Source organism: Petaurus breviceps, unplaced genomic scaffold (assembly GCF_028583685.1).
Source record: "Petaurus breviceps papuanus isolate PSGF00001 unplaced genomic scaffold, PetGlider_PUasm1.0 171, whole genome shotgun sequence".
NCBI classification, from domain to species: domain Eukaryota; kingdom Metazoa; phylum Chordata; class Mammalia; order Diprotodontia; family Petauridae; genus Petaurus; species Petaurus breviceps.
The window spans coordinates 11,758,087-11,830,175 of NW_027185754.1; the positions used below are offsets into that span (position 1 = coordinate 11,758,087).

Below are 72,089 nucleotides of genomic sequence, written 5' to 3' on the forward strand. Positions count from 1 at the left end.
TTTTTTTTAAAGCAATTGTTGTTAAGTAACTTGCTCAAGGTTACACGGCCAATTATTTTTTGTGTGGGTGCCAAGTGTCTGAGGCCGGAACCAATCCCGGGTCTCCTGACTCCAGGGCCAGCACTCTTACTCACTGTGCCACCTGGACGCCCCCTGCAGAATTGCTTTGCACCAGCATCGGGTAGCCCCTGAAGTCAGACAAATACCTGTAGGAACCATGTCACAAACCTGTGCATCAAACCTGTCTCCTTGTTGCTCTTACCCCTAATTGTATTGCTATATGTATTAAGATTTGGCCTCACTAAAGTGGGTCACCTTGGTCTCAGAGAAGATCATAGCACGTGTCTAGTTTCCGTCCTCCAACAGAATATAGAAAGGTTTTGCTTATGATTGCTGTTAGCCCTATTTTAAATTTTGTTTTTATTTTATTTCTTTGAGTTAACAGTGGTTGTGATAACCTGTGTGAGCTCTTTGGTATTTTCAGAGTTAACAGCAGTTGCATAACCTTTGTGACCCTTCAGTCATTTATTTTCAGAGATAACATTGTCCATGAAGTTTTTCCTTGCCATTATGCCCGCTTTCTGGGTCTCATCTTCTCCCACTGCCATGTTCCTTACTTTTTTTTTTTTGCCTTTTGGAGGGCAATTGGGGTTAAGTAACCTGCCCAAGATTACACAGCTTGTGCTTCTGGGCTCTTGAATCTGAGGCCACATTTCAATGCAACAATAGATCACTTCCACATGAGTGTGTATATATGTACATCATAATTGGTTGTATTTCAGGTTCTACATTTATATTGAGTAGAATGGATCATCTCCAAACACTTTTTTTTTTGGAAGGGGGAAGGCAAGGCAATTGGGGTTAAGTGACTTGCCCAAGGTCACACAGCTAGTTAATGTGTCAAGTATTTGAACTCAGGTCCTCCCGACTCCTATGAATAGGCCAGTACCCTATTCATAATTCTTTTAGCTTGTATTGCAACCTCTTGGTTTCTAATCTTGCATCCTATATTAGTGAAGTCTTCAAAGAACTTATTCACTTAGTATATAAACTAAATGCATATATAAGCTAAATGTAATTCAAGTTCACAAAAGTGAACTTGAAAGTAAATTGTAATCATGTTAACTTTCCAGTGGCTAAAATGGCAACAGGAAACCTTGAGGAGAGATAGGAGGTAGTAACATCACCTTCCCTTAGACTGTAATAGAGATAATCTGGGACCCTGAGCTCAAGAACTTTGGAAACAGCAGTGCCTCCTCTCCCCACACATCCTCTGACCACCTGCCCTATTTCCAGTTGTGGTCCTGCAGCCATCATTGAGGGCAACAATCTCTGTGACGAAGGGGCCCACCTTCCTTTCTAACACCAGTGCTGATCATCTGCCACCAAACTTTGAGTAAGACTAAGAGATCCAGGAGTGGCAGCACCTTCCAGAAAACCCATCCTGTTTCCAACCCAGCTCCCCTAAATACTTCAACCATGAATGAGGACTGACAACTGCTTCTATGAGGGGTAAAGCCACAGCTACTAAAGACCCAGAAAAGAAAGTTTTTGCCACCCACGGTTTTGGCACTATCTGTAGGTCAGCATCAGGAGCTCATGTGATTTTTACCTGTGGAAATGATATTAAAAAAGAAACATTATTACTATCTGCTTTGCCACTACTCCTATTGGACCTTTCCATCTGACTTGCTGCTACAATCTTCTAAATGTGTTGTTCTCACTTTAGCATGTGAGCTCCTTGTCTGTCTTAGAGAGAGAGCAGACTGTCTTACTTCCTAATTTATGTTCCCAGTGCTTAACACATGGCTTTGTACATACTTAACACATGCTTTTTCATTCATTCATTCATTCGTTCATTCGTTCATTCATTCACTTACTCTTGGTTCTCAGAGATTGGATAAACACACCCAAAGGTTATTTTGGCAGAGAAATGTTATTAAACATTCTTGGTTTCCAAAGTAAAAGGAGTGGGGAAATTGCCTGAGCTCCATCTTTTGCATGTCCATTGTTGACCATGAATGTTCCCCTCTTGATTCTGTCTTTCTTCTCTCTCCACTCTTCCATATACTTATCCAGACTGACCAGTCCAAAACTCCTGATATGGTCAAATTCAGATGTTCCCCAGCTCAAAACCCAATTTCTGCCAGGGCTGGGAAAATGCTCTCTCTCTCTCTGGCACTAAAAACTCAGGTTACTGGTTAGGGTTTCAGACTTGTGTCATGCTTTCAGGGAAGTCTGTCCAAATCTGTCCAAATACATGGTTATATGAGTATATATGGAATATTTATTCTATATAATAAGTACAAGGTAGTTTAAGGAAGTAGAGTATTAGCCATTGGGGGAGGGGAAGAGGGAATCAGGAATGATTTCATGTAGGAAAGTAATGCTCACATTGGGTTTTGAAGGAAGTAAGGTTTCTTGAAGGAAGTAAAGTTTCTATCAGGAAGACATGAAGAGGGAGAGTATTCTAGACATTTGATGGTCATTGCAAAGGCACTGGAGATGGAATGCTACCTGGGAGTGATGAGGTAAGGGAAACATAAAATTTAGAGGTATAGGGTACCATAAGATGTTGAGGTTTAAGGTTTAGGGTTACTCAAGATCCCAAAACACCAACACACTGTCCTGCCGAATGAATTCAATTCAAGTCTTCCTTCAGCCAATGAAAAGCAAAGTTTATTAAAAGATTCACCATATTGGGTAGACTCTTAAAGAGCCCTGGTGTCTGTGACACTTACATTGGGCAAGTGGGCCCAAATCATCTAATACAAGAGTGAATTCATGCTAGATCATTCTTCTGCCTTCCTCCTTTCATGGAAGCAAGATGGGGTCTTATATACAGAAAAGTTGTGGGAGGAATCTAGGGGTGGTCTAGAGGAGGAATTTGGGGTCGGTCTTCAGGAGGAGTCAGATGAGGTCAGACTCCAGTAATGAGTGATTAAGAGTGGGAAGTTGCTGGAGGCTACCTGGAGACTATGGTGGACTAGGATAGTTCAAGGGTGTAACAGATTTGGGTATAGATATTTTGGGAGGATCAAGGGTGGGAAGTTGCTAGACAAAGGAGGGCTAGGCTAGTAACTGAGACTTGGGCCCAGCTATGATGAAAGGCTTATGGCCTCAGGCATATGCCTCATCAAAGGAGAAGATTCAGAATTCAAGAGTGTTCCCAGAGCCTTTATGTCATCTGGAGGGTTAGCCTGGACTAAAGAGTGTCATAAGGGGAGTAAGTAATGTATAATAAGACTGGAAAGGTTATAGCCAGGTAGTAAAGGACTTCAAAAACTAAAAATAGAATTTTTATATTATCCCAGTTTTATTGAGTAGGAAAGTGCAATGACCAGGACTTTGCTTAAGGAAAACAATTTTGTTATCTATTTGGATGATGAAATGGAGTGGGGACAAATTTGAGCCAGGCCAACCAATAAGGAAGCCATTGTGATAGTCCAGATGAGGGGTAATGAGGTCTTGAACTAAGGTGGTAGCTGTGGTTAGTAAATATGAATATTCTGATAATTCTTTCTTTGCTTTGGATGATAGCATTATATAAGACTTAAACCTAGAAGGGGTCTTAGAGATGATGGAGTTGAAACCCTCTTTTTTATAGATGAAGAAACTGAGACCCTGAGGATCGAAAAAATTTATGGAAGGTTGTAGTTCTCTTTTTTTTTTGGAGGGGGGGGAAGGCAGGACAATTGGGGGTAAGTGACTTGCCCAAGGTCACATGGTTACTAAGTGTTAAGTGTCTGAGGCCAGATTTGAACTCAGGTCTTCCTGATTCCAGGGCTGGGGCTCTATTCACTGTGCCACCTACCCGCTCCAAAGGTTGTGATTCTTATGTCTTTTTATATTTTTTTGTAATCTTCAAATCAATCAGTATTTATAATATACCTTTGAGAGTACCCCTGAGAATAATATGTCTGTTTCTATGAGTTACACACTAGACACAGAGAAAGCCTGTTTGTGGAAAGGAGCCAATCAGGAGCATTTACTGAGCTTTGCACCCAAACTGGCCTAAACCAGTGTTTTGGTCAGCTGTTCCTGCAAGATATCCTGCTTCTACGGCCCACCTCTTCCTGGGAAGGATGTCCATTCTTTACCCTAACTCCTCCCAAATCTCCCCTTTGTGGTTTTCAAGCATAAACTGCCCCTGTCTCTCCTAGGTTGTGGACTGCCTTGTGCTTTGTATTGGGATACCTTGGCACCAGAGTTGGATTTTCCTCCTAATAAAACTTCTCTGCTCTTAACTTAGCTTGGACTCCTCTGCATTTTGAGGTGTAGGCTTGGCCCAGCTGATACCTCCTATGTTCTAGGCCATGGGGAAACAAAGACAAAAAAAAAATCTACTGCCTTCAAGAAGCTTACATTCTACAGAACAAATTCATAAATACAAAACAATGTGAATAAATAATAAAATACAGAATAAATTAAAAAATACAAGATTATGTGGTGGAGTCACCAGCACCTAGGAACATCAGTAAATGCCTCATGTAAAAGGTAATGGTGGGGGAAAGGAGGGGGGAGGGGGAAAAAGAAATTTACTGGATAACTTTTATATATTTAAAAGGAATAGCAAGTTTTACCTAATATATTTGCAGTTTCATGTGCAACCATCTTTTTTTTACTGTGCTATATTATGAAAATGCTTGTTTTATTCCCTAAAATAAAAATTAAATTAAAAAAAAAAAAAGAATGTAATGTGTAAGCTAAGCTTTGGGAGAAACCGAAGACCTAGGAGGTAATGAATTCAAGGCATGTGGTTAGCCTTTGCAAAGGCAGGGAAAGGAAACAAGGAGTGTCTTGTGTGAGGTACAGCAAGAAGGCCATTTTGCCTAGGCAGTGGAGTCCCTGAAAATAATTTTGTTATCTATTTGGATGATGAAATGGAGTAGGGACAAATTTGAGCCAGGCCAACTGATAAGGAGGCCATTGTAACAGAGCTCAGGTGGTGGAAATGGCTAGTAAATGAATCGGTGTCAAATACGGAGGCCTTAAATGTCAGAGAAAGTATTTAAGGTTCCACCGCAGCTTACTGGGTGGTGTGAGGTGACGTGATCAGACCTGTGCTTTGAGAAAAATCATTCTGGTGGCTGTTTGAATATTTTAATTTTTTTTTGTATACAAGCTAAGTAACGCAAATAATGTGTCCACATCCCACTAGCGCTAAAGAAGCTGACGTACACCCCATTTTCCAGACATGGAAACTGAAGCACATAGCGATTTGTGGAAGGTTACACGGTATATAAGCGGACGTTGGGGTTTGAACCCTAAATTCTATGCTCGCCTCACAAGCTGCCCTTCATCTCTAAGCTCAGCCTTCCCGCTCCTTTCTCCTTCTGGTATAGGGGCGGGGTCCTAGCTAAACTGTCAACTACTTCTCTCTTCTGATTGGTTAATTTAGCCCTTGTTAGCACTAGGCCCCTCCCTAACAGGGTGCCTGTCTGTCAGGCAAGGGGGGGTGTGGTGTTTGTCACGCCGGCGCCTCGCGGCCTTCTGTCCCCCGGACCCCGCCCATTGCCGCCGTACGCAGGCGCGGCGCTCCCTCTACACCCCCCCCCCCCCCATCCAGACACAGAGACCCACACACGAGGATTTGCGAGTGCGCGCAGGCGGGCTTGGCTGCGTGTCTTGTGGTCGGGTGGAGGGGCTTGAGGAGGGAGGAGAGGGGTCCCGGGAGGGGCGAGGAACCCGGGAATGGGTCTGACCCTTCTTCCCGCGGCGTGAACGTTGCCCCCACCCCCACGCCCCTCCCCCTCCGGAGCTCCGCCCCCTCTCCTCTGAGCCCCCGAGGGCGGCTCGAGCCCCTAGCTCGCTCGGTCAGTCTGAGTCAGTCAGTCAGTCAGGACGCGCGGGGCGGGGCTGAGGCCGAGGCCGGGCCGGGCTGCTGAGGAGGGAGGGGAGGAGCTGCCGCCTCCTCGGCCAAGGGGAAGGAGCATGTCTGCAACTAGAGCCAAGAAAGTGAAGATGGCCACCAAATCCTGCCCGGAATGTGATCAACAGGTGAGCGCCCCTCGCCGGCTCCCCGGGCGGGGCTGGGGGCCGCGGGCGGGCCGGGCGGGAGGGGGCTCGCGCGGCGCCGGCGAGCGGTGGAGCGCGTGCCGGGGCCGGGGGGTGGGGTGTGGAGGGGGGGCGCGAGGCGGGGCGCGGGCGGCCGGAGGCGGGGCGCGGGCGGCGGTTGGCCAGCGGCCGTTGGGGCTGGGGAAGGGGCCGGGTGACCGATCCGGGTGACTGGGGAGGGGTCGGCAGTCTCGGCCCCTTGGCTTTGGGGGCTGGGACAGGATGGAGCGGTGGTCTCCCGGCTTGGCCCGCGCTCCTCCCGGGGTGTCTTGGGGCACCCCAGTTTCCTTAGGGTAGCTTGGGCGAGACCCGGGTGGAGGGGGCTGCTGGGGCGGAGGAGGAGGCCAGGTCGCTGAAGTAGCTTGTGGCCCCCGCTGGGATCTTTGTGGGGGGAGGGGTAGTCCTGCCAGCCCCTCAGGTTAGGGATCTTCCCCCTCCATCCTGGGGACTGTCCCCATATGGGGAGTTCTACTATGAGTAGGCAGGACTCGTGTGATCTTTGGACTGGCTTGTCTCCTAACCGGCACAGAGGTTCGTCTACCTTTTCCCCTTCCCCTCCCTTTTTTTTTTGGGGGGGGGAGCGAGGGGTCAGCAAACGTCCTAATACATACATTTTTCAGCACCTACTAAGTCCAGCTCACAAAGCCTGGTGTTGGAAGAGAAAGAAAAATTAACTCAATTCAGCACAGAATGCATTACGCTACTGTGCTAGGTACTGAATGAGACTGAGTGGTTCCTGCCCGCAAAGAGCTTACTGGTCTTAGAAGTGGGTTTGAATGGGGAGGAGAGGGAAGGGGAATGAGAAGTGCACATAGAGAAATAGAATACAGATAAAATATGATTAAGTGGAATATAAATGATTCACAGCTGGAAGAAACCAATAGAAATTCTATTCATTTATGCATTAGATAATTTAGATATCATCTAGTCCAACATCTTTTTGTAGGAGAGTAAACAGAGCCGGGAGGGATTAAAGGACTTGCCCAAGATAACACAAGGTTGTACAGCTGGAATTCAGACCTGTGTTCTGTGACTCCAAATCCAGTGTTCTTTCTAAGCTGCTTCAGGAGACATGTAAAATGGAGCAAAGACTATTCATCCTACACTGGGAGAAGTCACCCTGTAAATAGTTAGCACCATGGAGTTTAGACAGGATAACCCTTTCAGTGTATAACTGCTAGTCCTGAGTACCTTGCCTTTCTGGCTGTTTGGGGTCTGAAGGGCACTTTGTCTACTTTGCTTTAAAGAAAAAAGGTGGCTGTAAACTGGCAGGTTGGTCTGTTTCCATGCAGATGGTTTCTAAATGAACGTTTAACACCCTCTGTACTAGAATAAATGCCAAATATCTGTTACTTTCATCTAGGCCCCCAGCACCGATTGTGCACTCTTGCCACATTGGGTTGCTGTGTTCAGTTTTAAAATATGTGAGGGGTTGGCTCAAATATCTTGCCCCTGTGTGACCTGGGTGGTCACTCCAATCTAACAGCAGAAGGCCTAAGTTAATGGGCTTAACTCTGAGCTTCAGTGAATTTTGAAGTCTATATTCTCTAAATTGAATGAATGACTTTACATCTCTAATTTTTGAATGGGAATTCCTTTGTATCATGCCACTTAGGCTTACCACTGGAGATTTAAGGTTTCTTAAGTGTAAAAAAATTCTCATTTAAGGTGTTAAAAATAGATTAATCACTTTTATATGATTCTTTTACTGAATGATAAAATGCAGGTTTGAGTAGTACCTTTCACTTGTACCACTGTGGAATATTTTCAAAATGACTCCCTCTTTTGTCCTTTTTTCTTTCCTCTTGCCTCCAGTAATTTTCTTGCAGCTATTTTCTGAAATGATCTTAGAGACTTTTAAAAGCTAAGTACAGTACATTACATACTTTTAAGGAGAAATCTTGTGGGCTGACAGTGATTCTGTAATGTTTTCTTTAAAGATCTATTATGGGCATTTGGTAGAAATGAGGATCAGAGAAAGGTTGAGCAGTTTGTGCAGTTCTGGTATTTGTCAGCCATACCAGAAAGGAGATCATCTAGCAACATACAAATGATTTAGTAGTTTTACATTCACGGTTTCCAGAGCAAAGAATTTCCGTTTCTACTATTTTTTTAATGGACAAAACAGGGGAGGGGGAATATTAATAAAATTCTGACTCATATTTTGGCATGCTTTATTGCCTTTGCAAAAAAAGTTATTTCCATATTAAATCATTTCCATTTGTTCTGGTTAATTATGTAGAAGTTTAAGATTTGTGTGGTATGCATTATGTGTTCCCACATATGTAGGGCACAAGTCTTTGCAAATTCTGACATGTTTTATTTGGCATAAAGCAATGTTTTAGGGAAAAGTAGCATACCTGTTTTTAATATCCTGACTCGAGAAAGCAATAGAGAATTTCTAAGGAGGACTTGGCCTGTGTCCTTATAAGTAATCAAAATAGTGTTGTTAGGATTTCTTATGACAAATCACAGAAATGCTATTGCTGTTTCAAAATGGTATACTAATTGAATTTGTTGTGGGCTTTCATGTAAGAGAGGAAGACCAAATCAGACCTGCCATTATTTTTAAAAAAAACTAGTGTTTATCTGTTAACTTATATGACATATTTAGGAAACAAGAACTAAGGAAAAGAATTCATTAAGATAAATTTGTATTGGAGTATATAATAAATGCTCTCTTATGGAAAGAAGATGCTGGGGAGAAAATATCTAAACTTTCTAGTATTTTCATGTAATCCTTTGCTGTGTAGGTGGTATATTATTCCTTTATTTGAATGCAAGCTCACTGAGGACGGGGACTCTCTGCCTTACCTAAACTGTGCCTCTCATAGTGCTTAATAAATGTTTTTAAATGAGTGAATAGTTCTGATTTGAAATATCATTCTTATTTTACTGTGCTTTCTAGAGAAGATAAACTAAAAAGCCAAAGCTTTTTATGTTTTAAATAGCATGGACTGATTTTTTGATTACCCTGAGTTGTATCACAGACTCCAGTACATGTCTTTTCTGTTTCTATTTCATTTAATGAAAAATCCTTAATCTGAAACTGTCTCATTTAAATATATTCTACACATATGTGGTTTCTACAAATTCAGGAATGTATACTATTAACTACACAACAAAAATATCTAAAGTACAAAGGCTGAGCAAATAGAGAACCACAAGTTTTCATTTTCTTTGTAACATCATCTTTGCTAACGTTTACTGAAAATGCAAAACAGACAAATTTAAACTTGTAACATTTAAACCCATAATGCTTTTCATCCTGAAAGTGTTTCCCGTCCATTAACCACGTAGTCTGCTGAGCCAATTTTGTGTATTCAAGATTCTTGTCAGCTCTCTGGTATCTTTACTCATGTGTATATTTCTGTTTTTCCTTTAGACTTTTTTACAGAGCAGCTTTTTTCCATTTAAGTGATGTTCCATTTGACATATAGCAAACATTAAATCTCTTCATGGAAAAGAAGTTAGGTCTCTTAGAAGGACAGAATTTAAATGAATCACTCAGTAATGTGGTTATTTTATAGCCTTGACTTTTTAATCAAGGAAACAAAATAAGACCAACATTTTTCCTTGTAAAATTTATTTACCAGCTGTACTTTGGAAACTGAAACAAAATAAGTTAGACGGTAAGGAATTAGTGAAGCCATACTCATACCAAAAATAACAGTAATGTTTTGGGGAATTTTATTTTTTTAAAATCCTGATAATGTGCTAGAGTACTTCATTAATTTATTATTTGTATCAACATTTAAAATTTATAAATTTTTGAAAGAAGTTACATGATGTCTTTTTATAATTAACTATATAATAGCAAATAAATATTATCCTACTTGCCTGGCAGTGTGTGATAGGTTCTTTTATCAGAGGCCTATAAAAGATCATTCTGTTGCTTAAGAAAAAAAACAGTATTTTCCTAAAAATTTGGTTAAGAAAAGCTTTAGAATGTATCAGGTCTGAAATAGGATATTATTTGACCAAGAGATACATAATTTTGTTGATAAGCATATGGGTGGTTAGTTTAACAATTAAAATTTGAAGGAAAACCAGGCCAAACATGTATGTACATTCTGAACCTCAAAGACAAATTTGGGCTTTCTCTTCTACAGTAGTAGTTGGTAGTGTTACTGAATATGGGTTTGTCTGATTTCCTTATGTACAAGAGCAAGTCCTATTTAGAATTTATTGAGATAGAACAATGCAATAAAAGGCTTGCTAACTGGGAAAGGATCAACTCTCAGGAGAATACCCCTTCTTTTTTTTTAAGCTTCTTGAAGGTCATTTTTTTTTTCAAGTTTAATACTTGAGTTCATTATTGAAGTACTGAAGGCACTTAATCCAGCTTCATTATTTAGGAGACAAATTTCATATCAAATAACCGATTATTGAACTTTTGAGATAGCTGGAATTAAATTATTTTAGAGTTAAATTATTGAAATAATTTTTCTTAAATAGAAACCCAAAATAACCTTGTTTGATAGTCTTAAGCAAAGTAAAAAAAAACTGCCAGAATTGTAATTAGCTTAATTATACCAAGTGTTTACATAAGATTATAAACCATTCTGTAAATACATGAACAAAAAGCAGTAATATAACTAAGCCTATCAAAGGCAGAACAGCAGGAGAATGGGTTTCTTTACAATGTGAATTGCAGTTTTCTAGCTATAATCATTTTGCTGGTAGTACTATAGTTTGTTTAGATTAATTTCCTTTATATGGTACTAGTTTTTGGTGAAAAGTCCATGTTCAGTTGTCAGGGCTAGTTTAGCAGAAACATATTAGTGGAAAGATAATGGAAAAAGAAAATTCCCTGGGTGTTTCTCCTTTAGTGATTTTTAGATGTGAGGAAAGTCATGTTTTAAAATTAAAAATGTTTCCATTTTTTTCAGGTTCCTGTTGCATGTAAATCATGCCCCTGTGGTTATATATTTATTAGTAGAAAGCTCTTAAATGCAAAACACTCAGAGAAATCACCATCTTCTGCAGGTAACCCAGACTCTTTGCTATTTATTTTTAGTTTGTTGAAAGAAATTATAAATGACTTTTTGTGAATTTACCTAGATTTTAGCCTCTGATAAAATTACTGTGAATTTAAAAATCATTAAAATATTTCTTTGACATATATTACTTTCTATGAGAGGTATTGATATTGGGTTTTTTGTGTTTTTCTTTTTAAATGTTAACTGCCTCAGTGCTGGTAAAATGTCTCCCAGAAATTTTTGTTTTTTCCCCTAAATTCTAGTTTGGAAATTAATAAATGTAGAAGAAAAATTTCTAGTTTTTGATAGCTGATAAGAAATTTCAAAGTACTAATTAGTGAATTCATTTAAACTCCAAACTCTTTATATGCAGACCACCTTTCTTTTTTAGAGAGTATAGCGGGGAAAGGTGGAGGGAATAGGACTTTTTCTGAATGTAAATGTCCTCATCTCTACATATAGTTGTGTTCAGTAGTTTCCTTAAAAGATATTATTTGTGACCATGGAGAGGCTAATGTTTGAAGAAGTCTTGTGATATGTTGTAAAATGATCTTCTATATTAGGTTCAACTAAAATGAGGTATGCCTGTAGGACCTTTGGAGCATGGTGGCGTTGTACAACTCTGAAGGGCAAATTATCCCCAAAATATTTTACTTGAAAAGGTTCATCTATCTTGAATTACTTTTATTTTAAATTTACGTTTTAGAAAAGGATTTTTCCCATTAATCACAAGTGGCAGTAAAATTATTCAATACTATATTTTTCCTCTGGTGGGACCCTCTACCTCCTTTCATTGTGATAATAAATAGACTGTCATCTCAGACTGATGGAAATCACCATCCTATATCATATAACTGACTTCAGTACTTTGCACTGCATCATAGGTTTTAAGAGAAGAAATCAGTGAAGGCTGAAATAGAGGAGACTTTATTGAGGAGGTAGAAATTGAGATAGACCTCATAGGATGGGTGCTGATGTTAGTAGGAGACAAGATGAAGAGAATTGCTGACAAGAATAATAGCATTAACAAAGGCACTAAGGAGGTAATGAATATAAACTCTTTAGGGCATACATAATTGGAGTGGAAGGTGAATGTTGTAGAGCCATGAAAAATAAAGTTGACAAAGTAGGATGATGGGGCTAGATTTTGGAAAGCCTTAAAAGCTAAGCAGAGGAGTTCAGACTTAATATGGTGGAGAGGGAAGGCCCATAATTGGCTTTTGAACAAGAATTGAAAAGAATTAACCTATTTAGAATGAAAAGTGAGTGTTACAGAGTGGTGGGAAAATAAAGTTGGTTAGGTAGGAGGAAACCAAATGATGGAGGGCTTTAAAAGCTAGTCAGAAAAGTTTAGACTTAATGGATAATATAGATTGGTTTCTTTGTAGGACTGTGGCATGAAATAAGTGGTACTTTACATAAGAAGATTATTTTATCATTGGTATAGCTTAGATTAAAAGAGATAGTAGTAACCAGGTGGGTTGTTGAAATAATCCAAGTATAAGGTGATGAAGGCTTAGACTAAGTAAATGAGAAAGGTTAAATCCAAGATTTTGAAGAAAGAATTGAGGCCAGTGCTGGACAAATTGTGGTACTACTGACAAAAATGGCATAGCTTATAAGGAGCTAGTTTTGTTAAGGGCAAAGAGATGTTGAGTTTAAAATGTGAATAAGACATATGGAGATGTGCTGTAGGTATTTGGAAATGTGAGACTGGGAGATTACGAGGCTATTTTTTAATTTGGGAATCACATGATAAGGATCTTATAAATTACTATGGGAGCAGTTGAGTTCCCTGGGAGGAGTGAGTATAGACAGGGTAAAGAATAGTGAAAAGAGGAAGTAGGGAAGAATTGGTCACAGAAGTAGAATCAGAAAAGTATGGTGTCAAAGGAGTCATAGAAGGCTTCCTCTTTCTAGTCACAATATTTCTCTTATCCAGCCCTTATTTATTTATTTATTTTTGCTTTTTGGAGGGCAATTGGGATTAAGTGACTTGCCCAAAGTCACACGGCTAGTAAGTGTGTCAAGTGTCTGAGTTTGGATTTGAACTCAGGTCCTCCTGACTCCAGGGCTGGTGCTCTATTCACTGTGACACCTAGCCCACCCACCCCCCCCCCCTTCTTATACAGCTACCACCTTACTTCAAGGCTTTTTTCACTACTAATCTAAATTATTGTTGGGTTTTTTGGTTTTTTTTTTGGCTTTTGGGGGGCAGTTGGGGTTAAGTGACTTGCCCAAAGTCCCATGGCTAGTAAGTGTGTCAAGTATCTGAGGCCAGATTTGAACTCAGGTCTTCCTGACTCCAAGGCCGGTGCTCTATTCACTGGAACACCTAGCTGCCCCACTACTAATGTAAATGATTGCAACAGCCTCCTAATTGGTTTCCCAGCCTCAAGCCTTTCACCAGTCTACTAGTCCATTCTGTGTACTGTTGTAAAAATATTTTTCCTTAAGCACATATCCAACCATGTGACTTGTCTGCTTAACCAGTGTTAGTAGTAGCTTTGTATTGCCTCCTTTATATTTAGCTTTTGAAGCCTTAGATAATCTGGCCTCCACATCTCCTTCATTCACTCAGTGATCCAGCCAGATTTTCCTTCTTTCTCTCACTCCATCTCCAGTCTCTGTGTTCCTTTGCTCCTCTAACTTTATATTTATGCTTTGTGTGTGTGTATCTATCTATCTATCTATCTTTCTATATCTATATCTATATCCTTTTATAATGTAAACTCATTGAGAGTAGTCATTCTACATTGTATCTCCAGCATTGAGTGCAGTGCCTGATGAATGTTAGGTGCTTAATATGTATTGATTGACTGGCTGGAAAAAGTATCAAGAAAGAACACATTAACAGTATTGAATAGCTATCATGTGAATAAATCCATCTGTGAATGATAATCAGGATTTGAGAGTAAATTGTAAGAATTAATCACTTGATTAGATGGACTATAACATGTCATTTTTTGGAAATAGGCCATGGAAATTATTTTTTAGTAAGTCAAAATTTAAATTTGACTGTTTAATTATAAATATACTTTCTGTTAGAATTGAAAAATAAAATTAACATCTTTAGTTAAATTTAACCGATTTTGAATTATGTGAGGCTCATGTATTTAAAATACATTGACTGTAGGTTGGGAGGAAGTTGGGAGATGGAAGAAAACTAGAGGTATGGAATTTGGTCTAGAGGAAAATGTAAACATTAATATCCAGTCTCACAGGGTAGGGTTGTTCTCTCATAAGTGTTAATTCATTTTATGTATGGTTTTTTTTACTGCCTTTCCTCTCTTCCCATCCTCTTTGGGGAAAGGAAGAGATGAAAAGAAATAATTGAAGCTGCCTTGAGAGTTTCTAAACTTTTTGGTAGTTGTGTGATAAATAGAAACAAATTTTCTATCTTTCTTTTCATGTATTGATATGAGAATTAACTTTGACATATGAGAGCTAAATAAAATTTTCTTTAGGCATTTACTACTTATTTAGCCTTCTTTTTCTGTAATAGAAAATTATCTTTTCTCTTTTATAGCATTTCCTCCTTAAAATTGTATTTTAGAGTGATTAATTTAAATAAATAATTTGTTACAAAATAGGATTATTAGAATGTATAGACCATTTCCATTTCCTAGAACAAAGAATGATATATGCTTTTTGGTTTTAAGACTTCAACTTCATACACTCTAATGGGAATCTTATCAGACACTCAGTGATCCACAGAATGCTGAAGCAATGTGGTTTAACTCAGTTTATCCTAACTACCTCAAAGTAATTTTTATTTTCTCATTTAAATTAAGATAAAAGCAGCTCATTGTATATTTACATGCATGGAAAAAATTTATGCTGTACCTGGGTACATTTTAAATGAAAGTGTAAATTTGTAGTATTTTCCCTTTTAATATTAATATTAATGGTAAAATATCACTTGTCATTTCAGTGAAGACTGACAGGGAAAAAAGTAGCTATTGTTGTTTTTGTGAAAATGTTTGGTCAGTGACAAAGATGAGATTACTTATTTGCCTAACTAGTTTTGAGAAACATGATTGATCATTCACTATTCATTATAGTTAAGGCTAACTTTGCTTCTGAATCAGGATCAGGTGTTCATATTTTGACCTAGACCTGAAGGTGGGGAGAAAAAGGGAAGTGAGAATGGTTCTTCTTTTTGCCTCCTGTGCACTTCTGTTATTTTGGATTTGGGAAGAGGTGGGGAGAGGAAGGTCAGAAGTTTTTGCCTTCTCATAGGGAGATTGATTTGGAATTAAGCTGAGAAAGAAAGAATTTTTCTCTTTGAAAGATTCTTCCTACCTTAAGCATGGTCAGGATCTGGAGTAAAGTGAGTTTTTTCTTAACAAGCAGACCATACCTATACTTTTTATACTTAGAATCTTTTGAAACACTCTAGGCAGTATATCTACTGTCATGTAGAAATTTGAATATTAGGAAAGAGAAATGAGATCCATGGCAAAAATTTATGATAGTCTTCAAATTTGTGACTTTTATTCATCCATACAGAAAATAAGCATGATGCCAAGAGAAGACGAACTGAGAGAGTTAGGAGAGAGAAGATTAATTCTACAGTAAATAAAGATTTAGAAAATAGAAAGAGGTCTCGAAGTAGCAGCCAATCAGATCATATCAGACGAGGAAGAGGAAGACCTAAAAGTGCATCTGCCAAAAAACATGAGGAAGAAAGAGGTATGTCCAAATCTACTGTTACTGTAGTAGGGTTTGTTTTTTTAAGTATTAAATTATTTTATTATAACTAGAGAGCACTCATGAAACAGTATGGTTCTGGTATTGATCACTTGAATTTAAGAATATAGTCTATCAGATGCTTAAATTTTCATAATAATTTAGACTACAAATATGGCTTAAGTCTTGTATATTCCATGTTCCCACAATCACCATATAGCTTATGAAATCAGTAGAAATGTTTTTCTTTGCTAAAAGTGAAGACATAGAAAATTTTTCACCTGAAATATCTGATTTTGTTGGCTTTCAAGTATAAGGAATAGTTGATGTATGAAAAGTGCTAAACATCCTGTTTGAAATGTTTGGAATATTTTTGCATGTAGCTTAACAAAATAAACTTAAGTAGGGAGACCTTTGTTTTTTTTCCTTAATTTATATTGACATATTTTTTGTTTTCACGTGTCTCTTATTTCTCCGTATATCTATGTCCTAGAGAGCCATCTCTTAAAACAACCAAAAAAAAAACCAAAACAAACACCAAAACTTGGTTCATCAAAACAAAGCTCACTTTCACCAAATATGACTTTGTTTTGAGTTCCAGGCCCCTAGTTCCCCACCCCTTGCCAAGGAGGGGAGGGGTGAACTTTTTTTTTTTTAAAGGACTAACCTGAGTTTTATGGTAGGTTGTTTAGAAGAACTGTTGTCCTCTGGGATTAAAAAAAAAAGAATTTCTATTGAATGTGTTTTTCAGAATGAGGTTTTGAACTTGTAAGTGTTTAGATTTTCATGATAACTAAATTAGGGGCACCTTTTGAAAAGTAAAATGTTTTCTGCTTAATCAGAAGCTAGTTTTTGCTTGTAAAGAAACAACTTGGTAAAAGTTTATCCTTAACTTTATATATGTTTTACAAATTCACTTATTTATTTAATGAATACTTTTATTGAATCCCTGTTTTTTGTAAGACATTGTGTTAGGTGCATTGGTAAATAGGAAAAATAGTATATGGCCCCTCTTTTCATGAAGAAGTTTAATAGATGTTTAATAGGAGAAGTAAAATGGGCATAAATAACTATAAGTAGAATATGAAAGTGTAAATTACAAGTTCTGTAAGCCGACAATGAAATAAAATGGATATTTGCTTCTTTAAAGTTAATTTTTAAAATGTTTTGGCAAAAATAATTTGGTAAGATAAAGCTGTACCTTTATCATAGATTTTAAATTTCTTGCTATTTTAAGGAGTAGTACACTCTACTGCTTTAGATATTTAGTGGGTACAGTAAAGTCCCTGTGTACATGAATATTTATTTGGTGATATATCTTCCAGGTGTTGATTAAGTAGTACTAGTTTTAACAGTGAAACATTTAGAAAAATTTTGGTTGACTTAATCATATTTGGCCATATTTTAGGGAATCTTTGCTTAGATACTTGCATATCCTTTGGGTAATTTTATTGGTGTTTCTTTTGCTTCTAGATCCTCTTAGACAGTTGAGTAAAACACTGAAGCTGAATGTGCTTCTTGTCTGATGGAATGACTGGGAGAAAAGACTGTTAAGGTTAGGAAATGTGAAATAGGGTAGAAAAATGAGCAAAGAAGGGGGAAATACTGTTTGATACAGAAAGTAAAATGGCCCCTTTGGTTGTTGTAAAAAGGGGATGGTGGCCCAAAGAACAGATTAGGAGACTAGAAAAAGACTAGGAGAGCACCTGAGAGTAGGTCTGAGGAGGTGTAATGTAATGTAAAGGAAAGGCAACTTCCCAGGTTCAAAATACCAGCATAGGTGCTCTCCATTTTATTCAGTGACAAACCAAGAACAGAGAAGGTCAAAACATGACATCATTCAAAATACAGCATTTACTAAGTGTGATTAAATAATCTCCAAGTACTACCCCACCCCAGGACCTTCCATTCATTCAATCAATTACAAAGTTCTGGTTCTAAATACTACTTTACCCCTAGGCTGTACCTTCATTTAGTCCACCACAAAGCCCCTCTTCTCAAATGGAGATTAGTTTCCATTCTAAGTAAAGTACGTTCATTTGCTCAACCATAAAACACAAAAAGGTCAAAAGTTCCCCACCCCTGGATCACAATTGAATCTACCCCAGAGTTACATCAAGTTTAAGCACAGCACTTAATACCCAAATGGAGGTCTTTTCTTCATCTTGACAGGAGGCAAGTTCTCAGCAATCTTAGTTCCTGGGGAGACAAGGCTTAGCAAGGCCACAAGATACATTGCCAGTCTCTTCATTAATTCATCCTCTGTCTGTAGAACAGTCCTAGAACCCCTGAAAACATTAGCAAAACCCTCTCCCAGGATTTCTGTAAACATACAACAAGAAAATCCTTCTTCAGGGCTTCTGAACCAACAGAAAGGCTCCCAGACCCCTGCAACAACAGCACTGTCCTTCACCAGTGGACAGTATTCATTCTGTCTGCAGGACAGTCTCCAGACCCCTGCAACAACAGCACTGTCCTTCACCAGTGGACAGTATTCACTCTCTGCAGGACAGTCTCAGGGCTTCTTAACCAAAAGCCAGGTTCCAGGACTTCTTCAACAACAGGACAGTCTTTCACCAGTGGACAAATCTGGCAAAATAACATCAAAACAGACAGACAAAGTACCAGCAAAACAGCCATGTCTCCTCAGTCCTTGGCAGCTCTGGGGGCAGGTCTCAAAAGTCCAGGGCGATTTAAAGTGGCACTCAACAATCCTCTTAATCTTTCTCTGCCTCCACGAGGAGGTGCTGCTTCCAAAAAGTTCCTCTGCCTCTCTCGTCTCTCCAAATCTATGTCACCAGCTCCTCCCAGTTCAGGACTTTCTTTTCACATCCAACAAGTCCATCCCACAGGTGGGATTAACAAGCTCTGGGTTTTAACACAATCAATTTGAAAACCAAGCCAATACAGGGGAATCTTTAATTGCCATTACTATCACAGGAGGGGAAAGAGCGAACCAAGATAATCATAATTTTTAAGTCAGTGAAGTGAATGTCTGTATAGTATTAGGATCTTTGACATATCCAATCTCTTAACTTTTTCTTGATATGCTAACTTTAAGAAAAAAAAGGAGCAAATACTTATTTGGAAATGAAAGACTTTAGGGGATATTTTCAGTTTTATGAATAGAAGCATTTTTTAAAGAAAAACTGCTTATTTTTGAAATGAATTAAATGCTTTTTATATTTGTGTATTTAGATAAAAAAAGGCAGGAAGGTAAATAAAACTTTTTATTTGTATGGATATAATTAGAAACTTTTAATGAGAATTGGTGCTAAAATCTAGTATATGTTAGGTCAACTTGTGAAAATGTGTGCTATTTCTGAATATTATAGTTGGTATGTCACAAATTCTTTACTGATACTACTGGCTTATCAGTTAATTTACTTTCGGTTTTAGCCTATAATCCTGAACAACTTCCTATCTATAAACACTTAATACTTGAAACATATTGAAGTAAGCTCTAACTGGAAAGCAGATGACAGTTTCCTTTTTAAAAAATTTTTAGGGTAGTTCATATTAACATGCATGAGTTGAATAAAACCAGAAGGTTTATTTGAAAAATAGAAATATTTCTAAATGCCCTTCATGTTGACTCTTATTTTAAAAAGGATGGTTAAAGAAACTTTTCAGACTTAGATTAAATTTATTATTACACTGTTTAGGTAACTGTAAACAAATTGCTAACCTAGTATTAAGTACCTAAATGAATTCTACCTTTTGATTTGTTGTGTGGTTTTATACTTTTAGATATGTAGGTCTGAAATTCTGGCAGATTCATAATTATTCAATATAATTTTAATATAAAATTTACTACTGCATTTGAAAAACCAAAGTACCCTCCTGGCATCTAGTTAGTATTGTGAATAGAGTATTAGACCTGGAGTTGAGAAAACAAGACTTCAGATTTAGTCACAGATAGTTATTAGTTATGTGACAAGTCATTTAACCTTTCTGCCTCAGTTTTTTCATCTGTAAAATGGGGACAATAATAATATCTACCTCAGAGGATTGTTGTGAGGGTAAAGTAAGATAATATCTCAGAGGATTGTTGTGAGGATAAAATGAGATAATATCTATAAAGCACTTTTCAAACCTTAAAGTGCTATATAAATGCCTAGCTATTGTTGTTGTTATACTATTATTATAATTCTGTTTCAGAATTAAGTGCTTAAACAAAGGCAATATGTACTATTAGTCATTCAAAAAAGTCTTGCATGTCCTTTGAGGCATGGGATTTAGAGATGAGGATAGTGGTGTTGGGGTGTTTTGGGAATTGTTAGCTTTAGCTAATGTTTATTAAGGTCTTTAAAGTTTGCAAAGTGTTGTACATATATTATCTTATTGACATTAAACTAGACTGGCATACCTTACTTTATAATTTAAATTTAATTTTCAGCACTTGTAGACTGACAACAAAGCAGACACTTAATGTATTTGTGAAGTTGTCAGTGGGGGTCATCCATTATTTTGGGGAGATGAAATCCAACTTAATTTAAGACCTTAGAGTTCATAATAATTTGGGGAGAGAAATAATTCAATTTTTTTAGAGAATGTATTGTAATTTTGGTGAATATGTGTTCATTGTTCTTTAGGTTATGGAGCCTAAATTTTAAATTTTCACTTATCTTCAAAACTGGTTCCAGAAAATAATCAAACATTTTAATTATTCATTGTTATATAATGATTCTTCAATTCCAACTTTAGTTCTAGAACATAGCATTAATAACATAAAATATTTTACATTTATTTAATTGGTACTTTAAGGGAGGCTGTATGATTTTTAATCATTGAATTTATTATTAAACATAATGATGTTTTCACTTTTTTTTCTTTTAACAGAGAGACAGGAAAAGGAAGTTGACATCTATGCTAACCTTTCTGATGAAAAGGCTTTCGTATTTTCAGTTGCCTTGGCAGAAATAAATAGAAAAATTATCAATCAAAGACTTATTCTCTAATACTTGACTTCAAAACTGCTGGAACTTTCTTCAGGACTACATCAACAAATTCTTAAGAACTCTCAGGAGTACTCTGCCTACATCTACAAGGGCCATTGATTCTTTCCTCCCCTCCCCCCTTCCTCTTTTATCCTTCACATCATTTAGCCTGTGCAACACTTTTGGAGCAGAGTTGTAGACTTGGACTTTTCTGTGTCTCTCTTGTTTACCAAGAAACAGTATCAGTGTTTCATGTCTGGAATATGTGACTACATTTGGTCTTTTGAAAATATATGCTGGATGAATGCAAAAGGGGAGAGAAGTAGGGGAAAAGCAGGGAAATATGATGCTTGATAGCATTTAGATTTGCCACCAGAAATGAAATATTTTACATACTTTCAGAGAGAGTGATCTTGCTTTTTAAAATATATTTCAGATTTTTCAGCTCTAACAGTTTACATATGTACAGTTCATTTAACCTTTAATAAACTGGTAATTGTTATTTTATTGAACTCTGAGTATTAAGAGAATATATAATGTAATTTTTCTCTTAAATTAAGGTTTGTTGTTGGCCTTTTATTTTTATGGTTGAAGGTCTAGGGTCTAGTTTGTATCCTGGTGATGCTTCTAGACAGCTAGTTGAGAAGTTGGGTGATACTTGAAGATAAATATTAAGGATATGCCATACAATTCAGAAATACCACCATGTCCTCCTGAGTATGATTTATTTCTTGGTTGAACAGAAGTTTTGTTTCTTTTTTTTTGCTCTCAAGTTTGGTGCCTGTTAACCTAAATATAAATTATATTTATTATAGGCAAAATGTTTCATGGTTATTCATTTTTAAGCACTAATGTTCTGTCTGGATGGATTTATATTCAATGTCCTCAAAATGATTAAAATGTAACACCTCATTCTCTGGAAATAATAACTCTTAAGGTAAAACTAAGAGCATAGTTTTTATTAATAATATTGGTCAGCTCTTTGTTCTAGTGAAAATTGTCGTATGTATTTTCATTTCTTATGTTTTTGCAATGTATGAAATGTTAAATTGTTATAGCTTATCTATTTTGCACTAAATGCTATTAAACTCTTTATCCATAAACTCAATGATTTAACATATCCAGTCCTCAGCTCTTTCTTTTTATAAGAATTAATTAATGTGGTTAATATTACGGTCAGTGAATTAAGTTAGGAGTCTGGTTATATCTACTCCCAGCCACTTTAGTGACTCTTCTGCTCCATTTCAACAATAGTATTGTATGTTATGGATAAAGGGAGAAGAGGGTATCCTAAAAAACAATCTGCTTTATTTTTCTGCTATTATAGTAACCAGTAGAGGAAGTATAGATTAGATTTCTCCCAAAGTGGTGCTAAAGCATGATTTTTTCTTTTTTGGTCTTTTTGGAGGAGGGAAGGCAGGGAAATTGGGGGTTAAGTGACTTGCCCACGGTCACACAACTAGTAAGTGTTAAATGTCTGAGGTTGGATTTGAACTCTGGTCCTTCTGCCTCTGGGACTGGTGCTCTATTCAGTGTGCCACCTTGCTGCCCCCTAATGCATGATTCTTAAAAATAGAGTTAAAAAACCAATAGAAAAGTCATTTTAAGATCTTCATTAAAAATAGTGATAGAGCAGTTAAGATAACTGTAAAAAAAAAAAAGTGCCAGATGCAGAAGTGGTTAGTTTAATTTAATTTTATTTTCAGACATTTGTTTAGGAAATAACAATGTAAATGGCATAAGTGGTATAAAATGGTATATAATCATTTATATAAATGGTATAAAATAATTTGCTTAAAATTTACATAAAAAAGGACACACCAGATTTTCTCTAATTGAAACTGCATTTAATATATTTTGTTGTATTAAAGTAAGATTTTTCTAAAACAATTTAATTTGTTTAGGCATTTTATATGGTTGATCAATGATCTCAGAAATAGGCCTTCAGTTTTGGTACAGAAATTGATCATCAAAGGAACTTCTGTCAGCAAATGTTTTAGGAACATAACTATATTCCTGTTAAGCTTAGTTTTTATGGCAGTTAAAATGTGTATGAACTAAATCATTCAGAAATTCTGAAATGGTTCCATGAATATACAGGTCTGTTCAAGAACTGTTCAGTCTTAATATAAATAAGCCCTTTATAGAACTCATTTGGGAACTAGTCAGCTAAATTACTTTTATATTTATATCTTAATTGCATTTAATTTTTTAAGAATTAAAAATATGTTCTTGGTACTTTGAAGCTAGAGATTTGATCTTTCCAAAATGATCATTTCCTGCTCTGTGATTATAAATTATCTCTTTGTGAGCAATAGGGAAGAAGGGTCAGAAATATATAGAATTTACATTTTCCTTAATTTTTTGGTCAGTTTTGAGCAGTTTATCCATAAAAATAAAGCTTTTGCTTATATTCCAGGCTGCAGTCAACACAATTGGGTGCTTATCTTCCCAGATCCCACCAACAGTGAATTTTAGTGGCTGATGTTCCCAGAGCCCCTCCAAAATTAACTTATTTCTACTTTTTATCTTTGTCAGAATGATGAATGTGAAGTAAAATGTTACTGTTTTTGATTTCATTTGTCTTATTAGTGATTTAGAACATTTTTTCATTTTCTATTTGAACCATACATGTTCAAATATAATTGGTTCAGGATTAATAGCTTCTGTATTCTTCCCTGAGTCAAACCATTTCTGTAATACTGTGGTCCGTTCTAGACATTAGATTTTCAGAAGAACACTGTATTAGCTGGAGGGAGGCCAGGATGGTTTAAGGGCCTCAAAAGTAACACTATTATGAGAATTAGTTAAGAACTTTAGCTTAAATAAGAAAAGATTGGGGGAGAGGGAGAGTGGTAGTGTAGTTGCCTTCAACTTGAAAAGCCGTCATATGGAATAGGGATCTACTTGTTTTGCTCTTGAATTCAAAAGACAGAACTAGGAATGTTGCTAAGAGACCCATTTAAGCTTAATATTAGGAAAAACTTTATAACAGCTGCTTTAAAAGCTTTAAGAGGTACTTAGTAGGTTACTTCTTCACTTTGAGATCTTTAAGCAGGGCCTGATAAGTTATAGAGAGGATTCGTTTTCAGTCATAGGTTGTATTAGATGACCTCTGAGATACCTTCTGATTTTGAGATTGTATGAATTGGCTTTAAGAATTGGCCTGATGTCTAAAACAGAAATATTCCATTCATACTCAGAAACTGGATATTATAAATAAAAATGTCTTTAAAATGAAGCAATTTATGTATGCTTTTTACATACATGTTGAATTTTGACTGAATCTGGTATGTGTGCCATCTTGGACAAGTTACTTCTCAGCTTCAATGGCAATAATAATAATAATAAACTTTGCCCTATCTGCTTCACAGGTTTGTTAAGGATGATTGATCAAGTCCTGTCTATGCTTAGAACAGTAATCCAGTCAAATAATTTTTGTTCACTAACAATGTAGGAACTACAGAGATTGCCTGATATATTAGTGAAACAATTTTCATGTAGTTACTATTTTGTGGCTTTATGTTTCTGACAAGTGAAGAGGACCAAGTCAGACATAATCGTTCCAAAAATCTGGCTTTAAAGAGGCTAAACAAAACTACTGACTGCCACTAGATGGCCTAATGACTGTTAGATGGGGGACATTTACCTCAGATTTCAAATTGTCAGGCAGCTAGTCAATATAGTGGATAACAGTGCTTGATTTTGAGTCGGGAAGACAAGTTCAAATCCTGCATCGGCTATTTGACCTTAGAAAAGACACAACCTCCCTGGATGTTTGCTCATCTGTAAAATGAAGAGGTTGGACTCCATAACCTCCAAGGTCCCTTAAAGCTTTTAAAATCTATGACTCAACCAGTGCTCTTCACATTGTGACATTGAGAAATCTCCAGAAAGATAAAAGACATGCAGGTTAATTTCTTCCACAAACACAAGATCTAGGCCTGGCCACCAGCAGTAGTGGTAGGTCTTCTCAGAAGGCTCCTTAATTTATTTAAGGTACATTGTCACTGAACTTTAATTCTGCCTTGCATAGAGTCCCATTTAATCACATAATTGCTAACTTCAAGCTATTTTTCCACAAAAATGCTCTGATGCCTTTCATCCTGGTCTTAAAAGTGACCCTGGGTTTGGCTGTTCAAGCTGTGGCAGCTTCTGCTAAGCTGGAAAAGTCTTCACTACAATCTTGGCTACAGATTCTGTCTATTCCACAGACAATCATTACTGCCATGATTTTGACAATCCATGAATTTTGGTACCAATTTTGGTAATCCAAGAAACAGACAAAAATGGCTTTGAACCTTCCATACACCCTCTTCCCCCCACTTCTCACCTCCCCAGTTCAGTTATGGGTCTAACTCACTGTTTATTTGCTTATTTGTCCAAATATATGACCTAACTACATAGCATAGCCTAAATATTATTCTTCATCCACTTTTCTTTTCCTGTGTGGATTGTGAAGCTAATCTCTAGCAGGATTGGATCTCAGTGCTACTATATGCCATCATAAGAGGTGGAGTTAGAAGAGCAGTATTTGCAGGACAGATAAGATTCTAGGAATCTGTGGAAGCCCTGGGATGTTCTGTAACTGGATGCAATTAGTACAATTCTATGTGCAAACTGCAGGATCTGGAAAAGTTCATCTACTCTGTGGCACCAAACACCTTTGGTAACCTTGCGTTTCCCCTGTGTTGTGCCTTGTTCAATAATAATTTCAGAATATTAAAATTATGCCTGTCAGTGCTTCCATCAAGGTAGCTTGTATAAGGTTAATATAAACCATGGATACTCTTTGTTGAATGAGAGTCTTATCTACCTTTTTGCCCTACTATATTAAATGTTTTTTGTATAATCAAAAAAGAAACAGAACAAGATCTTGTATTCCCTACATCCTGTCAATTTGTAACTGAAGGCTTGGGCTGCTGTAGCAAATCTGTGAAAACTAGTTTATTCTTGCTGCATGTTACCTTCAAAATACAGATCCATAGATTTTTAGAGCTGGAACCTTAAGAGTTTGTCGAGTCCAACACCATTTTATAGATGAAGAAATAAGCCCAGAGGTCATTGCTTGCCAAATGACACAAGTGGTAGGGTTAGGATTCCAACCCAGGTCTGTATCCAAATCCAATACTTGTTCTATTGCACTATGATGCCTCATACATAGATCTTCCTCACAGAATTTGGACAATAAAGGAGGCATTATATGTATAATATGTACAATAAAGGAGGTCTGTTGTATGACTTCTTGGTTGCTTTTTTCCTTGCAGTTGCTGCCAATACAGTATAAGATTTTCTCCCCAATTCCCTCATTCGCCCTGCTTTTGGTATCTTCCCCCCTGAGATATCTTGAAAATTAATCCCTTTGTGCTTTCAAAATTGTCAACTCCAGTGTGTATTTTTTTCCTCTTCTGATGATCTATATTTTATTATAAAGTTTGTATTTATGCTTACTTTTCAAATTTTATCTTTAATAATCTTTTCAGTGAGCAATTCCTTAAAGGTGAAACCACGTGCTAATAGTAATGTTACGATCTTAACATTTGTTTAAGGCTTTTAGCTTTATAAAAATTATGAATATCTTTTGTTTTTACATTAATTTTAAAGTATGCCCCTCCCTCTGCTCCCTGAAGAACTATTCTTGGTAACAAAAAAATGAGAGGGAAAAAAGCAATTCAGCAAACATAGCCATCATATCAACTAAGTCTAATGGTATGTGTAATATCCCACACTCCTAGATGTCAGTCTCTATCAAGAGGAAGGGAATAAATTTTTTCAGCTCTTTTGGGGCCAAGCTTGGTCATTATGATAGGGTTTTAACTTGTTAAGGCACTGTCAACAGTGGAAATGGCACTAGGTAGAGTAAAAAAACCTGGAATCCCAGAATTTTCAATCCAAGTTCTGTCATTTTCTCCCCATATTCTCTATGTCTTTGTCATTTCTGTGACTGTTAAGTCATGCATGGTCTGTTGTAGCAAACCATCTGTGAAAACCTGTCTATTCCTGTCCCATTTTCATCAAAGATATCTTCAGTATAGGATCATGCATTTTTAGAGCTGGATATTTAAAGGTCATCTAGTTAAATTGCCACATTTAAATTTTATTTTGCTTTTCTGTACTTAACACCAAATAAAATAAGCATTTCCATATGCAAAGTAGAACAGAAAAGGGGTTATACATGCAACTGCACATTTCTGTTATGCATAGATTGCTTTTTAAGGTATGTGTAAACTAGGTTTCAAGGTTGGAATATTTTGCATTAGATTATCCTCAGTAGTGGAGAGAATGATGACTCTGTTACTGTATGCTGTCATGAAAGGGCAATATTTAGGGGGTAGATATGATTCTAGATTAGTATCTGCTTCTCAGAGGAGAACAAGGTGGTTAGCCTTGTGACTTCTGCACCCCTCCTGCACTCCTGAAGGAATCATGGTCTCTTCTGGAGTGGAGTGGGCAAGATTCTAAGATATCTATCCATTACACCCTGTGAATTGCATTTAGACAATCAATGTCTATATACACACCTTATATGGACATCACATACCTTACATATATAACAAATTCAGCATGTAACTTTCAAAACTGACCTTACCTATATTTTCTTCTTTCAGATGTTATCTTTGCTTCAATGATCCACTTTTTTTTGGGGGAAACCCTTTTGTTAACCCCTTACTTCTCAGCACTTATCTCCCACCATTGGAAAAAAAAAACAACCTAGTGAAAAATATGTATAACCAAGCAAAACAAATTCCCATATTATCCATGTTGAGTCTATTATCTTGAATCAGGAGATACATTTATGATTGGCCTTCTGGAATCATAGTTGGTTATAGTGCTGATCAAAATTAAGTTTTTCAAAGTTGCTTATAGTGCTGCGGTCTTTGTTTCAATAGTTCTCTTAGTTCCACTTACTTAACTCTGTATCTGTTCATACTTTCTAGGTTTCTTGAAAACAGTTCATCCAAAGTAATTTGTTAGAAAATAATAATATTCTGTTATGTTCATATGCCATTTTTTTAGCCATTCTCCAAATGATGAGTATCTCCTTAATTTTTAGTTCTTTGCTACAATAAAAAGAGCTGCTTTTAGGTGTTTTTGCATGTAAAAGTCATTTTCTTTTTCTTTTATGGTTTTGGTTTATAGGCTTAGTAATGGTCTGGGTCAAAGGTCATACACAATGTACTGAATTTTGGGACACAATTCCAAACTGCTTTCTAGGATGGTTGAACCACCCCACACTTCTACCAACAATGCACCAATGTTCCTGTGTTCTTGAAGCCCCTTCAACAACAGCAATTTTCCTTTTTTTGTCAACATTGTCAATCTGATGGATGGAGCCTCAGTTATTAATTTACATTTTTCTCTTTATTAGTGATTTAGAGCAATTTTTTATACCAACCTCATTTTACAAATAGGAAAACAGACCCAGAAAGATTGTTAACTTGTTTTAGGTCACACAAATAATAATGGCATAGCTGGGATTAATCACAGCCCTTCTGATTCCACATTTGGTGCTCTTTCTACTTTACCAACTGTCTCTTTTTTTGTTGTTTTTTGTTTTTTTGGAGGGCAATTGGGGTTAAGTGACTTGCCCAAAGTCACATGGCTAGTAAGTGTGTTAAATGTTTGAGAACAGATTTGAACTCAGGTCCTCCTGACTCCAGGACCAGTGCTCTATTCACTGTGCCACGTAGCTGGGGCCCACCAACTGTCTCTTACAAAAAGTCATCCTCGCACTTAGGGGAGGGGGGGCAGAGCCAAGATGGCGGAGTAGAAGCACGACCCTCCCGCGGCTCCGGCTTCCACCCTCCCCAATCCATGTAAAAAGGGGACTCTAAACAAACTTTGGAGCTGCAGAACCCACAAAATGACACAGAGAAGCTAACCTCCCACTGAGAACAGCCCGGCAGGCCGGCAGGAATCGGCCAGCACAATGCTTTGGGAGCCGAGCCCAGCACCACACCGAGGCTTTAGCCCCAGGGTGGGCCTGACCAGCCGCCAGCCAGAGGGACTCCAGATCAGCAGCAGCTGTGGCCGTTTCCAGATTTATCAATACATAGATGCGAAGGACAAGGTGAGAGGCCAGTGACTTTGGGAACCAGTAAGTGGGAGTGCGTGGCTTTTACCCCCGGAGCGAGAAACCGCTGAGACACCGGCACAGCCTGCCAGCACCATGTGGCGGCTTCAGCTCCTGGCCTGCAGAGTGTAGGGGGACCAAGCACCAGTCTGAGGGGTAATCGCTCTTGCTTTAACCTGCTTGGATCTGGATTGCAGTCTAGGGTGGAAGTCCTGGGGTGTGTGTCCAGCTTGCCAGAGTGTGTGGAGACTTCAGAGAGGGCACCCATCTAATACCTCCGGCAGCTGAGAAAACCCCAGCGTTTGGGACGAAAACTCCCCTGTCTGGTGGCAGAGTCCTACTGTGGCAAAAAGCCCAAAAGTCAAATCATTGAGTGGCAAAATGAGCAGGCAAAGGAAACAAAGCAGACAGAAGATTCCAACATTACACTCCTATTTGGGGGATAAGAAGGAGCAAGGCATGGAACAGGAGGAAATCAGTGAAGTCAGAACTCCTGCACCAAAAGCTTCAAAGGAAAATACAAGCTGGTTACAGGCCATAGAGGACCTTAAGAAGCAGATAAGAGAAGTGGAGGAAAAATTGGGAAGAGAAATGAGAACAATGCAAGAAAATTATGAAATGAGAGTCAACAGCCTGACTGAAGAAAATAATACCTTAAAAAACAGACTGAGTCAAATGGCAAAGGAGGCTCAAAAAGGCAATGAGGAGAAGAATGCCTTAAAAAGTCAAATTTGCCAAATGGAAAAAGAATCTCAAAAGCTCACTGAGGAGAATCATTGCTTCAGAATTAGATTGGAGCAAATGGAAGCTAATGACTTTATGAGAAATCAAGATGCTGTTAAACAGATCCAAACAAATGAAAGAATAGAAGGCAATGTGAAATATCTCATGGGAAAAACCACTGACCTGGAAAATAGATCCAGGAGAGATAATTTAAAAATTATTGGACTGCCTGAGAGCCATGACCAAAGTAAGAGCCTGGAAAGCATCCTCCAGGAAGTTCTCAAAGAAAACTGCCCTGATGTTTTAGAACGAGAGGGCAAAATAGAGGTTGAAAGAATCCACCGATCACCTCCTGAAAAAGATCCCAAAAAGAAAACTCCTAGGAATATTATAGCCAGGTTCCAGAATTCCCAGATTAAGGAGAGAATATTACAAGCAGCCAGGAAGAAACAATTTGAATATTGTAGAAACACAATCAGGATAACCCAGGATCTGGCAGCTTCTACACTGAGGGATCAAAGGGCCTGGAATGTGATATTCCGGAGGTCAAGGGAGCTGGGATTAAAACCAAGAGTCACCTACCCAGCAAAACTGAGTATCATGTTTCAGGGGAAAATATGGTCATTCAGTGGAATAGAGGACTTTCAAGCATTCTTGCTGAAAAAACCAGAGTTGAATAGAAAATTTGACATTCAGATACAAGAAGCAAGAGAAGCATGAGAAGGTAAACAGGGAAAAGAAATCATAAGGAACTTATCAAAGTTGAACTATTTTTTTTTAAAGCAATCGGGGTTGAGTGGCTTGCTCGGGGTTGCATGGCCAGTTGTTGTTTCTGGGTGTGGTGCTGAGTGTCTGGGCCAGGATTTGATCCGGGTCGTCCTGGCACTGGGGCCGGTGCTCTTGCTTGCTGAGCCATCTGGCCAAAGTTGAACTATTAACATTCCTACATGGAAAAACAATAATTGTAACTTATGAAACTTTTCTCAGTAGTTGAAGGGATTAGAAATATGTATGTCTTTATATGAGGGTATGTGGGCATATGAATACATATGTGAATGTGTGTATATACGTTTACAGGTATACATAGATAGAGGGCATGGGACCAATTTAACAGGAAGGGATGATACTTAAAAGGTGAAATTAAGAGGTGAGAGGAATATAATGAGAGGAGATGGGGAGAGACAGAGTGGGGCAACTATCTCATACAGAAGAGGCAAGGGAAAATGGTTACAATGGAGGGGAAGAATAGGAAGGCAAAAGGGAATGGGTCAACCTTATTCCTATTGAATCTGGCTTGAGGAGGGAGGGAAATACACACTAAATAGGGGATCTCACCCTCCAGGAGAATAGGGGGGGAAGGAGATGTGAGGGGGGATGATGGAAGGGAGGGCAGGCTGGGGGGGAGGGAAGTTGGAAGCACCCACTTTTGAAAAGGGACAGGATCAAAGTAGAGAATAGAACAAGTGGGAGGTGGGATAGGAGGGAGGGAAATATAGTCAGTCTTTTACAATACATCTACTATGTTATTGTTTTGCATTAGCTGCACATGTTCAAACTATACTGAACTGCTTGTCTCCCCAGTGGGGGTGGGTGGCGGGGAGGAAGGGAATGAATATGGAATTGAAAGTTTTAAAATCAAATATTCAAATATATGTATATACATATGTGTATATATATATATATATACTATTATTAATACCATCTTACATGTTATTAAGAAAAAAAAAGATATACAGGCACTGAGGCATAGAGATCCACTGGAAAAGTTGAAATGGGTACGGGAGAAAATATGGGAGAGAGCAGATTGGAGGTGGGGATATCCTGTGGGACTGCTGTTTTGGGGGGATGGGTGGGGGAAAAACGGGGAGAAAATTTGTAACTCAAAATCTGGCGGAAACGAATGATGTAAATCAGAAGTTAATAAAGCATTTAAAAAAAAAGTCATCCTCACAAAGATATTACAGGTCATAGAATCATGGATTTAGAACTGGAAGGTATATTAGAGGTCATCTAGTCCACTCTTTACAGATGAAGGAGCTAAGACTCAGAGAGCTTGAGCTAGTTATGTGTTTAAAGTCACATAGAAAAGAGAGTCAGGATCTGAACCCAGGTCCTATGATTCCAAATCCAGGGCCTCATCAACAAGGTTTTGAAAATGTTAAAACCCTATAAGGTTTTATTATTATTGATATAAGGAGGTGGTGGTGTTTTTTCATGTCTAGGTCTTCGTGACCCCATTTTGGGATTTTGTGGGCAAAGATATCCCAGTGGTTTGCCATTTCCTTTTCCAGCTTATTTTACCGATGAGGAAACTGAGGTAAACAGGGCTAAATGACTTGGTTAGGGTCACATAGCTAGTGTCTGAGGCCCTATTTGAATGCATGAAGTAAGTCTTCCTTATTTCAAACCCAGCTCTCTATCACTGCACTACCTACTATGACATAGCTTTACCTTTAAGGCAATGTTGACTGAATAGTTAAGAAAATGGGACTTTTTTTTTTAGTATTTTATTTAGTTTTAGTTTTCAACATTCATTTCCACAAGATTTTGAGTTACAAATTTTTCTCTCCATTTTTCTCCTACCCCTACCCCAAGATGGCAAGCCTACTGAATACCTCTTCCTCCAATCTGTTCTCTCATATCCTCCCCCATCCCTCCCTAACTTTCTAGTAGGGCAAGATAGATTTCTATACCCCAGAGCCTGTATATCTTATTTCCCAGATGCATGTAAGAAGCAATTTAAAAATTTTTATTTTAACATTTGTTTTTAAAAGTTTGATTTCCAGATTCTTTCCCTTCTTATCTCCTCACTCACTCCCACTGGGAAGACAAGCAATTCAATATAGGTTGTACATGTGTAGTTACGCAAAACATTTCCATAGCAATTATGTTGTGAGAGACTAACTGTATCTCCTTCCATCTTATCCCACCCCCCACTTATTATGTTTTCTCTTTTGACCCTGTCCCTTTTAAAAAATGTTTGCTTCTAACTACCCTCTCCCCCAATCTGCCCTCCCTTCTATCATCCCCCCCTCTTATCCCCTTCCCCTTCTTTCCTGTGGGGTAAGATGCCCAATTGAGTGCATTTTATTTCCTCCTTAAGACAAATCCAGTGAAATTTACTGTAAGGTTGACCCAATTCCCTTTCACCTTCCTGATCTTCCCCTCCATTGTAACAGTTTTCTCTTGCCTCTTTTATATAAGATAATTTACTCTATTCTGTCTCTCCCTTTCTCCTCCCAATATATTCCTCTCTCAGCTCTTAATTTTATTTTTTAGATATCATCCCTTCATATTCAACTCATCCTGTGCTCTCTGTTTATGTATACATGTACATACATATACACACTCACATATATATTTATACACACATACACCCTCCTGTACATACATACATGCACACACGCACATATATTCCCTTCAACTATCCTCATACTAAGAAAAGTCTCACGAGTTATAATTATCATTTTTCCATGTAGAAATGTAAACAGGTCAACTTTAATAAGTTCCTCATGATTTCTTTTTCCTGTTTACCTTCTCATGTTTCTCTTGAGTCTTGTATTTGGAAGTCAAATTTTCTGTTCAGCTCTGTTTTTTTCATCAAGAATGCTTAAAAATCCTCTATTTCATTGAATGACCATATTTTCCCCTGAAGCATTATACTCCTTTTGCTGGGTAGGTGATTTTTTTTTAAAGCAATTGCGGTTAAGTAACTTGCTCAAGGTTATACAGCCAGTTATTTCTGGGTGTGGTGGTAAGTATCTGAGCCCAGATTTGATCCCAGGTCTTCCCGACTCTGGGGCTGGTGCTCTTACTCATTGAGCCACCTGGCCACCCCTAAGTAATTGGGGTTAAGTAACTTGCTCAAGGTTACATGGTCAGGTAGTTAGTCTATTTTTTAAGGTGTTATTTTCTTCAGTGTATTTTTGGGTCTCCTTTAGCAGACTATTGACTCACTTTTCATGATTTTCTTGCATCATTCTTATTTCTCTTCCCCATTTTCCCTCTACTTCTCTTACTTTATTTTTCAAAATCCTTCTTGAGCTCTTCCATGGCCTATAACCAGTTCATATTTTTCTTTGAAGCTTTTGATGCAGGAGTTTTGACTTCATTGTCTTCTTCTGGCTCCTACTTTTTATCCTTTTTGTCCCCCAAAAATGGATTCTATGGCCCAATTGTGCTTCCTCATCTTGCCAGTCAATTACTTGACTTTAGAGTTCTCAGCCACGGTAGAACTCTGTTTCCAGAGTGGAAACAAATTGCTGAGGTTTTCATAGTTGTTGTCAGAGCTGTTGTCTGAGCTATGAAGAAGGCACCCTCTCTACAGCCACCACAAGCTCTAAAACACTGACCACACACCCTAGGACCACCACCCAAGACTGCTATCCAGATTCAAGCAGGTCAAAGCATTAGCAATTGTCTTCTGAATTGCTACTTGGTCCCCCTGTGGTCTGTAGGCTAGGAGCTCCAGAGGCAGCCACGTGGCAAAAGCAGGAGCTACTGCACTGCTGCCACCTCTTGCCCTGGGGGCAGGGGCCAGACTGCGCTTTTTCATCACCCAGTTCTAACAGGGCTCCTCACTGACCTTTTGCTTTCTCTTTGGCATTTATGGGTTTAGAAGTCTGGAAATCACCACAGCTACCAGTGATTCACTCTCTTGAAGTCTGCTCCAGCTCTTCTGGGCTGTGGGTCAGGGCTGCCCCAGGTCTGGGTCTGCATGGCTCATGTGGAACTGAGCTCGGCTCCCAACTTGGTGCCATAGACCTTTCCTGTCGGCCTGCCAGGCGTCTTCAGCAGGAGATTTGTTTCTCTCTGTGTAATATAATGCCAAGGAAAGGCAACTTCCCAAGGTTCAGAATACCAGCATAGGTGCTCTCCATTTTATTCAGTGACAAACCAAGAACAGAGAAGATCAAAACATGACATCATTCCAAATACAACATTTACTAAGTGTGATTAAATAATCTCCAAGTACTACCCCATCCCAGCACCTTCCAATCATTCAATCAATTACAAAGTCTCTGTTCTAAATACTTCTCCACCCCTAGGCTATACCTTAATTAAGTCCACCACAAAGCCCCTATTCTCAAATGGAGATTAGTTTCCAAACATAAGGTCAAAAGTTCCCCACCCCTGGATCACAATTGAATCTACCCCAGAGTTACATCAAGTTTAAACACAGCACTTAATACCCAAATGGAGGTCTTTTCTTCATCTTGACTCGAGGCAAGTTCTCAGCAATCTTAGTTCCTGGGGAGACAAGGTTTAGCAAGGCCACAAGATACATTGCCAATCCCTTCATGAATTTATCCTCTGTCTGTAGAACAGTCCTAGAACCCCTGAACACTTTAGCAAAGCCCTCTCCCAGGATTTCTGTAAGCATACAACAAGAAAATCCTTCTTCAGGGCTTCTGAACCAACAGAAAGGCTCCCAGACCCCTGCAACAACAGCACTGTCCTTCACCAGTGGACAGTATTCACTCTGTCTGCAGGACAGTCTCCAGACCCCTGCAACAACAGCACTGTCCTTCACCAGTGGACAGTATTCACTCTCTGTCTGCAGGACAGTCTCAGGGCTTCTTAGTGAACAGCCAGGTTCCAGGACTTCTTCAACAAAAGGACTGTCTTTCACCAGTGGACAAATCTGGCAAAATAACATCAAAACAGACAGACAAAGTACCAGCAAAACAGCCATGTCTCCTCAGTCCTTGGCAGCTCAGGGGGCAGGTCTCAAAAGTCCAGGGCAATTCAAAGCGGCCACCAGCAATTCTCTTAGTCTCTCTCTCTCTACGAGGTGCTGCTTCCAAAAAGATCTTCCGCCTCTCTCTTGTCTCTCCAAATCTACGTCACCCAGTTCAGGACTTTCTTTTCACATCAACAAGTCCATCCCACAGGTGGGATTAACAAACTCTGGGTTTTAACACAATCAATTTGAAAACCAAGCCAATACAGGGGAATCTTTAATTGCCATTACTATCACACTCTGTCACTTTGTGGGTTCTGTAGCTCTAAAACTTGTTTAGAGTCATATTTTACAGGTATTGGAGGTGGTTGGAGCGGGAGCTCAAAGAAGTTCCTGCTTTTTACTCCACCATCTTGGCTCTGCCCCAAATGGGACATTTTAAAAGTCAAGCATTGTACCTTTTAAGTTATTAATCTGATTAGTGGAGTCTGCTTAAATATGGTCTATTATGTCAGTTATTGATATTAATTAACTGAGTACCTTGACACAACCCCTTGGATGGGTTCAAAAATATAAGAGGCTCAAGCCTCTTATATGTAATTATAAATATATATGTAGTTATATATATATATATATATGTATATATATATATATAATATAGTTATATACATATATATGTAGTCAGAAATCCTCTCTTTTCTTTTTTAAATACTATATGTTGGTTTTCTACTTTTTATAAATCACATTAGCTAATGGCTTCTGTACTTTATTGTTTTATTTTTCCTTCAAAAAATCAGCTCCTAGTTTTGTTTAATAATTAAATGGTATTTTTACTTTCAGTTTTATTAACCTCATTTGATTTCTCAAAATCTCTTATGCAGGAGTTTAATTGGGATTTTAAAATTTGATACATATATGTATATTTATATATGTAAAATGAAATTAAGTATATGTATATGTGCATATATATTGCATGGTCAATTCATTAATATGTTCTTTCTTTTGTTGATAAAAGTATTTAACCATGTAACCCTAAAGACTACTTTGCCTTCATTCCCCCAAATTTTGGTATGTTGCTTCATAGTTGTCATTGAGATCTTTAATTAAACTATCTATTATTTTTAAAATTTTTAATTAATTAATTAATTTTTAGTTTTCACCATTCACTTTCATGAGTATCAAATTTTATCCCCATCCCTCCCTTTCTTTCCTCCCATCCCAAGACAGTGTGCAATTTGAGACAGGCTCTACATATACATATGTGTTAAACATATTTTCACATGCATTATATTGTAAAGACAAATTAAAACCAATGGGAGAAACCATGAGAAAGAAGAAACAAAACAAAAAAGGGAAAGAGCAAATAGTATGTTTTGATCTGCATTTAGTTCTTTTTCTGTATATAGATAGCATTTTCCATCTTGAGTCATTTGGAGTTGCCTTAGATTCTTGCATTGATAAGCAGAAATAAGTATTAAAGTTAGTCATTGCACAACATTGCTGTTGCTGTGTAATATATTTTTCTGGTTCTGCTCACTTCACTCAGCATCATTTCATGCAAGTCTTTCCAGGTTTTTCTGAAGTCTGCTGACTATCTGTTATCTCTATGATTGATTCTTTGGCACATCAATGCTTTAGGATTAAATTATTTATTTATGATTAATTCTAATCTTTTCTTCAGTGGCCTTTTGAATATAATTTTTATTGATCAGTAAAAAAAATTTGACATTTCTGTTTTTCTACATTTATTAGCTTTTTTATGCCTTAATACAGTCATTTTTTGTAAAGATGCCATGCACATCTGAGAATGTGTATACTCCTTTATATTTCCATTCATTAATCTCCAGAAGTTTCTCATATCTTAATTTTTCTAAAATTATATTCAGGTCTTTCATGTTTATTTTTAGTTTGATTTGACTAGGTCCGAAAGAAATAAATTGAAGTTCACCATTATTAAAGTTTTTCTACCTATTTCTTCCTTTAACTCAAACTTTTCCTTTAAGTGTTTAGATATTCCATCTGGTAAATGTATATTCCATATTGATATTAATTCATTGTCTATGGTATGATTCAGCATCATGCAGTTTCTCTGTTATACTCTCTTTTGAGCAACTCTTTTTGCTGTTGATTTGTCTGAGATCATAATTGCTACCCTGGCCTTTTTTTTTTTTACTTCAACTAAAACATGATAGATTTTGCTTCAGCCCCATATTTTGACTTCATGTGAATCTTTATGTTTCAAGTGTGCTTACTGTAAAAACAAATATATTGTTAGATTCTGCTTTCAAATCTATTATACTATCCTTTATTTTATGTGTTTATCCCATCACATTCAGTTTTGATCATTAATTGTATATTGCCCTCCATCCCATTCTTTTGTACTTTTTCCTCTCTGCACACTTTACCTCCTCTTTACAAAGAAAAAGAGAGTAGTGAGAAACAAGGAGTGTGCTCAGCTCCAATGCTTGATGCTTGATATCCTTGCTCTTCTCTTTCCCTTACCCAGGAACCAATCACAATATAATAAGGGGAAATTTCAGTGACAGGTTCTAATCCTTCTTTCCATGTTTTCTTCTTTCTTCACTCCTTTCCATTCTTTCTATTGCTCTTTCCTTCCTTTCCATAATTTCTATCCCTCCCTTCCTCCCTTCTCTTCCTCCCTTTCTTCTCTCCTTCCCTTCCTCCCTTTCTTCCTCTCTTCCATCCTTCTCTCCTTCCATCTCTTCCTTCCTCCCTTCCTTCCTTTCCCTCTCCCCTTCCTTCCTTCCTTCTTCCTTCCTTCTTCCTTCCTTCCTTTATTCCTTCCTTCCTTCCTTCCTTCCTTCCTTCCTTCCTTCCTTCCTTCCTTCCTTCCTTCCTTCCTTCCTCCCTCCCTCCCTCCCTCCCTCCCTCCCTTCTTTCTTTCTTTCTTTCTTTCTTTCTTTCTTTCTTTCTTTCTTTCTTTCTTTCTTTCTTTCTTTCTTTCTTTCTTTCTCTCTCTCTCTCTCTCTCTCTCTCTCTCTCTCTCTCTCTCTCTCTCTCTCTCTCTCTCTCTCTCTCTCTCTCTCTCTCTCCTCTACATTTTTTTTAGTTCATCCTGTTGAGTTAAATGTGTTTCTACACTTGGTTCTCTCTGTGTGAATATTTGTGTGTATACTCTACCTTCCTTTGATCAGTTCCAATGAAAGAAAGGTTCAAGTATTGCCTGACCCCACAAGGAAGGGAGGGAGAAAGAAGGGAGGGAGGAAAAAAGGCAGGAATGAAAGGGAAGGAAGGAAAATTTTTTTTAACCAAAAGGCAAAATAAAATCCCCTCAATGACTATATGTCTCATTCTGTTCTCTAGTTTTGTCATATCTTAGCAGTGGATATTATGTTTCATCATTGGTCTTCTGGAATCATATATATTCATTGTATTGATTATAGTTCTTACAATTTTCAAAGTTGTTTTTACAATGTTGTATTATTGTATAAATTGTTTTCCTGGTTCTCATTTCATTCATCGGTTTATGAAAGTCCTTAAAACTGGTGATTTTAAAATATTGATATAATAATATACATTATTCTATTTCTGTTTATTTCATTCTATATCAGTTAATATGTCTTTCTATGTCTTTTTGAAGTAAACTATTTCCTCATTTCTTCAAACACAATAGTACTTTATCACATTCATATGCCACAATTTCTTCTGCCATCCCTCAAATGACGAACATCATTTTATTTCCTTTTTTTTTTCTTTTTGGAGGGGGGAAGAATTGGGGTTAAGTGGTTTGCCCAGGGTCACATGGCTAGTAAGTGTGTCAAGTGTCTGAGGCTGGATTTGAACTCAGGTCCTCCTGACTCCAGGGCCGGTGCTCTATTAATTGTGCCACCTAGCCACCCCCCATTTTATTTCCCAGTTGTTGTTTTTTGCCACCACAGAAAGAGCTGTTGTAAATATTTTTACACATCTAGAATCTTTTCTTTTTTTTTCTTTTCTTTTTAAAATCTCTTTTGGGCATAGGCCTAGCAGGGTTATACCTGGATCAAAGGGCATAAACTATCTAGTAACTTTTTGTGTATAATTCCAAATTGCTTTTTAAAATAGTTATATTGATTTACAAGTTCACAAACAATGCATCAAAGTGCATATTTTCCCACAGTCCCTCAACATTTATCATTTTCCTTTTTTGTCATCTTTGCTATTCTGGTGGGCATAAGATCAAATCCTGGAATTGCTTTTATTTGCTTTCTTTAATTAGTAATGATTTGGCACATTTTTCATATGGCTATAGATAGTCTGAGCTTCTTCTCTTGAGAACTGCCTTTTCATATTCTTTTTTTTTTTTTTGCTTTTTTGGAGGGCAATTGGGGTTAAGTGAGTGGCCCAAGGTTACACAGCCAGTTGTTTTTTTTTTTTTTGTGTGTGTGTGTGTGTGTGTGTGTGTGTGTATTAAGTATCTGAGACCAGAACTGATCCTGGGTCCTCCTGACTCTGGGGCCGGTGCTCTTACTCACTGCACCACCTGGCCACCCCAACCTCTTTCTATACTTAAGAGCATCAAGACATAACAATCTCTCTTAGACCTTGTTAATTGGACTCTTTTTATGAATGCTGATGATGTTAGGGTTCAGAAGGCACATATATATCATCTGACATTTAAATATAAGCAGTTTATCCTTGTTTAGTCCTTAAATTGTTCATTTATGTTTACCTTTCTTATGCTTCTCTTAACTCCTGTGTTTGAATGTCAAAGTTTCTCTCAGCTCTGGTCTTCTAATGAGGAATCCTTGGAAGTCCTATATTTTGTTAAAGATCAATTTTTCCCTCTGTAGAATCATACTCAGTTTTGCTGGATAAGTTACTCTTAGCCATTGTAATGCTAATGGGAATTTGAACATCTTCCCTGCCCCCTTAATAGGCTTAAGTGAATTTGAGGACCTTTCCTGATTTGAAAATATACTCTGTCCCCTAATAGGCTGAATGTGGTCACATGGAGCCTGTGATGGGAAGAGTTTGCTGAAGGGTGGAGCAGAGCCCACAAGAAAAGCTTGCTTTGAGGGAGGCTCATTTTTCAGGAAGGCACAATTTTTGTCTTTGTAGTCAAGTGGGTCATGAGGTTCATGATGTTCTCTGAGCCTGAAAAAGGCTATATATACCCTTGATATGAGGTTTTTGCTTTTGGGAAGAGTTGTGTGATTCAACCAGATGAGACTCTGGGCAGCCATTGAGACCCTTGGCTTTGAAAACCCAGATGTTGGTGCTTCTCTCTCTGGTGACTAACTGTATGTATATGATGGTCAGACAGCTAGAAGCCCTGTCTGTTGGTCTGCTGAATTGTGTTATTTTTTCTGTCTGTATTTTTGTCTGCTTGTAACTTCTGTTTGCATTCTCTGAAGTTCAGGGTGCTGACTTTTTTCCCCTGAACTAGGTAAATGATAAATAATTAAAGTAATATTGTTAATTCTTTTTGAGTTACTTTCCTTTAGAAAAGCTATGGTACTTGCTGTTACAGCTGTAAGTCCATATCCTTTTCCTTCTGAAATATCATATTCTAAATTCTCTGCCATACTTCCTTTTCTTTTTATAAACTTACTAAGTATCTTATGACACTTCTTATTATATCCCTGACAATATGTTGGAGACTACTCACATTCTCTATGCCTTTCTTAATTGGGCTTTGACAGACAGAATATTAATTCTTGAAGCTTGTAGCATTTTATAGTTTTAGCCATATTCTATAGCATCACTAAATGAATATTTATGTAAAAAAGATAGAATCTCATGTAAAAAGAAGTTTGGGATCACCAAAATCATTCACTATTTCCCAAAATGCCATCTGATACACTCTCTTATTAATTTCCATCCCTAGCTCATTGTCTGTCTTCCATGACTACTCAAGATATATTTATGTATGGACTTTCTATAAATGAATGTCATAGTTGAAAACACTAAATATTCTTCATCTATTTCATTTTTCCTGTGTGGATCAAACTGAAATCTCTTAATTTGTTGCAGATCTCACTGAGGAAGCACTTTGCTATTCTGGTACTTGATGGCATTAACATAGTGTCATCCCAAATCAGAAGCATCTGGAAGATGTCACCACCAATTGTTTGGCTTTTAAAACTCTTTTAGAAGTCTGGCTTCAATCCATTTTCCTAACCTTTTTATATATTACTCACATCACATTCTGAATAGTTGGGACAAACTAGCCTTCTTTGTGTTCCTCACATATGATATTTTTATCTTATGTATGTATGTATATTTGCTTTTTTTTCTGATATTTTAGAAACTAACTGTATATCTCCTGTTATCTCACCCTCTAGAAACAAAGCTTTTGAACTAATTGTAAGCATCCTATTCCTTAATAGAGAATATAGGGTTTAATCTTAGAATTATGTTTGTCTTCCCTTTCCATCATCTCCAATTTCTATTAAACTGGTCACCAAATCCTGCAGAGTCTTTGACCTTTATGTTCCCCAAATTTTTCCATTGCTCTCTACCTCTATCATTACATTCTTCAGCCCCTCATTGGGCCTGGAGGCTCATGACTGGGTATGTACAACTTCTTGCTATTCTTTTGACCTATGATTTTTATCCCAAACCATCCTACACTGAGTTACTTGTATAATCTTCCTTAAACATGACATTTGTTATTTCCTGCCTTCCCACCTTTGTATGCCAATTCTTTACCTCTTCTTCAAAACCCAACTCCAAGATCTTCTGCTCTAGGAAGTTTTCCTTGATATCCCATATTAGAGGCAAGATGCTTTCAGACACCACAAAGCCCCACAAAAATCCCATTGTTTGCCTATTTTTTTTTGGTCAGGTAGACTGTCACATGTCATGTCATGTCATCATGTATAATTTCATTGAAAAGACTGAGTTGCTGAAAATAAAAGTCCTTATTTTATTGAGGAGCCAGATACCTGTGAATCTGTTGGAGAGTACTTGATGAGCCTTCAGGGACAAGAATGTTAATCTATGCTAACAAGCATGCAGCTGCAGCTGTTATAAGGTAGCATTTAGGATTTTAGAAACTGTGGCTCTGGCAGAAAGCCTAGACAGACATTACAGAGTGTGGGGGGAAAGTTTGCTTTCTTTTCCTGTGTGATTCTCCTTTTCTAATATGTTTTAACCTATGCACACTCACCACATAATCATAATCAATCAATTACGGATCACGTTCTAATTGTGTTAGTCACTGTTCTGGGTGTTTTGTACACAAAAACAAAAAATAAATAGTCCCCATTCTCAAGGAACTTACAAAATACTAGGAGAAACAACATGTACACATATAACTAGATAATAAAAGATATACAAAGTTAAATACGATGTCATTTCACATAGGGTACATGCAACTTTAAGTATTACCATTATTTTTTATTTTTTTTAGCAATCGGAGTTAAGTAACTTGCTCAAGGTTACACGGCCAGTTATTTCTGGGTGTGGTGCTAAGTGTCTGAGCCCGGGATTTGATCTCCAGGTCATCCCGACACTGGAGCCAGTGCTCTTACTCGCTGAGCCACCTGGCTGCCCCAAGTATTACCATTATTAATAGTAATAATAATATAACTAGCTTTATTAGTGCTTTAAGTTCGCAAAGTGCTTTGTAAATATTATCTCACTGGATTCTTGAAACAGTCTTGGAGAAATATTATTATTATTCCCATTTTATGTATGAGAAAACTGAGGCAAACAAAAGTTAAATGACTTACTCAGGGTCACACAGTTAGTAAGTGTCTGAGGTCGAATTTGAACTCAGTTCTTCTCGACTTCAGTTCCAGTACTCAGTCTGCTGCACTGCCTTGCTGCCTATAAAATATGTAAAAAGTGACATTTGAATTGATGATTGAAGGAAGGTAGGGATTCCAATTTATGGAGTTGAGCAGAGAGTATTCTAGGCATGAGGGACACCTGTGTGAAAGGTTAGGGGTGGAATGTGGAATGTGGCATGTGAAGGACAGTATGTAGGTCAGCTGGGTTAAACTAGAATTCATGAAGGTGTAAAATGAATGCTCCATGAGTGTATCCATTGCCTTTTGGGTGACCCCTAACTTTAATCTTTGGTGACTGGTTTATTCTGACTCACAGCAATATTGTTTCACTAGAAGAGTACAGTTATCCCTTCCACATTACAGGGGTTAGAGGCACGGCTTTCCCTGGGATCTGGAAAATCCACATAAAATGTTTTGGCCATCCTCTTGGGCCAGAGAAAAAGTCCAAGTTTTTTCTTTTTCTCTTATGGGGTTTTACAGTATCATTGTAAAATTTGGGTTAAGTATGTGGAGAGTCAGATCTAATTGAACAGTAACAAATTCCCTCTGATCACACACACACACACACACACACACACACACACACACACACTTTTTGTTTGTTTGTTTGGGAATGTAAGTACCTGTGATTTCATTGGTATGGGAACTCCCAGTGAGGAAATTTTCTGTACCAGCGGGAAACAGTACATGCTCCTCAGCTTAGAGAATCTGAGCACTGAGATGCTAAGTGACTTGTTTAATCATACAGCCAATATGAGTCAGAGGTCCTAACTCTGAGGCCAGCTCTCTGGTTAGTATGTACACTACCTTTAACTTGTATATCAACCAGTTATTTCTTAAAAACTACCAATTTAAAGGGGGGAGGGAAAGCATTCCTATAAATAACTGAAAGGTAAATCCTCTATGCAAGTAGGAATTTAGTTCAAAGAAGCAGGAGTCAGGGGTGGCTAGGTGGTGCAGTGAATAGAGCACCAGCCCTGGAGTCAGGAGGACCTGAGTTCAAATCCAGCCTCAGACACTTAACACAAAACTAGCCATGTGACCTTGGGCAAGTCATTTAACCCCAACTACCCTGCCTTTCCTCCTCCAAAAAGCAAAAAGCAAACAAAAAAAACCCGCAGGAGTTTGCTAAAGGAGATAAGGATAAAAAGATTGAAAGTTGATGAAACTAAAAAATAAACTGAATAAAAAGTCATGACTTTTTCCCCCAGAAATCATGAATTTGGCTCGACTACTTCAGACAATGGTTGGCAATATGTCCTTTGAGGTGAGAAGTACATGAGGCTTCTAGAATGGGTGACAGTTTGTTTTTTTAAAAGAACTTCTAATTTTGAAATGGAATCTGTCAAGACAACTTCCTACATTTTTACAAAACAAAAGCCAAACTCTGATTGTTTCTAGGCAACACAATAGAAGTCAGTTTATACACACCCAAAAGATAATATAGTTTGCCTACTCTCCAATAAGTCCCTTCAAATGTGGCACAGAATTAGGATGGGTTGTCTTTTTTTAAAATAGAAAATACATTTACAGCTATAATGCCCCCTTGGAGAAAATAAATGTCTGTCAAATAACCTATTCCTGATGACTTCCATTGTCATAAGTGGTTCTCTCACTGGGTAAGTGATCCCACATTCAATCCACAGATGTTGGTGGTTTTTTAAATGTGTGAAAAGGCCACCAGATAGACTTTATTAACTTGGCAGTGATAGGAAAATCACTATAGATTCTAGAAACCGAATTTTCTGCTTTGAGGAACAATACAGTCCAACTATTTTGCCTCTATAATCATCCTGTCTTTAGATTTAAATTATTTGGAGGCACTGACATGACTTCCAGAAGGCTTGGAGATTAGATATATGTGTGTCATACACATATATATGTATGTACATATATATTAATCACTTTTATTATCACTGGAGAGAAGTCTGTTTCAGAGTCTTTTCAGTATTTACAAATGCTACTGTGTTTCCCCGATAATAAGACACTGTCTTATTAATTTTTTTGGACAGAAAAACACCGGAGGGCTTATTTTCAGGGGAGGGCTTATTTTAATGAACATTGACAGCAATTTTAATAAACAGGTAAATGTGAACAAAAAAATGTACCTCTATTCAATAAGCAAATCACTGGGGAAGAACAGGATGATGCGCTCTCTGCTGCAGCTCTGATTGGATGCAGCTCGGACCGCGGCGTGCGTTTCCCCCCGGGGGGGGGACAGTGCATACAGAGGGTACCGTAATGTAGCGTGTAGCACAGGGGATCACCTTCACTACAGTAGCAATCTCAATAGGGCTTATTTTCAGGGGAGGGCTTATTTTAGAGGAATCTTACACAGTAAGGGGAGGGCTTATTTTCGGGATAGGTCTTATTATCGGGGAAACACGGTATTGTACTATCACATTTCTGGACTAAACAGCTGTCCAGATGTAATTATGAAGCATTTTTAGAATGCTATACATGATAGATAGTACTTTGAAACAATTCACATAGCTTGGCATAGGCTAATGATATGTTTTTAGTTTAGTAATCTACATGATGTTCAATTCACAAATATTCATCCACATGTACTCTGTGCCAGACACCGTGTTAGGCTCTGGGGACACAGAGAAAAGCAAAAGCAGTGTTCTGGCCCTAAAGGAGCTCCTGATCTAGTGTGAGGCACAGCATAACCCCCAGCTGTGTACAGACAAGATATACAGAGGGCAAGTTGGAGACAGCCGACAGAATGAAGTCAGTGGCTGTACGGGATCTGGGGAGGAATTCTTGCAAAAGGTAGGATTTTAGCTGAGATTTGAAAGAAGCCGAGGGGTCTAGGAGGTGGAAATGAGGAAGAAGAGATTTCCAGCATGAGGACCCTCCAGGGAAAATGTCCTCAAGGACAAAACACATACATAAATAAGTATATGAAAGATTATATAATAATATTTATATAAATACCAGATAATTTTTTTTTTTATGTGGAAGGAGACCATGTGCTAGATTATTGTTCAATAGTGTCCAACTCTTTGAGACTCCTTTTGGAGTTTTCTAGGCAAAGATACTGGAGCAGTTTGTTCTTTCTTTCTCTAACTCATTTTACAGATGAGGAAACTGAGACAAATAGTGTTTAGGAATTTCCCCAGGGTCACACAACTAGTATCTGAGGTAGAATTTGAACTCAGGTCCTCCTGACTCAGGGCCTGGTGCTCTAATCATTGTGCCATCTAGCAGCCTTAACAGGTACTAGGAGGGAGATTTAAAGATAGGAAAGGCTTCATGTAGAAGATAGTGTTTGCTGAGGTAACATACAGCAAAAGCAGTAATCAGAGGAAAATTTATATCTCTAGGGCTGGGTAGGGGGCACAGTGAACAAAGCATTAGCCCTGGATTCAGGAGGACCTGAGTTCAAATCCGACATCAGACACTTAAAACTGACTAGCAGTGTGACCTTGGGCAAATCACTTAACCCCAATTGCCCTGCCTTCCCCCCTCCAAAAAAGAAAATATATGCCTACATCAGTAAAATTGAGAAAAAGTGGAAATACAATGTAAAAACACACACACACACAAAACAAATAAAAAATCCTCAATTAAATACCAAATTATAAATCCTAAAAGGTAAAAGTGAGATCAATAAAACTGAATGCAAAATAACCATTGAATTATAAAGGAAAGTAGGAATTGGTGTCATTAAAAAAATAAATAAAATAGATTGGATAATATGATTTTTAAAAAGATAAGGAAACCATACCACTAGTATCAAAAATGAAAAGGATAAATATACCACTAATGAAGATGAAATCAAAGCAATTATTAGGAGCTATTTTGCCCAAACATATGCCAATAAATTTAGCAACTCAAGTGAAATGGAAAAATACTTAACAAAAATACAAACTGCCTAGATTACCAGAAGAGAAAATAGAATATCTAAATAAACCTATTTTAGAAAAAGAAATTGAACAGGCCATAAATGAGCTTCCTAAGAAAAAAACATCAGGTCTCAACTGATTTATATGTGAATTCTACCAAGCATTTAAAGATCAACTAATTCCAATATTAAATAAATTATATAACAGGCAGAAAGGAGTTCTACCAAATTCTACCAAATTCTTTTATGAAACAAATATGGTGCTGGCACCTAAACCAGGAAGACCAAAAATGGAGAAAGAAAATTATAGACCAATTTCACTAATGAATATGGATGCAAAAAAAACAAACAAACGGTAGGAGACTGCAACAATGTATCACAAAGATTATACATTGTGACCAAGATAGATTTATACCAGGAATGCAGGGATGGTTTAGCATAAGAAAAACCATCAACATAATTGATTACATTAAAAACAAAAGGAACAAAAATCATGATCATATCAAATGCAAAAAAAAAAGCTTTTAACAAAATATAACACTTATACCTATTAAAAACACTTGAAAGCATAGGTATAAATGAATTTTTCCTTAAAATAATAACATCTATTTAAAACCATCAGCAAGCATTATTTGTAATGGGAATAAGCTAGAAGCCTTCCCAATAAGAAGTGAAACAAGGATGCCCATTACCATCAATATTATTCAATATTGTAATAGAAATGCTAGCAATAGCAATAAGAGAAGAAAAAGAAATTAAAGGACTTAGAATGGGCAATTGTAATGGTAACGGTAATTTGAAGCACTTCCCTACCCCTTAATAAGCCTAAGGGAATTTGAAGACCTTTCCTGATTTGGAGATTTTCCCTGCTCCCTAATAATAGGCTGAATATAGTCACATGGAGCCTGTGGTGGGAGGAGTTTGCTGAAGTGTAGAGTGGATCCCACAGGAAGCTGGGAGTCAGACCAATTAGAGTTGGAGGGAGGAGAGGACACACCCAGGGAGACACGAGGCTTGTGAGTATTGGTTTGTGGGAAAGCTAAAGGATAGAGTGACTCTCTGCTGTGTTGTCGTGTATTCACTTCTTTGATACTATGATGGATTTGACTTTCTGGTGTTGGAATTTGGTTTCCTGGTGTCTAAATAAATATTTTGCTTCTGTCTTCTATACGCAGAGTCTGTTATATTTTGCAATTGAGAACTATGCCAGCATATTTACAATCACTGTCAGTACTGTGAATATTGTATTGGCACTACAGAAATGAGGTAATAAAACTATCTTTTTTTGTAGACAATATGATGATATACCTGGAAAATCCTAGAGATTCAACTAAAAAGCTAGCTGAAATGATTAATTTTAGCAAAATAACAGAATATAAAATAAACCCATGTAAGTCATCAATATTTCTATATATCACCAATAAAACCCTGCATGAAGACATGGTAAGAAATACCCCCATTTAAAATAACTGTAGAAAGCACAAAATACCTGGGAGTATATCTGTTAAGAAAAACCTAGGAACTACATGAACATAATTTTTAAAAACTTTTTTATACAAATAAAGTCTGATTTAAATAATTGGAGAAATATTAGTTGTTCATAGGTAGGCAGAACAATGTAATAAAAAAATGATAATTCTACCATAGCTATTTATTCAACATCATCCCACTTAAATTACCAAAAAATTATTTTATTGAACTAGAAAAAATAATAAAATTTATTTGAAAGAACAAAAGGTCAAGAATATTGAAGGAATTAATTAAAAATGCAAAGGAAGGAGGTTTGACAGCACCAAATCTTACGCTGTATTATAAGGCAGTCATTATCAAAACTATCTGGTGGTGCTGGTTAAGAAATAGAAAGATGGATCAGTGAACAGAGAAGACACACAACACACTATTGTAAATGATCATAGTAACTTTGTTGACAAATGTAAAGATTTAAGCTTATGGGATAAGAATTCACTATTTAGTAAGGATTGTTAGGAAAACTGGAAAACAGTCTGGGAGAAATTAGCTACATCAAGATTAGATCAAAATGAATATATGATCTAGATATGAAGGGACATAGCATAAGTAAATTAGAAGAACATGGATCATATTACCTATCAGGCTAATGAATAGAAGAGTTTATGAAAAAACAAAAGAACATTGTGAAATATAAAGTAGATAATTTTGATTACATTAAATTTAAAAGCTTTTGTACAAATAAAACCAATGTAGCTATGATTAAAAGAAAAGAGAAAATGGGGGGAAATGTTTATAGATAATTTTTCAGATAAAGGTCTCATACCTCAAATATATTGAGAACTTTGTCAAATTTATAAAAATACAAGTTATACCTCAATTGATAAATGGTCAAAGGATATGAACAGGAAGTTTTTTGATGAGGAAATCAAAGCTATATATAATGATGTGAAAAAAAGTACTCTAAATCATTATTGATTAGACAAATGCAAATTAAAACATTAAGATATCATCTCTGGGGCATCTAGGTGGTGCAGTGAATAGAGCACCAGCCCTGGAATCAGGAGGATCTGAGTTCAAATCCAACCTCAGACAATTAATCACACTTACTAGCCATGTGACCTTGGGCAAGTCACTTAACCCTGATTGCCCTGCCTTCCTCCCCCAAAAAGCAAAAAAATAAATAAAAAGATATCATCTCGTATCTATCAGATTGACTAAAAGATAGAAGGGAAAAATGACAAATGTTACAGGGGATATGGAAAAATTGGGACACGAATACACTGTTGGTCAAACTGTGAACTGATGTAGTCACTTTGGAGAGCAATATAGAATTATGCCAAAAGAGTTATAAAACTGTGTATGTCTTTTGACCTAACAATACCACTATTACATGTGTTTTCCAGGGTTATCAGAGAAAAAGGAAAAGAACCAATGTATTCTAAAATATTTCTAGCAACTCTCTTTCTGGTGTCAAAGGAAATACCCATTAATTGGGGTATGACTAACCAAGTTGTGGTATGTGATTGTGTAGATTGATTTAAGAAATATACGAAAAGACTTACACTGAAATAATAAAGACTGAAATGAACTGAACCAAGAGAGTGTTGCATACAGTAACAGCAATATTATTCAAAGAATAACTGTGAACAACTGAGTTATTCTGAGTATAATAAATACTCAAATCTATTACAAAGGATTTATGAAGGAAGATGCTGTCCACCTCCAGAGAAAAACCTGATAAATAGAAGTATGGTTTTACGTGTGTGTGTGTGTGTTCATTTGTGTGAAAGGGTGGCCTTCTCTAGGGTAGGGTAGGAAAAGAGGGAAGGAGGTGGTTTGGAACTTTTTTTTTTGAATTTTGTAAAAAATTTTTTTTGAATTTTGTCAAAAGCTTTTTCTGCATCTGTTGATAAAATCATATGACTTTTGTTGTTTTTTATTATTGATATGGTCAATTATGCTTATAGTTTTCCTAATACTGAACCAGCCCTACATCCCTGGTATTAATCCCACCAAGTCACAGTGTATGATTTTTGTGACATATTGCTGTAATCTCCTTGCTAGTGTTTTATTTAACATTTTTGCATCAGTAGTCATTAAGGAAATTAGTCTATAGTTTTCTTTCTCTGTTTTTGCTCTTCTTGGGTTACCAAAGTGGGTGATACCACCCCTCCCTCCTCCCAGGATGCTGGAATGATCCAGGGGGGCAGAACTGTTAAAGGATTAAAGAAAATAGATTGGGGAGGCACTGAGTAATTTTTTTTAAAAGGGGGCAGTAGACCAAATAAGTTTGGAAACCTCTGCTTATATGAAGAGTTTCCAAAGTTAAACAGACAAGCTTACATTGGATCTGAGAAACCATTGGAATTTATTGAATAAAGGAGTGATAAGATCAGACTAGCACTTATGGAAAATCACTTTGGCAGCTTCATGAAGGATGAATTAGAGACAGAAGAGATTTGCAGATAAAGAGACGGATTAGAAGCCTTCTGAGGTAATTCAGGTGAGAGGTGATTAGGGGCCTGAACTACAATAGAGACTGTGTGAGTAAAGCAAAGGAAACATATGAAAGAGTTATTTTGGAGGAAGAAATGACAAAATTTGGCAACTAATATAATATGTGGGGTGAGAGATGGTGAAAAATAGTCAAGGATAACGTCTAGGTAGCCAACCAAGGTCACTATAAGAATACTGATTTCCTCCACAGCAAGGGGGGTGGGGGTGGGGGGGGGAGAATTTAGAAAAGACAAGGTTTGGGGAAGAAGTTAAATTTTAGACAAGTTCAGTTGACATGCCTATGGAACATCTAGTTTGAAATGTCGATAGCAGTCAGTGATGTGGTACCAGAACTCAGTAGAGAGCCTAGGGCTGGATATATAGATCTAGGATATGCCCTCTTTCCTTAATATATCCTCATTTAAAAAAAAAAATCCTTTTTTGAAATCTCATTTCTTATATTTCTACACTCCAAGGTATCTTGTTTATATCACGGTGACAATTGGTATTCCATTCCTTAAGTTTTAATTTATAGTAAGATGAATTAGAAAATAATTCAAAGTTTCTCATGATATATGTGCATCATTCCCTGGAATATTCCCTTTTCTGTTGCTAGGTGGCAATCAACTTCCAGTGATGGCTTACTAGGTAAATGTCAGTTGTTTGCTTTTGGGATTCTAGAATCTCCAAGGAATTCTTTTGCTCTGCAAACAATACACATTTACTTTTTTTTTTTCCTCTTTTGGGTTTGAAATATTATTTTAAAAGTGAAAATAAGACTAAATATTTGGGTTCATGGAACAGACTTGCCATATTATGTTACAAATAGCACACCTGCTGCTAATTAAACTTGCCAATGATTTCTACTTTTAATTATAATATGATATCAAGAAAAAAGTGCTCCAACTCTATCAATATCGTCAACAATGAACATTTATTTAGTGCTACTATATTCAGGGTACCTTGTTAGATGTTCCCTTTACATAAGATCATATATCTAGAACTGAAAGACCACTTAGCCTAATCTCATTTTACAGATGAGGAAACTGAGGCCCAGGAAGTTTAAATGACTTGCCTAGGTAAATAAGTGTCAGAGGTAGGATTTGAAATATTCTCACCCCTTCTCTTCACCTACCTCAGTCTTATCTTTCCTTTAATGCCTAGCTTAAGTTTTGTCCCTTCCATAAATATTTTACTGACTATCCTAGTTCTTAGTAATATGTTACTTTTCCCCCTTCTTTGAACTCCTGTAGCATTTCATTTCTTTTTCCATTAATAAATGTTATTTTAACTTCCATTGGCAAGGATAAGCATTCAAATAAGTGAACAGGAACAGAATAAAATATACATGCATATTTGTGGGCTGTATACATGTGAGCTGTTCCCCACATGTAGTATGGGGGTGTTATTATGTGGTTCAAAGGGAGGCAGGATAGACATCTCTGGCCTTTTCTCCACCCACCTTTCAGCAAAAGGAGACTCTAATTTCTTCCAGGAGCAGCAGCAGGAGATTGGGGCCAGAAGTTTGACTACTCTGCTCTCCTCAAAGAAAGCGGATACTGGGCTAGAATTATGTCTATTTGCTCCTTTAAATATTATTAGTCTAGTAGATATAGTTTTCAAGTTCAAGTTAAACTTCTGATTGTTGTTTCTTTATAGGTAAAAGAGGATCTTGAGATTTATATTCAAAGTTTGACCCCTTTCTTATTAGATGCCAGTTCCACAATGAACACAAATAACAATTAACAAAGAAACCCATTTATCAAGTCTATAATAAAACAGAAATCAGAGAAAGTATACATAGGGGACTATATGCTATGAAGAGAGTGAACTTCTCTCTCTTACTGTCACCAGCTCTGTCCCATTGCTGAGAAAATCCCATTCCAATGGGCTTTGGAACTTGGATTATGCATGCAAAATCATAGTTTTTCTGTGATTCATTTTGTCCTATTACATGAGGGGGAGAAAAAGGCAAAGGACTTGATTGGAAAACTGATCCCTTTTTATTAGGTCTAGCACAAACGACTAGCTTCAGCCTGCAAAAATCTGAACCAAACAATTTATCCCCATTTAACAAAATACAAAATCCTAAAGAAAGACTTTCCATTTGTAAGCTAATCAAAGGCAATTGAAAGGCAAAGAGAGAGGGAGGAGAAAGAGAAAGAGAGAGAGAGAAAGAGAGAAAGAGAGAGAGAGAGAGAGAGAGAGAGAGAGAGAGAGAGAGAGAGAGAGAGAGAGAGAGAGAGAGAGAGAGAGACAGAGAGAGAGAGACAGAGAGAGAGAGAGAAAGAAAGATTGAGAGAGAGAGAGACAGAGAGAGAGAGAGAGAGAGAGAGAGAGAGGGGGAAAGAACAGCTTAATACAAAATTTAAAAATGATTCTAAATTGATTATTAATTTTGTTAATTTTTTTGCTGCTTTCTTCATTCTGTATCACTTTACAAGTCTTTCCATAATTCTTGAATTCTTCATATTTATTATTTCTTGCAGGTCAATAATATTTCATTATATTCATATACAAATAAGTAGTTTGGGATCATTAGAAATGTACAGCTTGTACAATTGTACTTGCTATAGAAATATATTTTCCAGATGCAAGCCAGCTTAGTATTTCCCTCCTATTCAGTTATGGGCCCATTTCAATGTCTATTTGAAGGACATGTCAAAGATATGTGTATCAACATATTACCTCAAGATACCAGCTATTCAAATAGATGTCTGTATGAAAAGGTATTTTTTACCCCCTTGGTTTTTCCTGTGCGAATTTTTCGGCCAGCTTTTTGAGTAATTATGGAGTTCCTTGAGGAAACTTTCTAATAGTCTAAGCCTTGATGCACTTAGCCATGTTGTTTACAAACAGGATCATCTGGAGGGCTTCATTATCCATTGGAAATGCTCTTCTGTTTGGACTCCAGGTACAACATGGGGAAAACCATTTGTGGGCATGCACATCCTTTTATTATTCCTTGCTTAGCATTAATAACCCTAGAGTAATTGAACAAAATTATTTCTGTGCTTATTTCATCAGGAATTTTATATAACATATACATAATTCTTTGTTATTGTAAATTTGGTATAGGGTAGAATCTCAGAGTTATTTTAATCTTTCTCAGATTAGAGATTTTGAACACAATTTCATGTTTGAGAACTACTTCAATATTTATTTTAATATTTTGACGTAACTACATGGCATAGTGGCTAGAGTGCTAGGCCTGGCCTCAGGAAGACTTGAGTTAAAATTCTTCCTAAGATTCCTACTAGTTCTGTGACCCTGGGCAAGTTACTTAATCTCTGTCTGCCTAAGTTTCCTTCATCTGTAAAATGGGGATAATAATAGTACCTACCTCCCAGGGCTGTTGTGAGGATAAAAAAAGATAATACTTGTAAATTTCTTGGCGAAGTTTATTAAATATTATTATTTGAATTATTATTAGTATCACTATTAATTATCAACAGAATATTTTATTACTAGTAGTCATTCTGCATAATTATAGTATCCTAATTATTATTAAGAGTTTTCTACCTCTAATTACCTACTGAAGAAGGCTGTTAACTCATAAATTTGTGTTAGTTTCTTAAAAATTTTGTATTCTGAACATTTATCAGAAATGCATAGTGATTTTTCCTTGCTTTTTTCCTTTTTGTGGATATATAACTTTTTGTTGTGCAGAAGTTTTTTATTTTTACATAATTTTTAGTTGAATTAATCTATTTTGTCTTTTATAATTACCTCAAAGTTACAACTAGTTAAAAATTTGTGCTCTCTCTATAGCTATAAAAGATAAAATAATCCATTATCTTCTTTTTATGATTTAAAAAAGTTAGATCATGAATCCATTTGAGATTTATTGTGATGAATTATGTGAAATGCTGTTTTGCTCTCAATTTTTGCCAAACTGCAACCTGGCTTTCCCAGTGGTTTTTGTTGAATAATGAATATTTTTTCCCTGGGTTTTGTGCTTCTGGGTTTGTCAAACACTAGACTACTGTATGTATTTGCTCCTAATTCATTAATTATCTATTCCTGACCTATTTTTATACAGTACAATTACTGTTTTATTGTATAATTTAAGACCTAAGAGAACAAGTTCCCCTTCTCTGGCCCTCACTTTTTTTATAATTTCCCTTGACAGTGTTGATTTTTATTCTTCCACATGAATTTTGTAATTATTTTATCTAGTTCTATGAAGTATGCCCACTGAAATTTTGATCACAATAGCAAAACATTTATAGATTGATTTGGGTGATGTTCTATTAGCTTGATCTAATCATTTGTGCTGAATATTTAATTTTCCTTTTATTTCTGTAAAAAGAAAATTTATGGTTGTCGTTTTATAAATCTTGTGTATATCTTGGTAGGCTAATCCCAAAATGTTTAATATATTTTTTCATGCTTTGAATGCTTTTTTTAAAAATTGTCATTCAGAAAATATCACAGGAACTCAGATTTGGAAAGGTCCTCAGAGGCAACTTGTGTCTGAATAAGAATCTGCTTTTTGTAATGCCAAGCACAAGCAACTTCCAGATTTGGATTATGAGCATAGCAAACTCCATTTATTCAGTGACAGATTAAGGCAAAACATTCACAGAAAATCAAGATCAAAATATAGGGTAACTCAGTCATTTAATAAGTTCTCAATTACTCCACCCCTGGAAAGCACATTCATTTAGTCAATCACAGTCTTCTCTCTATTCAACTGGAGATTAGTTTCCAGTCATAAACAAAGTACATTCATTTGGTCAGTCACAAAGTATAAAAGTCAAAAGTTTTCCAGTCCTGCATCACAATTGAATTACAATACCATCCATCCATCACCACCAAGCACCCTCTCAAAGGTGCAGTGGAGAGCACAAAGGCCATCTACCCCTAAGCCACAACAAGGTTGCTGATATCATCACAGCATTCAGTACCCAAGGAGAGGTCTTTTCTTCATCTTGACCCAAGGCAAGTTCCTAGCAATTTCTGTTCTGGGAAGACAAAGCTTAACAAAGCCACAAAATATATTGCCAGTGTCCTCATGAATTCACTCTTTGTCTGCAGAGCAGTCTCAGAATCCCTGAAAACATAAGTAAGACCCTCCTTCAGGATTTCTGTAAACATACAATAAAAAAATCCTCCTTCAGGGCTTCTGAACCAACAGTAAGGTTCCAGGACCTCTGCAACAACAGCACTGTCCTTTACCAGCAGAAGTGGTACTCTTTATTCTGGCAAAGTAACATCAAAACAGATAAAACAAATACCAGCACCACAGTCATACTTCTTCCCAGTTGAGTCCTCAGTTCTCATTTCTCTCTTTCCAGCAATAGCAGCAGCCTCCAGATGCAGGCTCCCAGAAGTTCTTCTGGCCTCTCTCTGCTTGGGTCTCTCTCTAAATCCTCCATATCAGCTCCTCCCAGTTCAGCCCCCTCTCTTCATATCAATAAGTCCATCCCACAAGTGGGATTCACAAGCTCTGGGTTTTATCACTTAACCCAAAAACCAAGCCAATGCAAGGGGATCTTTAAATTCCATTACCATTACACTTTTCAACATACCTGCCCAGTGATCATCCTGCCTTTACTTGTTTGAAGAACTCTGGTGGAGGGGAGCCTCTCACCTCCTGAGACAAGATTTTGGGATTGCTCTAATAGTTGGTTAATGAGAATGAAAGATAATAATAGCTAACATTTCTATAGTGTTTACTATTTGCCAGGCACTATGCTAAGGACTTTACAGTTGTTATCTCATTTGATGGTAGGTGCTATTATTTTCCTCCTTTTACAGATGAGGGAAATGTGGCAAACAAAGGGTAAGTGACTTTGCCCAGGGTCACACAGTTAGTAAATGTCTGAGACCAGATTTGAATTCAGGTCTTTCCAACTCTAGGGCCAGTATTCTATCCACTGTGCCACGTAGGTTAAATTTTTTTTTCTTTACCATTAGTCTTTTCTTTTTCTGCAGCTTCTACCAATTGTCCCTACATATTTTCACCAGTTTAGACTGCACAAGTCTCAACTCCCTTCCACATGACAGCTTTTAAGTCTCTTTCCCCTAACCTCCCTACTCCATGTCTTCAACTGGAGTTCCTTGAATGAATTTTTGAAGCCCTTCACCATCTCTGGTCACTCATCTCTAAACACTCTCTAGTTGACCAATGTCTTTCCTAAATCGTGGTGCCCAGTAGAGAACACAATATTTTAGGTGTCCTACCAGTGCAAGATATAGTAGGATTATCATCTCCCTAAGCCTTGGATCCATCTCTAAGACAGCTTGGTAGAACAGTTGATAGAGCATTGGACCAAGAGTCAGGAAGGCCTGAGTTCAAGTCCAGTTTCATATACTTACTAGCGCTATAACTCTGGGCAAGTCACTTAACCTCTATTGGCCTCAGTTTCCTTAACTGTAAAATGAGGACAATAATAGTACCTACCTTACCAAGTTGTTGTGAATACAAATTGTTGTGCCAAAAGGAGTGAGACAAGAAACCCCTAAGAGTAAAATTTGGGAGTGGATTTTATTTTCTGAGGGACTGTTCGGGGTCAGGCCCAAATCGAACAGCGAGTTTGCATGACTATGTGTTGGCTTTTAAAGGGGTACCATGTGGCCAATGGTTAGGTATTATGCAAGCAGGAACTTGCAGAGGCCAAGAACAGTAATTGGTCAGTACACACCTCGAAATGCCCACTGGTGCCGAGTCTCCTTGACCCGGAAGCCCGCCCACCTCTGTGGAGGTAAAGGTGGACATCTGTTGGAGTAGGGTGGAACGGACCTGGCAGTCTGCTCACTTCCCTGAGGGAGGGCTGAGGTAGGGGGATGGGAAAACCGGGTACAACAAACTGTACAACTATCTGTATAGTGCTTAGCCAAGTGTCTGGTACGCAGTAGGTGCTTAATAAATGTTTGTTCCTTCCCTCCTTCTTGATAACAATAACTTTATGAACTGTCATATTACACTTTTGACTAATGTTGAATTTGCAATTCAAAGATTTCTGGCCAAGATGGCTGCCACGATGGAAGGTAGACCAACCAACTCCCACATAACTACTCCAGAAAACCCCCCAAATTTCCATCAACCAAATAATGATTGATGAATTAAGTGAGAAACTACTGTAAGTGATTTCTTCTACTTCAGAATTGAACAAAAAGTCAACCAGAAGCAGAAGGGAAATAGGAATTTTTACCTACCCCCAGCAAAACCAGCATCAGTGCCTCCCAGTTTGACCAGAGACAGGAAACAGCTAGCCCAAAAGACTCTGTGTCCCACAAGGAAGCTTACAAGGGCAGAGGGCTGCCCCAAGAAAGCTCCAGAGTGAGGGTCTCAGAAGTTCCTGGGAGTGGCAGCAGGCAACAGTCCTCAGCGCAGAGTGGCAGTGCTCACACAAGGACAACCCAATCCCACTGGCTCTGTAATGCTAACACTCTGTCTTGAGATGTCAAAGAGGGCTTGGAGATTCAATATACTGTGAGTTTTGAAGGATTAGGAGAGGAAGCTGTCAGAAATTCTGGGCATGGAGTCCAGCTTGTCCATTATCAGGCTCTCAAGCTTTTCAGACAAGGGCCATCCATAGGAGATATGAGAACTCATCCAATGGTGATGCCTCTTTTGTTGTGGTGGTTTTTGTTTTAACATTCATTCTATAAAATTTTGAGTTCCAAGTTCTTTCTCTCCCTCCTTCGCCTTTCTCACCCACTGAGAAGGCAAGCATATGATACCCATTATATGCAAAAATTTTCTATGTTAGTCATGTTGCAAGAAAACCCCAAGAAAAATAAAATGAAAAACAATATACTTTGATCTGCCCTCAGAGTTCATTAGTTCTCTAGTATTTTTCATCGTGAGTCATTTGGAATTGTCTTGATCATTGTCTTTATCAGAATAGCCAAGTCTTTCACAGTTGAACATCATTGAAATATTGCTGCTACTGTGTACAATGTTCCGGTTCTGCTCACTTCACATATAATTCTTCCCAGGTTTTTCTGAAACAAGTGATGCCACATTTGCTTGTGAACTTGGTGGGGATAATAATATATAGAAACTGTGTTAAGTCTGAGCTTCCTCTCCCCAGAGACTGAGTTGGTATAAGTGATAGTGTGCCCCTGAGGTGCTGGAAGGAAATATTTTTACTTCTGTTCTTTGCTGAATCTTGAAGTAAATATCCCTTTGTAAAAGCTAATCAATGTTAGTTGGTTAAATGGAACTAGGGAGGCAATCATTAGCTGTCAACAGTGATAGAGAACACATTGGAAAGGGGCCTCAGCCTAACATTAAAGAAAAGATATCCCAACCCCTCAGCAGAACCTCTAGAATCCAGAGGGGAAGATGTATCCATCCCCCGTGAGGTCCTAGGGTCATTGCTATGTCAAAACAAAGGACCTGGAAAACAGGTAAAGGAGAGATAATATAAGAAACACCGAATTCCCTGAAAATCAGGATAAAAAAAAAAAGCACCTGGACACTATATTTCAAGAAATCACACATGAAAACTGCCCATATATATATTAGAATCAAAGGGCAAAGTAAAGATAGAAAGAATCTACTGATTACTACCTGAAAGGAATCCCAAAGAAAAAATCCCAGGAATGTCATAGCCAGAGTTCTCATGTCAAAGAAAAAAATTGTAAATATCCAGAAAGAAGCAGTTCAAGTACCAAGGAGCCACAATCAGGATCACAAAAAATCTGGCAGCTGCTATTATAAATGGGAGGAGATAGTGGAATTCAGTTTTCCAAAATACAAAAAATATAAGCTTACAGCCAAGAATAACTTACTTCGTAAAGCTGAGTATAATCCTTTTGAGGGAAAATAGATTTTTAATGGAATAGAAGACTTTTGAGCATTTCTAATGAAAAGACCAGAGCAGATTAGGAATTTTGAAATACAAATACAAGAATGCAGAGGAACCTAGAAAGGTAGATTTATGTGAGCTATTGAAAGGAGCCGTATGATAATTTAGGGCTAACATTCTAATAGGGAGAGAAGAAACAAATAGAATCCATATGTTTTTAAAGGGTATTGAGGGAGTTAAAGAAAACCAGAGATCCTAGGGGAGGGAGGTGTGGGTTGATTCTGTTCCAAGGACTGGAAGAGGGTAAGATAAGAGAGGGTAAAAGGAGTACATTAGTGTTGAAAGGAGGAAGAAAGGTGGCAGAACTTGCTATTCTCTTAATTGGGCTGCGTGAGAAGATAGACAAATATGGAAGAAGGGGTTGGGATTGGGCATCAGATGAACCTGCCTGTTATCTTAAATGAACAAAGAGGGATTGAACACACACACACACACACACACACACACACACACACACACACACAGCTTGGTGTAGAAATATTTCAAACTCAACAGGGAAATAAGTGGGAATGGGATGGGGAAGAAATTAAGAAGGCAGATAACACAGGGAAAGCAATAGTTAGTTACAAGTAAAACAAATTTCCTAATACTAACGGAAGATTAAAAGGGAAAAAGAAAAGAACTAGAACCGAAGGGGGTGCCTTATATTGCCTCTTAGAATTTAGGGGTAGGGAAGAAATTGTGGTACTATATATAAATGTAGTGGAATTTTATCATCCCTTAAGAAATGATGAAAGAGATGATTTCAGAGAATCTTGGATAGTATAAACTGATGCAGGGTGAAGTGAGAAAAATCAGAAGAACAATTAGTATACAAGGATAACAGCGTTGGAAAGAAAAATATCTTTTAAAGTCTTAAGGACTCTGATCAGTACAACCATTAAACCATGCCTCCAAAGGGCCTATCATGTTACCCACTCCTCAACAGAGAGCAGATGAACAAAAGAAGCAGAGAAATACATTTTTAGACACGAGCCTTGTGTAGATTTGTTTTGCTTGATTATTTGTTACAAGGACTTGTATATCCCTCTTTTTCTTCCCTCAGATTTTAATGGGAAGGAGTTACTAAAAGGGATGGTTAACAATGTTGTTCAGTCATTTTTCAGTCGTGTCCAATTATCTGTGATTCCATTTGGGGTCTTTTTTTTTTTTTTAAGCAATTGGGGTTAAGTAACTTGCTCAAGGTTATATGGCCAGTTATTTCTGGGTGTGGTGCTAAGTATATGAGCCCAGATTTGATCCCAGGTCATCCCAACTCTGGGGTCAGCACTCTTACTCACTGTACCACCTAACCGCCCCTAAGCAATTGGGGTTAAGTAACTTGCTCAAGGTTACATGGCCAGGTCTTTCTGGGTGGGTGCTAAATATTTGAGCCCGGATTCGATCCCAGGTCATCCCGACATTGGAGCCGGTGCTCTTACTCTCTGTGCTGACTATATTTCCCTCCCTCCTATCCCACCTCCCACTTGTTCTATTCTCTACTTTGATCCTGTCCCTTTTCAAAAGTGGGTGCTTCCAATTTCTCTCCCCCCAGCCTGCCCTCCCTTCCATCAACCCCCCTCTCATTCCCTTCCCCCCTACTCTCCTGTAGGGTGAGATACCCTATTTAGTGTGTATGTCATTCCCTCCCTAAGCCAAATTCAATGAGAATAAGGTTGACCCATTCCCTTTTGTCTTCCTGTTCTTTCCCTCCATTGTAACAATTTTCCCTTGCCTCTTCCACATGAGATAGTGTTATTTTCTTCAGTCAGGTTGTTGACTCTCATTTCATAATTTTCTTGCCTTGTTCTCATTTCTCTTCCCAATTTTTCCTCCACTTCTCTTATCTGGTTTTCAAAATCTTTCTTAAGGTCCTCTATGGCATGTAACCAGCTTGTATTTTTCTTGGAAGCTTTTGGTGCAGGAGTTCTGACTTCACTGTCTTCCTCCTGTTCCATGCTTTGATCTTTTTTGTACCCAAAATAGGAGTGTAAAGTTGGGCTGCTCTACTTGCTTTGCTTCCCTCGTTTGCTCATGTTGCCACTCAATTACTTGACTTTTGGGTTTTTTTTGCCACAGTAGGACTCTGCTACCAGACAGGGGAGCTTTATACCAATTGCTCAGGTTTCCTCAGATGCCATAGATATTAGTTGGGTGCCCTCTCAGAAGCCTCCATATGCTCTGGTGAGCTGGTCGCACACCCCAGGACCTCCACCCTAGACCACAATCCAGATCCAAGCAGGTTAAAGCAAGAGCGATTACCCCTCAGACTGGTTGCTTGGTCCCCCTACAGTCTTCAGGCCAGGAGCTGAAGTTGCCATGTGGCAACGGCTGCACGGCTGAGGTGCCTCAGTGGCTTGTCCCCCCAGGTGATAAAGGCTGACTGCACTCCCAAACTACCAGATTCCCAAAGTCCACACTGCACTGACCTCTCACTTTGTTCTTAGCAATTATCTATATGTTGATAATTCTGGAAACCGCCACAGCTGCTGGTGATCTGAAGTCCCTCCAGCTGGCAGCTGGTCAGGCTGCCCTGGGGCTAAACTCCTGTGGGGCTGGGGTTGACTCTCAGAGTGCTGCACTGGCCAGTTCCTGCTGGCCTGCCAGGCTGTCCTCAGAGGGAGGTTAGCTTCCCTGTGTCATTTTGTGGGTTCTGTAGGTCCAAAGTTTGTTCAGAGTCATGCTTTACATGAATTGGAGGAGGTGGGAGCTGGAGCCCTGCAGAAGTCCTGTTTCTACTTCGCCATCTTGACTCCACCCCCCAGAATTTTTTTAATGATTTTTTTAAATGAGTAGGGGAAAAAGGAACTTTAAGTCCACTAAAGCCCCCAGATCTTTACTCTAATAAACCACTGTCTAGCCATGCCTCCCAGCCATGCCTCCCTTCTTTTTTTTTTTTTTTTTATAAGCAATCGGGGTTAAGTAACTTGCTCAAGGTTACACAGCCAGTTATCTCTGGGTGTGGTACTGAATATATGAGCCCGGATTTGATCCAGGTCATCCTGACACTGGAGCCGGTGCTCTTACTCGCTCAGCCACCTGGCCGCCCCCTCCCTTCTTTTTTTTAATATTTATTCTTTTAAAAAATTATTTATTTACTTTTAGTTTACAACATTCAATTCCACAATCCCTGTCCACCCCCATGCTGCATGTCTCCCTTCTTTTGCATTCACGAAGATGAATTTTTTCAGCTCAAGCATGTTTATTTATTACTTATATATCATAAATATATATTTATTATTTTATAAGGCAGCTAGGTGGTACAGTGGATAAAAGCATTGAACTTGGAATCAGGAAGACCTGAGTTCAAATCTCCCCTAAGACACTTACTATAGATGTGTGACCTTTAGCTAGTCACTTAACCTTTTTTAGTTTCCGTTTCCTTATCTGTACAGTGGAGATAGTAATAGCATGTACCTCACAAATTTGTTGAGAGGATCAAATACAGTAAAGCATATATAACACTTTACAAACTTTAAAGCACTTTATAAATGCTGGACAGTATTATATGCTTCTATCTAGTGCAATGTTCCAGCTTGTCAAGATCTATTTGAACCCTGATTTTGTCTTCCAATATGTTAGCTATCCCTCTGAACTTTGTGTCATCTGCATGTCAATTTCTCTTATCAGTTTTTCTTTTTTGTTGATGGTGATGTATAGAAATTTGATACTTTTGTGGATTTATTTTCTATACCACTGCTTTGCAGAAGCTACTCATTAACTGTTTAACTTTTTAATTTCTCCTCCAGGGTTTTCTAAATTAACCATCATAATGTATGCTTCCCTCTTTAGTTTCCACCTGTTCAGTCTCCTCTTAACCAATATTCATTCTTTTAATTTCTTTTTTTTAATTAACATTTGTAGAACTATGTCAAATAATAATGATGAGAACAGGCAGCTTAATTTATCCCTCTTCTTAGGGGAAAAAGTTCTAAGTTTTCTCTATTTCAAAAAATGCTGGTTTACAGATTCAAATACATGTGATTGAGGAAAAAATTCCTTCATTCCTATGCATTTTTTAAAACATAAAGGGCTTTTGAACTTTATTAAAGAGATTCTGTATCTATGCATGATAGGTTACAAATTTTTTAAAAGAAGAGCAGAACATGTTATAGGCAAAGAGTGCTAGGATTAGATCTTGAAGAACCCTGTATTTGTACCTCACTTTTGATATGTTACCAGCTGTGTTTCCATAGCTAAGTCACTTAATCTCTCTGTTTCTTCATCTCTAAAATGGGGATAATATCTGTAACACCAGCCTCATAGGGTTGTTGTGAGGATCAAATGAAATAATAAATGGAAAGCACTTTGTAGTCCTTAAAGTGTTTTGTACATGTTAATTACTGAAATTTATTGCCATTTGTTCTCTTACAAAATATTTTTTTCAATTTACTGCTGTATTCACCAATATTTTATTTGATTTTTTTTTGCATTCATGATATTCTCTCAGGACTAATTAATATTCCACTCCTCTCCATTGTTGTGCAGAATTCTTTTCTCATTTATTTGTGGTGTGCTTTTTTTTTTATGTTTAGGTCATTGATCTATTTGGGATATATTATGGCATACAGAATATGATGCTAATCTGTTCCTATTTAGTCAATAAATATTTATTAATGTTCTCTCAAGTGCCAAGCACTGTGCTAAACTCTACAAATACAAATATGAATACAAATACATAATAAGAAAGACTATTCCTGCCCTCGGGGAGTTTATTTTTTTATTTTTTTAAAGCAATCGGGGTTAAGTAACTTGCTCAAGGTTTCACGGCCAGTTATTTTTTGTGTGGGCGCTGAGTATCTGAGGCCAGAACTGATCCCAGGTCTCCTGACGCTGGCCTCAGGGAGTTTATAATGTAACAGGGGAGGACAGAATAAAAAAGGAAGTTGAGAAAGGGGGAGAAGGAGGAGGACTATCATGGAGAAGTCAGAAAAGTCCTAAAGCAGTGCAGCCAGAGAAACTAGGAAATGTCTGTGCCGAGCCCCATATTTAAACAGAAGTTTTGATGTTCATGGCCCTGCCTTTCAGTCAGAGGGGCAGGGAGTAGTAAAGAGGTGTGAATGCTGGGGCTGATTCCATCTTGTGGGACGAGGAGGTTTTTCCAGTGATGAGCTTCCTAGGGCATGATGGAGAAGGTTAGAGAAGTCCTAAAGTAGGGCAGCAGCTGAATTGTTATCCAGGTTTCATGGCAGTTTTTTTTTTTATCCCACTGATGTTCTATAGCATCTTATATTGTATTTATATATATAGGTTTATATGTATACACATACATACACAGAAATACAGACCATAAACTCCCTGAGAGTAGGAACTTTATTTTATTGTTTTTTGTTATCCACAGCACCTGATCTGGTATCTTGCATGTAAATACTTTTGCTGATTTTTAAAGCAAAAACAAACAAACAAAAATACAACTATATATATATATATATATATATATATATATATATATATAGTTGTTTATACATTTAGGAAACAAAATTCCAACTACTCTCAATATATTCATTCATTCACAATCATCAAATATATCCTGAGCTTTTACCATGTACCAGACACTTTGCTAGTTGTAGGTTTGCTGGAAGCTCTTGTGTTGCTTCTTCTGGTACTGGTGCTACCACAGCACTATTGGGCTCTGTAGATGGAGTGTTCCACTTGGACTCAGGAAGGACCTGAGTTAGAATCCTGTTTTAGACACTTACTAGCTGTGTAACTGGGCAAGTCACTTAAACTCTCTTACCCTCAATATTCCTCAATATATTTGTAAAATAGGGATAATAATAGCATCTCCCTCAGAGCCTTGTTGTGAAGACCAAGTGAGACATGAAAAGTGATTTGTAGCCTTAAGGCACTATTCAGGGGTTCAGGGAACCTGTGGCCCTCTAGGTCCTCAAGTGAAGCCCTTTGACTGAATCCAAACTTCATAGAACAAATACCTTTAATAAAAAGATTTGTTCTGTTAAGACTTGGACTCAATCAAAGGGCCATACCTAAGGACTTAGAAGGCCACAGGTTCCCCACCCCCGCATATAAATACTGGTTATTATTATATGAAACGTAAAATTTGAAAACTGACAGAAGAATTGCTTTCTTTAAAAAAATAACTAATGTGACTATATATTCAAAACTATTACAAGAGAAGAATTTAGTGTTCTTATTCCCCGAGGCTCTGTCCTGCACTCTCTTTTGCAGAGGGCTGTAGAAATGATAATGGATCTTATTAGTTCCCAGGAGTTCAATGATCACTTCTTCACTGATGACTCTGAAATCTAATATTTGGCCCTAATTTCTCTTCCATACTCCAGACTTGAATTACCAGAAGAAATACATGCACCATAAGTGGGAAGGGAGAACAAATCTGAGGGAGATCTACAAAGGGGAACATGCTTAGGGAACATAGGTGGCCAGGAAGGATGTTTGTAAGGGTAAGTTAGACTTTTTAAATTTTGAACTTAATACTCCCCCAAGTTGCATTTCCATACACCCAGCAGAACACAAAAAGGTTGGATGTCAGTCCGTGAATCTCAATTTTATACTACTCATCCTGTAAAGTATATAATTTTATCCGTTACTTTAAAAACTATACTGATTTTCTGTGCTTCAGAACACTGTTCTTCTGTGCATTTAAAAAAAATGCTTTGTCTCCTCCTCCTTCTCTAACTCCTTCTCCTCTCCTTCCTTCTCCCCCTCTCAGCCTCATGAGGCTCACAACACTGCCACCCAACCAAATTAAAATTGGGAAATATTTAACAAAATAAAGAAAACATAATAAAGCATAGATAATACGGTTTTCTAAGTCAATCTGCGGCCCACAGGGTTTGACCCCACTGCTCTAACTATACAGTTTCTCAGGAGCTGACTTGTTTGCAATAAGTGGGTTCCAGAGGTCTCCGTATTACCCCAAGTCTGCTCAGGTTACCAGTGTGTTTCTCTGTGGCGTTCCCACTTGTTTCACAGAGCTCCCCAAAGCGTCATAGTCTTTATCTTAAACTGCTCTGCGCAAGCCTGATTGTGAAATTGGCAGCTCCTCGTGGGGCGGCTTTCAGCATTCGCTGGGCTATCTGAAAACGAGACACCTGCTACTTGTGTTACTTAGTAACCGAGTTAATCCCACTCACGCACTTGTGGCTAAATGTAGTTCAGGGCCGGGGTCCAGACTCTGGAGCAGGAAATAGAATAGAATATCCATCACTAGGGAAACAATGGCCTAGGCTCCTGATTTAACCCTGTGCTAATGAAAACAGTTCACTGAGCTGGTGAGCAGAGAAAGGGTTTGCCTTCCTCGGTGATTAGGCAGGGGGCTATTCCGGTTCTCAAGATTTTCTTGAGTACCCTGGATAATAACCTTGGGCGAGTCGTACAACTGCCCCAGTTCCCAGTTTATTTGCTACTAAGATGGAGGCAATGATACTTACTTTTCTCACTGAGGAATTATGAAAGCAAATATTTCAGAAAGACAATTTGACATCCATGGATGGAAGGCGGTATGTAAGTGCAAATAATATGCTTATTTTTTTTAATGTATTTAGGGTGTTTTCAGCAAAAGTGTTAGGTAAGTGACTATGACTCAACCAAATCAAAAGGTTTTGGAGACCAGTAAAAGGGGGTGGCATAAGGAAGGTGGGAGATAACCTAAAACAAACTAAATGCTAAAATTTCCTATGTCTTAGGGGTGAATTCATTGACTGTTTTGTGACTGTTTTCTGGAATTATGTGGAATTATTCTCCAAAGTTTCTATTGTTCATTCCTGAGCATCTTCAGACTCAGTTTCATTTTATATTGTTTGCAGAAGTTTTCCAACTTTCAAAAACAAAAACATCTCCAAACCAAAACAAGAGGGCGAAACGAATTGGACTGTGTTTATTTGCTCCAGAGCAAAGGATTGCATTTATTTGGTAAATTATTAAAAGGAAGCTTTGTTCCATCAAAAAGGAGAAATCAGGCATGGTTGCCATTGCTTCAGCTTATTTCCTTCTTCATGGTAGAAATCCTCAGATTCATTACTTACTACTTAAGTATTTTCAGTTCATTAGGGTCTCTGCCTTCAATTTATCCTTAACATCTTAGTTTTTTGCCAAGCTGGGATCCTGAGGGAGTTAGTCAATCTTTTATAAGTTCCCTTTGTCAGCTATACCTTTCTCTGGTGTGTGCTCTCTCCCCAGGAAATTCTATTAGTAACTCAGGTACACATGGACCATAATCCTTTTTCAAAATTTTATAATAGTAAGAATCCTGACTTGACTTTTTCCAACTTCTTATTTTGAAGGCATCTTGGGTCTTTGTTGTGGGGGAGAGTCAGGTGGGGTTTCAACCTTTATTATAGCACCACTTAATGGAAATGCCCAGAGAAGCATTTTCTAAGATTCTCTTCTATTTTTTCTTTTGTATTCCTTTGTTTTGGAGACAGCAATTGTTGAGAAGTTGCTAGATATTTGTCGATTACTTGCAATAAATTATCATCTATTATAGTAGATATTTATATAAGGTTTTAAGATTTACAAAGGGCTGTATGTACATCATTTGATCCTCACAACAAACCTGGGAGGGGTGGCTAGGTGGTGCAGTGAGTAAAGCGCTGGCCTGGACTCAGGAGGACCCGAGTTCGGTTCTGGCCTCAGACACTAACACCCACACAAGAAAAAACTAGCAGTGTAACCTTTGGCAAGTTACTTAACCCCAGTTGTCCTCCAAAAGGCAAAAAATCCTCAAACAAACAAACAAAAAAAACAAACCTGGGAGGTAGGTGCTGTTAGAATCCATATTTTACAGATGAAGAAACTGAGGTTCAGAAAGATTAAATTACTTATCTAAGGCCACACAAGCTAATAAGTGTTTGAGGTGGAATTTTAATTTACTAGGCCAAACTTCAAGTGCAACACTCTATCTAATACTGCAATTTAATGTTAGTGTCCTTTCTAACCCATCCTATCTCCCCCTGTGAGATTAATCTTCCTTAAACATTGCTTTAACCACAATACTATCCTTCTCAAGAAATTTCAGCAGGCCAAAATCAATGGTAAATTCCTCTATCAGGTTCTCATGGTCCTCCCATAATCCAGGCCATTCTGGCCAGTCCAGTTTTCTCTTCAGTCTTCTGCCCTGCCAGATGGGCCTCCTCAAAATCCTATGAACATAAGACTGCCTTTCCTTCTAATGTTTCTTTACCTGTATCATCCTCTTCCCCCTCCTTTCTGCCTGTCCAAATTCTGCCCAAAGCCATCTCAGCTCCCACCTTCTCCAGGCAGCCTTCTCTAGTCTGTTTGTTCTTCCTTGACCTACTTGTCCTCTGAACTCCGACAGCACTTATAATTTATATGACACAATTTATGTTTTAATACTATCAAATATACTATATCCTATCAAAATAATTTGCTTTGATGTATGTAACCTCCACAGTCCTTTGAAACCTCATGGTGGCATGGAGGTGATTCTGATTTTTCATAGACTGAACTCGTGGAAGTCGTGGGTTCTGTCATGCTAGAGGGACTTTGGGTAGGAATCTGTTGTTTGTCCATGGTCCACCTCTGCGAAGAACAGAGGGGCTCATTACCAGAAGGGTAGTCACTTGATGATCATGGCAACCCATGAATCAAAAGCACATATTGCTCATAAATCTTCATGAATTCTTGACATTGACCAAGTCCAGTTTAGATTTCTCTGCCTGAGATCCAAGGTTCCCCACCCATCTAGAGCTATTCTACCTTTATTTTTTTTATTCTACCTTTCTAACCTTATCTTGTATTATTCTAGATTCAAGTCAAAATAACTGGCTATCTGCTTCCTGAATATACCATGTATTCTTTCCTGCTTTCATGTTATTTCTTATACCTGGAATGCCCTCTCTCCTCCTTTGTCCGTGGTGAAATATCACCTCCTCCATGAAGCCTTCCTTGAGTTCCCATGGCAGTAAGGATCTTGGACCTCATAAGGCACCTTGTTTTGTATCTTTCTGATGAGCTTTTCCTGTGTTATTGTACAGCATAGCTCTCTGTGCTTGCGTCTTTTTTTTTTTTTACTACAGAATTATAAACTCCATGAGGGCAGGGACCCTGTTTTATCTCAACTTTTAAAATAATAACAGCTAACTTAATATAGTGCTTTACTATCAGCAAAGTACTTCCCTCACAGCTTCCCTGTAGAAAGATAGAGCTAAGTACTATTATTCCCATTTTACAGAGAAGGGAAGAGGTTAAGAGAAGCAGTGACTTTCTAATAGTCACATGACTAGTAAACCTTAGAGTTAAGACCTGAATCCAAGCCTTCTGACTCCCCATCCAGTGTATCTTCCAGAAATCCCCTACCTTATCTTCTGACGGTGCTCTGCATACTGTAAGTAAGTTTGTTAAATGAATGAATCTACTTTCTGATATTATTTGCTGTTGTTGCTTGTGTGGGTCTTGTCTTTTCACCCCAGCCAGACTATGAATTCCCTGTGAGGAGGGGCCTCTTATGCATCTCTGTTTCTTCTGTAGTGCCTAGAACAGGGGTGGGGGACCTGTGGCCTCCAGGCCACATGTGTAGCCTCTAGGCCACATGTGTAGCCTCTAGGTCCTCAAGTGTGGCTGTTTGGATTCCATCAAAGGGCCGCACTTGAGGACTTAGAAAGCCACATGTGGCCTTCACACCTGCCAGTTTCCCACCCCTGGATAGAGCATAGGTAGTGGTGGTAGTGGTGAGGGGGCAGCTAATGAGTATTCAGTAACGACCTTGTTGATGGCTTTAAGTAGGAACCCTGGCTTTTTAGGAGCCATACAGCTACACTGATATGTTTATAACCTCTTTTGGCTTTCTTAAGTGCCACGTAATAATCCATTCATTTCATCTCTACAAAGAGTCACCTACTCATTGTGAAGGTTGATTATATGCTAGATAAATTACATACAAGAATTCTTGCCAGTGATGGGAATGTGAGAGATGCAGGACAATGTAATTTGGGGCATTTCCAGCCCTAACAGTATGCATGTGATTTAACTGAGTATGGCTAAGGCTCCCAGACCCAGTAATTTTAATTTCCATCACTCTTCACTCAGAGGAGCCAATTCTAATTACAGGCTTTTCCCCACATGCATTTCTTGGTTTCATCTTGGCAGAACCTTGACTCTTACTTAATGGCTTTCTGGATGACTGGGCTTAGCTCAGTGGGGGAAAATTTGCCTATAAGTTAATAAGCAAACTGTATTGGCATACAATCTTCCTCAACCTCTTCATGCATACAGCATGTCTCCTCAGATACCAATCACAGCTGGAACCTATGGTATATTGAATCTTCCTCTCTCCACCTTACCAGCAAGAGTAATTCCAGTAATTCTATTCTCCAACAAAGCCAGGACAATTAGTTTCTTAGGCCACAGAAGGCCTGAGCTACTGTAAAGCAAAGCAGCTTTTAAGATTTCCTAAGCCAAAAGAAGATGAACTGAAGCTAACTTCCTTTTTAAGGAGGGAGGGATGTGATTAGAAGAAGGAGGCCTAGATTTCTCTCTCCACTCCTTTTTCATATCATCCCTTGTCCCATTCTCTCAGAGCCCTACTTTGTACTAAGGGCTGACTACTCAATCTAACATACTAATTCTGACTAAGTTGTAATGGGCATTATTTTCCCTAGTTGAAATATTGGCCTTTTAATAGGGACCTTATGGAGACATATGCCTAACTCTAAAGGTGCAGCTTCAACGATGATGTCTTTATATAGTAACAAGTCAGAGAAGGAGATATTTGGGAATCAGATGAGCATTTTGGGTAACCCTTCAGTCAAGCCACATAGGCATTTGTCCATTCCAAGGGCCAACTCTGTAAATAATGTCATCAACATTCCTTTTTCTAAGCCTAAGAGACAGGAAGGAATAATTGCCTAAAGCTGACTGGGTGCGTCTAGGAGGTACAGCTACGGGATAAAAGTGTTTCAGGGTATCAGGTCACTACTGTTCCCTCCCACCCCCGGAAAGGCAAAACCAGAACGGTTTCTACCACATGAACTGAGGAGAATTCCTTCTTGCCTTTTTGGGGGTTGTTTGTCCTTGCCTGAGTGAGAGGAAAACTGGCCTGGACTTCACAGACTTGCATAAGTGATTGATATAATTGTACACAGAGCCTGAAAATCTCCCATTGCAATATCACGAGAGCAAATTTTCCAGATCTGGTTTCACAGGATAACAATTTTCCTAACGTTTTCCTGGCAGAAGTCTCCTGTTGTCCTCATAAACACAGACAATTTCAACTTGGCTAAGAGGGGAGAAACACCTTGTTCACCCATCTCCAAGAATCCTTTGTGGTCTCCTTAGGATCTGACTTAAATATTGCTCTTTATCTGAGGAGAGCCATAGGGAGAGAATAAGGGAGCACCAGCTGCCCTTGAGGAAGGTAAGTCACTAGGCCTGGAGAATCGATGGACAGTTGGCCTCTGTCAGTGATCTCCAAAGATCACAGAGGACACAAGAAAAGATGCAGAGCTGGAGAAGGGCACTCCCCTCCTTTTCCAAAGGGGAGATAATGGAATCTGCGAATGATAAGCCAGTGTACTTGACTTGGACTTCTGCAGAAATTCTCAAATGCATTATTAAAGGGGCAGATAGGGAGAAACTGGA

General features: G+C 37.9%; 1 protein-coding gene across 2 annotated transcripts; it reads left to right on the forward strand.

Annotated features, from left to right (window-relative positions):
• The first annotated feature begins 5,739 nt into the window (after positions 1-5,739).
• On the forward strand, positions 5,740-21,791 carry CUNH16orf87 (chromosome unknown C16orf87 homolog). Of its 2 annotated transcripts, XM_069082562.1 has the most exons (5): positions 5,740-6,000; positions 10,950-11,046; positions 15,552-15,734; positions 17,205-17,286; positions 20,574-20,785. In XM_069082562.1, the coding sequence occupies exons 1-4, from the start codon at positions 5,935-5,937 to the stop codon at positions 17,255-17,257; spliced, it is 399 nt and encodes a 132-aa protein (XP_068938663.1). In that variant the 5' UTR covers positions 5,740-5,934; the 3' UTR covers positions 17,258-17,286; positions 20,574-20,785. The 2 variants fall into 2 exon arrangements, with proteins under 2 accessions (XP_068938663.1, XP_068938662.1); XM_069082561.1 differs by lacking the exon at positions 17,205-17,286 and having other exon boundaries at positions 5,747-6,000; positions 20,574-21,791.
• Positions 21,792-72,089: the final 50,298 nt, after the last annotated feature.

Bases quoted from the DNA above. Each gene is read 5' to 3' on its own strand.
- CUNH16orf87 (XM_069082561.1), top strand. From the start codon at position 5,935: ATGTCTGCAACTAGAGCCAAGAAAGTGAAGATGGCCACCAAATCCTGC. The intron at 6,001-10,949 runs GTGAGCGCCCCT...CATTTTTTTCAG, and splicing joins GCCCGGAATGTGATCAACAG to GTTCCTGTTGCATGTAAATC. The intron at 11,047-15,551 runs GTAACCCAGACT...TCATCCATACAG, and splicing joins GAAATCACCATCTTCTGCAG to AAAATAAGCATGATGCCAAG.